The sequence below is a fragment of the Durio zibethinus genome, chromosome 25, assembly GCF_047325235.1.
Source record: "Durio zibethinus cultivar Kanyao isolate XHJ-2024 chromosome 25, ASM4732523v1, whole genome shotgun sequence".
Lineage (NCBI taxonomy): Eukaryota > Viridiplantae > Streptophyta > Magnoliopsida > Malvales > Malvaceae > Durio > Durio zibethinus.
The window spans coordinates 19,306,284-19,369,054 of record NC_143186.1 but is presented as its reverse complement, the minus strand read 5'-3'; the positions used below and the strand labels follow the sequence as shown (position 1 = coordinate 19,369,054).

The following is a 62,771-nucleotide window of genomic DNA, read 5'->3' as shown; positions in this document are numbered from 1 at the left end:
AAAAATTTTACTAATTTTTAATTTAATCCTAATTAATCATGCAAAGTAATTGTTCAAATTATGTGAATGTTGAAATTTCATGAAAAATGAATTAGTTTACCATTTTCAAATATCAAATTAATTTTGATGATATTTTTGACTTTTACACGTATAATTGAGTGCTAAAGGTTCGTACTTATGGTCCACATGTTGAATTCCACTTCTAAGAGCTAACCACTCATTTCATTTCAATGATCTTTCGATTAATATTTTGTACATATGTAAATTGATGGAAATACATAGCAAAGAAAAGTAAACATCATTCGTACAACCTAATTGACTAATTAAAAATAAAATCACCACTCGTATATTTCATGGAATTAAAGTTAGTATATATTGATTGAAAAGGAAAGGCAAAAACAAGAAAAACGTTGTTGCATGGCGGTCATGCTGTCTACCATGCAAAGTAATTGCTCCAATTATGTGATCGTTGGGATTTCATGATTGAATGTCTTTTTCATACGATGGATCTGTTTTTGGAAGGCAACTGTTGATAGTCCTACCAATTATGAGTAAAGACTAAGAAAAAATTAAGTAAATAAAAATGAATTATTTTACTATTTTCAAATATTAAATTCATTTTAATGATATTTTTAACTTTTTCATGTATAATTAAGTGCTAAAGGTTTTTGGCTAAATTCATAAAATTGAAATAAATATAACAATTCATGCATTTTTATTTTATCTGTTTGTGTTAAATATATATATATATATATAATATGAAAATTATTATATCATATTTCGTGTTAATATATATATCATAACGTCTTGATCCGGGAATTTATCGTTAGACATTGACTTGAAGGAGTCGCCACCAATCTTTTTTATCTAGGTGCGATTAGCCATCTAAGGAATTTATCCTTTCAGGGAACACCTAAGTTTAAGGGTCCTTAAAAAGAATAGGTTCGGGTCTACTAACCAGAATAGGGTTCGAGAGTTCGGTTACATGTGAGGAAGGTTATAACCCCCTCACAATGCCCATCAAAAGATGGTACCGACTTAAATTTGTGTTATCCAATGAGCCTTAAAAATTTACCAAGTGATTAATTATTGAAAATTATTCTCAATTGACTCTAATACTTTTAGCAAAAAATTGAGAAAATTTTTTCACCTCAGGAGTATGCAAAAAAAAAACTACTGTTTCACCTGCAGAGGCTCCATCGTCGGATTATTTAACATTAAAAAAATAAAAAGGAAGAAAAGAATGATTGTTTTTATGCAGAAAAAATTTTCACTTTCAACTTTTTTTCAAAATATTTTTTAAAAATTTTAATCTCGAGGAAAATTGATACTTTCAATTTTTCCCCAAAATATCTTTTTAAACTTTAATTTCAAGGAAAATTGATACTTTCAATTTTTTCTCAAAAATATTTTTTGGAAACCTTAATTTCGAGGAAAATTGATACTTTCAACTTTTCCTCAAAAACCGTTTTAAAAATTTATTTTTAAGAAAAATTGATATTTTCAACTTTTCCTCAAAAATAGTTTTAAAAATTTATTTTTAAGAAAAATTGATACTTTCAATTTTTCCTCAAAAATCTTTTTTTTTGAAAATTTATTTTTAAGGAAAATTGATACTTTCAACTTTTCCTTAAAAACTTTTTTTTGGAAACCTTAATTTCCAGAAAAATTGATACTTTCAATTTTTTCTCAAAAACTTTTTTTTTGAAAATTTATTTTTAAGAAAAATTGATACTTTCAACTTTTCCTCAAAAATATTTTTTGGAAACCTTAATCTCGAGGAAAATTGATACTTTCAATTTTTCCCTAAAAATATTTTTTTTTGGATTTTATTTAAGGAAAATAAAATAATAAAACAAAATAAAAGTGAAAATAAAAAAATAAAGAAAAGTAAAACAAAAATAAAAATAAAATAAAGATAAAAGAATATTAAATAAACCTAATCTAATAATAAAAAAATAAATAAATATAAAAAAAAACTTGGAACGGCTCGGCTAACGACTCGGCTCGGCTCGTCTTAAGGAAGAAAAATGGCTCGGAGAACGTAGCTCAGGATGTCGACTCGGCTCGACTAACGACTTGGGGAAGCAAATCATGCACGGATCGAAAGCGGGTCGACGCTCGGGTCTGGTCGGATCTTGGCAAAACACGCGGATCCTCTGGGTTACTTAACGTAAAAACGGCGTCGTTTTGAGAGGGTATATAAGGCTGATTCCTTCGTTTTTTCAACAAACCGAGCCTCCTCCCTCTCTCTCTTCCTTCCCCTTCTCCTCCTTCTCTCTAGAACACTCGAAGAACTTCGGTTGAATATTCATCGGATTCTAGAAATTTTCATCGAAATCTGGGTTTTTCGTCGAAAGTTCATCGAAAAACTGATCGATTTCTGGAAATATTGTCGAAAATTGGAAAGTTGGTTGAAAACTTCAAACTTAGCTGAAATTATCATCGAAAAATTTAACGTTCACTGAAAAATTCACCGAAATCTGAAAATTTTTCAAAAATTTCCAGAAAAAAATTTCGTAGAAAAATCTCCAAAAAAATTTCCTCGATTCCTAAAGCTATTCTAATGCCTCTAAACCCTTTTAAGCCTTCAAATCTTTTCTGTATGCCTTTTTCTCTCAACCAGTAGTTGTTTTTCTCTTCTTTTTCTGTGTGTTTCCTTTGATTCTGAGGGTCCTTTTATAGGGATTGATCAGAAGAGTTTTTAATCAATCCCAACTCTTCTTTGGATCGGGATTCAATCATTGAATCCAACATGGACTCTTCTGATTGAATCCCAATCCAATCTTCAATCGAATAAATAAAAAAAAATTAAATAAAAATATTAATGAAAATAAATCAGATAAATAAAAAAATTAACAGATAAATTGTAACATATAATCTAATAAATATACATATAAATATTAACAAAAAAAAAGAAAAATAATAATAATAAGGATATATATATATTAATAAATACATAAGATAAAAATAAAAGAAAAATATACATAAAAACAATAATAAAAATAAAATAAAATAAAAAAATGTAAAAATACAAAAAAAAAAAAAATAGACTTACCTATTTGGACCAGGCCTAATTGATCCAGGCTTGGACCAAATTGGGTATCTACAACTGCCCCTCTTTGCACATTTTCTGTGAAACAGAAATTGCGCAAAGACGTAGACACTCAATCAAGACTCAACTCGATTTTTTTTTTTTTAGATTTTATCAAAACTCCTCTAAGTAGAGGCTCAACGACTTTGGAAGAATAAATGGCTCTTCTAATCAGAGGCTCGACGACTTTGAAAAGTAAATTACTCTTCTAAACAGAGGCACCATGACTTTTGGAAAGTAAATTGCTCCTCTAAACAGAGGCACCACGACTTTGAAAAGTAAACTGCTCCTCTAAACAGAGGCACCACGACTTTGAAAAGTAAATTGCTCCTCTAAACAGAGGCACCACGACTTTGAAAAGTAAATTGCTCCTTGACAATCATGTCCAAAGGAGTTGAAAATTGTGTTTGAAGGAATTTCAGGAGATTATGCCCAAAGGTCTTATAAATCAATCCTGATACCAAAAGACATCCTATTTCAAGGATTAGAAACTTACCTGATAAGTTTCTTCTCAAATTTGAAAATATCTTCATATCTGTCTTCTCTATGTGGGATCTTGGAACACCCCTACTTCTTGAATTTATACACTATACTTTCTTGAAAGTAGTATATGCTATGCAATGCATATGAATTTCAATGCATGCTATGCAAATGTTGGCCAATTAATTCCTATTCAATGTATGGCACTCAAGTTTCTTAAGCTCTTTTCTTAGGTATCAAACCCTTTGATTTTTCAAAAATTAGATTACGCTACTCTTTTGAGATCGAACCAGTATAGCTCTCAATCATCTCTTCCACTCGTGTTCTTCTTGTAAGAAATCTCTTTCCAAATTCAATGTCTTAATCAGGAACTGAACATCTCTATTCTGCTTTTATCACTTTTGACTTATTCAATGTAATGTAAAAATCTTTCATGTTGTTATTCATTCATCAATCATTATTTCAAACTCAAAAAGTAAGAATGCATTTGCACATTTCTTCCATGGTGGGGTATTAGGAAGAAAAAAATATGAATGGTTGAGAAACAGTCATCAGAAAAAGATACAAAGAGTGAAATAGAATGTCTTTTATTAGCAACATATTGGCTAATTTCGGCCAAGGGAGAATTACAAGGATAGGTATGGGGATAAAGCCCAAAATGAACAATTAGATAATCATGATAACACATCTCAAAGCTTTTTCTGAAAATCCAACCCTCTGATGTACTTAACAATTTGGAACTCTTTCGAATTTGCCAGCCTCTATGTCAGCGGACTTTCAAATCGATGCTGTATTCTTCTTATCTAAGCTGTATTTTCAGGTTTTCAACTTAAACAAACCCTCTATGACTCAAACTGCCCTTTTAGGGTTTTTGCCTTGAGTCCTCCTTTTTCATTCATTTTTTTTCTTTTTTTTTAACTTTTTATTTTTTTCTTTTTTTTAAGTATAGTATTTCTTCACAACATCAGAATTTATAGGATGGGGTAAATCATTTTCATCCATCTCAGTCAGTATCAACGCTTCACTCGAAAAAGCTCGTCTCACCACATACGATCCTTCTCAATTCGGAGTCCATTTTTCTCTACTATCATGTTGGATAGGAAGGATTCTCTTCAAGACCAACTCACCTTTTCGAAAGTAACGACGTTGAATCTTCTTATCATGAGCTCTCATCATTCTTCTTTGATATAGCTGACCATGGTATAATGCAGTCAATCTCTTTTTTTTTATGAAATTTAACTGTTCATAGCGTTCTTGAATCCATTTGGCTTCTTTCAACTCAACTTCTTTTAGAACCCTTAAGGAGGGGATCTCTACTTTCACTGGTAGTACAGCTTCATCCCATAAATAAAAAAAAATAAGGTTGTCCCAGTAGAGGTGCGAACTGACGTTCGATATGCATGTAATGCAAATGGTAACTTCTCATGCCAATCTTTGTAAGTCTCGATCTTCTTCTCTAAAATCTTCTTTATGTTCTTATTGGTTACTTCAACTGCCCTATTCATTTTCGGATAGTATGGTACCGAGTTATGATGCTTGATCTTGTATTGAGCACATATTTCTTGCATCATCTTACTATTTAGATTCTTGACATTGTCTAAAATAATTCTCTTCGAAAGCTCATATCTACAGATGATCTCTCTCTTTATGAACTTGTAAATCACAGAACGTGTCACACTTACATATGATGCTGTCTCTACCTATTTTGTGAAGTAATCTATCATCATAAAAATGAATCTGTGCCCGTTAAAAGCCTTTAGGGTGATTGGGCCAATAACATCCATGCCTCATATTGAGAAAGGCCATGGTGGTGCCATAACATGTAAAACAGATGATAGAGTATGGATCTTATCAGCATATATCTGGCATTTATGGCATTTATGAGCATAGTCAATGTAATCATTCTTCATCGTCAACCAGTAATATTCTTCTCTCATGACCTGTCTCGTCATCATATGTCCACTGGTATGTGCCTTACATATTCTATCATGCATCTCTTCAATGATTTTTCTCATTTTAGTCTTACTTACGCACCTCAATAACATCTGATCCTGGCTTCTTTTGTACAGAATATCTCCATCTAGGAAAAAACTCATAGCCAATCTTTGGATGACCCTTTTATCATTTTTTATTGCTTGAACTGGGTACTGCTGATCTTTAATATACTGTAGGATATCATAATACCAGGGCTTTCCATCTTCTTCTTTCTTTACATTAGAGCAATAAGTTGGTATATCCTTAACATCTAACTTGATGGGCTGAATGTCGGTATTATCATTAATTTGAATCATTGTAGCCAGAGTAGCCAATGCATCAGTAATCAAATTCTCTTCTCGAGGTAAGTGGTCAAACTGGATACCTTCAAATTATCTCGTCAACTCTAAAATATACTTATGATATGGAACGAGTTTTGAATCTCTCGTCTTCCATTCTCCTTTCAACTGATATATAACTAGAGCTGAGTCTCCAAACACTTTCAGTGCTTTCACTCTTCTATCTATAGTAGCTTGTAAGCCCATGACACATGCCTCATATTCAACGATGCTGTTTGTGCAATTAAAATTTAACCTTGCTGTTACAAGACAGTATTGTTCTTCTAGAGAGATCAGAATTATCTCAATTCCATGCCCCAAGGCATTGGCAGCTCCATCAAAGTACATTCTCTAACATTTTTCTCTATGCTCCCCTTCTTCCAGTTGGAAAATAGTCATTAAGTCTTCATCAAGGAATTTCTGCTTCATTGGCTCATACTCTTCAGTAGCACGATCTGTAAGAAATTCTGCTATAGTGCCCTCTTTTATTACTTTTTGGCTCACGTATATAATATCATATTTCGAGAACATTACTTGTCATCTAACAATTTTTTCAGACAAAAAAAGCTTCTCGAAGATATACTTAATTGGATCCAGTTTTACTATGAGCCATGTAGTATGATAGAGCATATACTGTTTGAGTCTTTTGACAGTCCACACTAATGCACAACACATTTTTTCCAATGAAGAATACTTGGATTCATATTCCGTGAACTTTTTACTCAGATAGTAAATAGCTCTTTCCTTTCGGCTAGCCTCATCTTGTTGTCTCAGCATACATCCCATTGAATTTTTACATACAGTTAAATATAAAATTAAAGGTTTCCCTGAAACAGGTGACACCAATACTGGAGGGTTCGATAAATATTGCTTAATTTTATCAAATACCTCTTGACATTCTTCATTCCATTTTTCAGGATTATTCTTACGAAGAAGCTTAAATATGGGATCACATTTATAAGTAAGCTGAGAGATAGACTAAAAAATATAGTTCAGTCTCCCCAAAAAACTTTGAACTTATTTTGGTGTGCTAGAAGGTGACAAATTTTGAATGGCCCGTATCTTATCTAGATCGACTTCAATTCCTCTTTCACTGATCACAAAGCCTAGCAACTTCCCTGACTTTACCCCAAAGGTACATTTGGCTGGGTTTAAATTAAACTGAAATTTTTTCAACCTCTCAAATAACTTTCTGAAGCTGATGACATGATCTTCATCCTCACAAGACTTTACAATCATATCGTCTACATACACCTTGATCTCTTTGTGCATCATGTCAAGGAAAAATGTTACCATGGCTCTTTGATATGTTGTCCCAGCATTCTTTAACCCAAAAGGCATGACTTTGTAGCAAAAGGTTCCCTACATGGTCATGAAAATAATCTTTTTCATATCATTTGCAGCTATTTTTATCTGATTATACCCTGAGAAACCATCCATAAAAAAAAAATTGACTGCTTAGCCATGTTATCTACCAGTGTGTCGATATGATGCAAAGGAAAGTTATCCTTTGGGCTAGCCTTATTCAAGTCTCGATAGTCTACACATATTCATACCTTTCCATCCTTCTTAGAAACTGAGACTATATTGGCTACCCACTCTGGATACTTAGCCACTTGTAGAAAACCTGCATCAAATTGTTTCTTCACCTTTTCTTTAATTTTTAATAGTATTTCGAGCTTCATTCGTCTCAGTTTCTACTGAACTGGCTTACATTCTGGCTTTAAGGGCAATTTGTGCTCCACTATCTCTGTGCTCAATCCTGGCATATCCTAGTAAGACCAAGCAAATACATTTACAAATTCTTGAAGTAGGTCTGCCAATCGTTGCCTATCTCCTGATGAAAGTGAAGTGCCCATTCTGACCTCTTTCTTATTCTCTTCATCTCCCAAATTCACTAGGTCAACTATCTCCTGATGAGGCTCAATTGGCTTATTTTCTTGTTCAATCAATCTCATTAGGTCCAGAGGCATAACATATTCTTCAAAATTCTCTTCATTGTCAAGTTCATCAGTGTTAATTGAATTCTCAAAGCTAACCTCTTGATTATTTTCATGATTATCTTTATGTTCATTTAAAGACCTGAAATTGAATGAAATGGGATATGTTGGCAAGATGTGATTGGAAAGATGGAAATAATAAAGACACAAGAAGAAATGAATGAAAATGTATCCTTTCTATTTTTTATTAAAAATAATAAAAGATAAATGGCCCAAACAAAAAAGATCACCCCAATGCCTTGAGAAATAGCTATTGAGATGTTACAATTACATTGTATTAGTATCAAAAGTCACAGGCATCTTGATGGCACTCTAATTATTCAGCTCATAATCTGGCGGACAAAGGCGAATCCACTCCTCTTGATTAAGCCCCACTTCAGCTTCAACAACATTAATGGTTAACTAGGCAAAAGTGTCTTCCACACTTTTTCTTATATCTGAGTACATGAATCCTCCAGGTCTAAAAGTCTCATACAGGTGTGGCATAACCATTAGTCTTGCTATCTTTTTTGATGGCCTTTTTTTGACCTCTCATTCTGCCATCTCATAGCCTAGGCCTACCCTGTCGCTATTATCTATCACTATTGGGAGTTCTTTTATTCCCTACAAGTGCTTGCCCAGCCCCAGTCTTGAATACCAGCCCTTGTTGATGACTTGGCTCATCACTATCCTTGAAAAAAGGTTGACTTTTAAATCTTTCACCTACAAAATTAACCAATTCAAAAGATCGATAAGAGCATTCTAATACTTTTTCGACAGCCTCTACATATAGAGTATTCAATGGTTGGGTCACTAGCATGTCTTCCTCCTCAACTATCACTACTAATTGACCTTTTACATTGAACTTGATCTTCTGGTGCAAAGTAGATGGCATAGCTCTTGCCATATGAATCCATGGTCTTCCTAACAGACAGCTGTAGGATGGAGAGATATCCATCACTTGAAACTTTACATTGAAAGTGCATGGCCCAATTTGTAAGGGCATCTCGATATCCCCAAAGACTTCTCTTCTAATCTCATCAAAGGCTCTCACAATCATCTGACTGTTATTCATATGAGAGTAGTCAATGGGTAGTCTTGCCAAAGTTGACATAGGCATGACATTGATAGCAGAGCTATTATCGATAAGGACCTTGGCTATGATATGGCTCTTGCACTTGACTGTGATATGCAGAGCCTTGGCATTTCTTTTTCCCTCCAAAAGAATCTGATCATCGCTGAATGAAATGTGATTTGACATGACTAGATTTCCAGCCAGGTGGTTCACATATTCAACAAATATATTATGTGCCACGTATGCCTGATTCAACACTTTCAATAAGGTATTTTTAGTGTGGCTCTAAGTTTAGCAGCAGTGATAATAATGAGATTCAGGCTGGCATTTTATTCAACTATTCAACAACTGAGTACTCACTATATTTTACCAGCTTAAAAAATTCACAAACCTCTCTTTTCGATACTGGCTTCGGGCAATCTTTTTCAGGTTCTATTTCAAGATTATTTCATCTTTCTCCTTCTTTAGCCTTCTCCCTTCTAGCTTTCTCTAATATTTCTGAAGTGTAGCACCTTTCACTTCAGATAATGCCTCCTACACCAGTTATATTAGAAGCGTTGGCTTTGGAGACATCTTTTTCTTACCCCTGAACTATAGTATCATAGCCATATCTCTAGGGTACAACTTTATCATCCTTGTACGAAAAATGAGTCAAGACTTTAAAAGTTACCGACCTGGGAATGAGTTTATCTATGATTGACTTCGGTTTGTTCCCACACTGAATTGTCACTGGTTTTGGAAACAGCTTTACAAGCCTATCAGTCATGGACACCTCAACATTCTTTAAGTCTTCTCTTCCTTTATAAACCTCTATTTGATATGAATCAAAGAGTTTTTGTACCTCTTGGTGAAATTGCTCACAGATTTCAATGGAATGGCCTATTGTCCCATTATGATACTTACAACTAGTACCAACTATATATGCTCCATGATAGCTATGTATACTTACTAATTGTATCATGTCAGCTCTCCGTAAAATATCGAACAGTTGGCTGAGAGGTGTCTTAATATCTGTTATTTTTTTCTTTACATGGCGCTCCTATTTTTCACATATAGCATTCACATTATGATTCAACAAAGGATTGCCACTAACATTCGGTGCAGTCACCCCTCCTGTGTCAAAGCAAATCATTCCATCCTTGATTAACCATTGCACTTTGTGTTTCAAGGTGGTACAATTTTTGGTGGAGTGACCGATAATCCCATAATGGTAGTCACAGTGGGCTGTAGGATCGTACCACTTAGGGTAAGGTGGCTTGAGGGGTTCCAATTTACTTGGAGTAATCAAATGACTGTTGTAAAGCTCCTTATATAATTCTGTGTAAGTTATTAGAATCGAGTCAAACACAGATTTCTCACGGGTAGTTCGTTGCTCTCACAAACCACCAATAGGGTTAGTTGGGCGATTTTGAGGTCTTGAGGTAGGCGAATGTTAGGACTGTACATGGTATTTTGAGGCCTATGAGGGGTTTGATATGTTTGTGGGTATGGTGATTGTACAAATGGTTGGTATGGGTGAGGGGAAGTGTTATTTATAGTAGGGTAATATAACAGATATCCTGATGGTGAGTAGGGTTGATAGCCTCTAAATTACTGTCTATCAAAGCTCACAGCCTGAGCTTCAATTTTTTTTTTCTTCGAGACTCTCTTGTTAGATGCTTCATTTCCTTCTAGCTTGTTATTCTTGATGGCACTCTCAATAATTTCTCTTGAAATTACCATATCAATAAAGTTTTTCATTGTATTCTCTATCATCTTTTCATAATAGGAAGGTTTTAAAGTGCTAACAAACAGCACTGTAGTCTCTTTCTCAGTCAGAGGAGGTTGTACTTGAGAAGCAATATCCCTTCACCTCTTGGCATACTCTTTAAAAGACTCATTTGCCTTTTTCTCCAGATTCTGTAAAGATAAACGATCAGGGGCTAAATCGATAATATGTCGATATTGACTGATGAAGTCATGTGCCATATCGCTCCAAGAGCAAATACAGATTCTGTCCAGCTGAACATACCATCTGATCGTAGAACCAATAAGGCTATCCTGAAAGACATGCATTAAGAGTTTTTCATCATGAGCATGAACTGCCATTTTCTGGTAATACATGGTGATGTGAGTTCTAGGGCACTTCATACCGTCATATTTTTTAAATTTTTGTACTTTGAACTTATGAGGAATGATCACATCAGGGACTAAGCAAGCTCAGCAGCATCAACTGACCTATAAAAACTAAATTTTTCCACAACCCGTAGCCCTTGCTCTAGCATACTAATCTTGGAGCTTTCCTGAGTTTCCACTCTTATCTTTTTCTTTCTCTTTCTATTTTAAATCATCTAGATCAGGAATTGGTTCTGTTACTTTTTTAGTAAAGACAGGATTTACATAGCTATTATAATGCCCTAGGTTGAAAGCTGACGGTATTCTAGGATATGTTGGATAGGTGAAGTGTTGCGGTGGAACCTCTTGAGCAAACTGGGTTTGAGGTGGGCCAAAACCTGAAGGATATAAAGGGTCAGCCACTTCTTACAACGGGGGAACTTGTTGGCTTGCATTTTTTTCAACACTCTTTCCTTTATTCAAGTTATTAAGAGCATTCAGAATCTTGCTCAACTTGTTTTTAATCTTCTCCTGTGCTTTTTCTATCTTTTCAAATCTGTGAGAATTTTTTGGCTCCATTTGCTTTACTCTGGATCTTGTGTTGTATCGATGGGTAGGGTTCTCGCTAGATGGAGCTATCCTTGAACCTTGAGTACCATATCTTAGAATTAGTAAATTTGCATGACTATCACATGGTTACTTTGTTAAGTGTAATGAATGAGAATGCAGTGAATGAAAAATGCATGTATGCAAAGAACATTTGCCTTAAAAATGGTATTCAACTAAAAGATTTATTTATTAAAAAAAAAACTTTTATCTACATTGAGTTTATCATCATAGAATTATAACCATAAAATTGTTTGATCTGTTCATACTGGGCCTTGGCTTCTTCGATGAAGTTCAACAGATGCTGTCCATGTTCTCCTACTGGGGTCACCATTTGTCTCAATGCCTCTGCCTCTTCTACCATCTCTCTTGCCTTGCATACCTTTTTATAGATTTGGGTCGTTAGGTGCTCAATGTATTTTTGTCTTCCTAAGTTCTCTCTTTTACCACACCAGACTTGGTATGATAATTCTTTATGCTCCCTAACCAATGCAGCAATGTGGTCTACTTGTTCACTTTGCCTTAGCCTACTCAAGTAACTATTTAACATGTTATTCTCTGTCTGTACTTCAGTACTTTCTTCTTCCAGTTTAGCATATTCTTGCTTTAATCTTGTATTTTCCTCAATCAGTTCGATAATGGTTATCTCTTTGGCCCTTTCTCTCACACATAACCTTTTATGCTCTTGGTGTAGCTTCGCTAGGTCTTCAATAGCTATATCACGTTCTCTAGCAATCTTGTGAACTTTAACTTCATGACTTTCGGCTCTATCTTTCCACTGGACTTTTTTTTCTTGAAGCTTCTGGATTTTTTGCCTTAACTTACCTTTTTCAGAATCAAATTCTTTGTTGCAAGCTCTAATTCTGATTGTGTCTCTTCAAGTTTTTCTTTTGTTGGTGGTTGAGAAATTTCATAAGTGAATACCATTTCTTGTCTTTTTTTTGTTCTCCAAACCAAGTACCCTGGGGTGACTTTATCATTAAACGATCCAGGACTCACTTTTCGAGAATTTTTCCATGCTTTAATCATCTCATTCATCTTTTGAAATGCTTTTAGCTCACTATAAGAGAAATTTAACTGATGAAGCCTATAAGTCATAGGAATGAATTGTTCTCCCTCAAATTACCTTCTCACTATGAGTGGTGCATAATTTGTCGCTCCCCATAAACCCAAAAGTGGGACCACTGTACTATCCTTACATTGGTACAACATAAGCTCACGATTCATCCATGAGGCCAACCATCTCACCTTGGCGCTTTTTAATTTTTGTAAGAAAGTTATCCATTCTTGTTTAGACTTTTGTTCGGACTACCCACTTTCACAGAATTCTTTGATCGAAACACGATTACGGATATAAAGCTTCGAGAAAGCACCATTTCCCTGTTCAAAATGGCTTTTCATCCATAAATATAATAACTGTATGCAACCTATGAAGCGCCCTTCATTCCGACGATAATAACTCAAAGATCTGATAGTCTCTATTAATATTACCGTTGAAGGATTACAGCCATTGATCACACTCTCGAAGAAGTCAACCACCACTATCTCAATATATCTCAAAACCTTTGGAAATATCACTAGTCCGTATACGGTCAAGGCAAATACATCTAACCCCCGTTCTTCATTGGCATGTTGCATCAGAAACTCATGAAAGAACTTCCAAGGTAGGCAAACATGTTCTTGCTTCTTCTTTGTATGAGAATCCATAATTTTCTTGTCTATCCTCATGAGTTGAACCAGACCTTTACGAAATCCTGACTTGTGTTTTTTGACATATATCTTGTCAGGAGCCTTGAGGTACAAACCTAATAAGATCGAATATTCTTTGATGGTGAGAGTCATATCAGCTTCATTAAAGATGAAACACTTGTATGCAGGATCCTAGAATTGTGTCGTAGCTCTGATTAGTTGATCATCAACAATTACTGCTAGAAAATGTGCTATATGCCCGTGTCTCTAGCAAAACTGCTCTTATCTTGACGGATTCATCTTCTTCCAAATATCAACCAAATCTTTTAGATTGTTCTGTTTGAGGAGGATAAATGTTTCTTGAGACAGAGTATAATCATACCCAATTGGCAAGCAATCTCTCATCTTCAGTTGAATTTTTTCTGACTGGGCCCTTACTTTGTTGGGTGTCCCACAAGGTGCTAATACGGATGAAGAACAAACTAGTCGTTCAGTGGAGTCCATGAAAAATTTTGTTGAAGACCATTTTTCAAGCAAATGTTCTTTATGCAATTTTATGATATGCGTATGAACGAATGCAAAAGAATAAGAAAAAGGTTAGTATACCTAGAAAAAGAATAAATAAATAACTAAGTAAATTTAAACATCACATAGAGTAAAAGGAATGAATCCTATGCTTTTAGTCAATTCTAAAAGGGAAGAGTGATGGCTCTATCTATAGGTTAGGCACACTTAAGGTTCACTATATGCGATTTTAAGGTCAAAGTCTAAAGGTTCCCAAATTGCTCCTTACATCCTTGTCCATCATAGACTAGTAAGGCACCCTAATCCTCACCCATTACAGGCTACAAGCGGAAAATGTTCAATTTGAGTGAGAGTATTTCGCTAGCCACTGCGGAAGCATTAGACTTCACGAAAGCAATAGGTACTTTACTCCCTCATAGAGGGACGGAGCTCGGGTGTAGAGCTCATGTTATGCACATGCATATGAATGGCATAATTAACAAAGTAAATAAATATGAATGAATAATAACACATACATACAAAAAGGTTCAATTTTATTAGGCTTTTGGATAACACAAATTATTTGCTGGCCTGACTCTCAGAGTTCCCCAACGGAGTCATCAAGCTGTCATAACGTCTTGATCCGGGGATCTATCGCTAGACATTGACTTGAAGGAGTCGCCACTAATCTTTTTTATTTAGGTGCGATTGGCCATCTAAGGAATCTATCCTTTCAGGGAACACCTAAGTTTAAGGGTCCTTAAAAAGAATAGGTTCGGATCTACTAACCAGAACAGGGTTCGGGAGTTCGATTACATGTGAAGAAGGTTATAGCCCCTTCACAACGCCCATCAAAAGATGGTACCAGCTTAAATTTGTGTTATTCAATGAGCCTTAAAAATTTATCAAGTGATTAATTATTGAAAATTATTCTCAATTGACTCTAATACTTTTAGCAGAAAATTGAGAAAATTTTCTCACCTCAGGAGTATGCAAGAAAAACTACTGTTTCACCTGTAGAGGCTCCATCGTCGGATTATTTAACATTAAAAAAAAATAAAAAAGAAGAAAAGAATGATTGTTTTTGTGCAGGGAAAATTGATACTTTCAACTTTTCCTCAAAAACCGTTTTAAAAATTTATTTTTAAGAAAAATTGATACTTTCAACTTTTCTCCAAAAATATTTTTTTGAAAACTTTAATTTCGAATAAAATTGATGCTTTCAACTTTTCCTCAAAAACCGTTTTAAAAATTTATTTTTAAGAAAAATTGATACTTTCAATTTTTCCTCAAAAACCTTTTTGAAAATTTATTTTTAAGAAAAATTGATACTTTTAACTTTTCCTCAAAAATATTTTTTGGAAACCTTAATCTTGAGAAAAATTGATACTTTCAACTTTTTCTCAAAAATATTTTTTTTTGGATTTTATTTAAAGAAAATAAAATAATAAAACAAAATAAAAAAATAAAAAAAGTAAAACAAAAATAAAAATAAAATAAAGATAAAAGAATATTAAATAAACCTAATATAATAATAAAAAAAATAAAAAATAAATATAAAAAAACCTGAAACGGCTCGGCTAACGGCTCGGCTCAGCTCGACTTAAGGAAGAAAAACGGCTCGGAGAACGCGGCTCGGGATGTCGGCTCGGCTCGACTAATGGCTCGGGGAAGTAGATCACGCGTGAGTCGACGCTCGGGTCGGGTCGAATCTTGGCAAAACGCGCGGATCTTCTAGGTTACTTAACGCAAAAATGACGTCGTTTTAGGAGGGTATATAAGGCTGATTCTTTCATTTTTTCAGCAGACCGAGCTTTCTCCCTCTCTCTCTATTTCTTTCTCTTCTCTTCCTTCTCTCTAGAACACCTGAAAAACTTCAGTTGAATATTCATCGAATTCTAAAAATTTTCATCAGAATCTGAGTTTTTCGTCGAAAGTTCATCGGAAAACTAATCAGTTTTTGAAAATGTTGCCGAAAATTGAGAAGTTGGCTGGAAACTTCAAACTTGGCCAGAATTGTCGTCGAAAAATTTAACGTTTGTCGAAAAATTCACCGGAATTTAAAAATTTTTCAAAAATTTTCAGAAAAAAATTTCGCAGAAAAATCTCCAAAAAAATTTTCTCGATTTCTAAAGCTATTCTAATGCCTTTAAACCCTTTTTAGCCTTCAAGTCTTTTTTGTATGCCTTTTTCTCTCAACCAATAGCTGTTTTTCTCTTCTTTTTCTGTGTGTTTCCTTTGATTCTGAGGTTTCTTTTATAGGGATTGATCAGAAGAGTTTCTGATCAATCTCAACTCCTCTTTGGATCGAAATTCAATCATTGAATCCAACATGGACTCTTCTGATTAAATCCCAATCCAATCTTCAGCCGAATAAATAAAAAAAAATCAAATAAAAATATTAATGAAAATAAATCAGATAAATCAAAAAATTAACAGATAAATTAAAATTAAATAACAGATAAATTATAACATATAATCTGATAAATATACATATAAATATTAACAGAAAAAAGAGAAAAATAATAATAATAAGGATATATATATTAATAAATACATAAGATAAAAATAAAAGAAAAATATACATAAAAACAATAATAATAATAAAAATACAAATAAAATAAAAATGTAAAAATACAAAAAAAAAGAAAATAGACTTACCTATTTGGACCAGGCCCAATTGATTCGGGCCTGGATCAAATTGGGTGTTTACAATATATAAACAAAAATCACTTTTTTTCCCAAAGTTAATTATATGTTTTTTGTAAAAATTTTAACTCCTAAGCTCCCTCTCCTTAATTAAATTTAAACCTCATTTCATGTGCCAGACTGCTGGTTTACTTAATCTGATAACATTATAAATAAAGTGTCATGCCACTGCTTCTTCTTGCAATTATATCAGAACAAAGCAACGATTTTCTGGTGCTTGAGAATATGAAGGTAAGCTACTCATTTTCTTCTTACACTCAAATTGGAATCTCAAAAATATTTCTTTCATTGTCCTTAATTTTGCAATATTAGTATCTAAATTAAAACCTTTTACTTCACTCTTTGGACATACAATTATTTCACACTTTCACTAGAAATGTCGTTTCGTTTGATGGTGTAGCAAAAGATTGTTATCAAGGTCCCAATGCACTGTGACAAATGTCGAACCCAGGCCCTGAAAATAGCTGCTGGGACATGTGGTACATATGTTTTTATCAGATCACCTATTAATTCAACAAAAGAACTAATGTTTTCAGTCTCTTTTTCCTTGATGGCATAGGTGTGGTATCAGTTGAATTACATGGTCCGGAGAAAGATAAATTGATGATAATTGGAGATGGGGTTGATGCAGCCTGCTTGACTAGTTCCTTGAGAAAAAAGTTTTGCCATGCAAGCTTGGAGATAGTGGAAGAAGTGAAAGACCAGAAAGACCCGAAACCTACAACTCCAATTGTTTACCGTCCACAACGTCAGCTAGAAATTGTTGAAGTGTTCACTGATCCCTGTTCATACTCTTGCACTATACTGTGATTATAGAATAAAATCCAATGGTATCATCACCTAAAGTCTTAGTAATTCAACAGATTTGATTCTGTTGATGCTGATTCTCCTGTAGATTTCTATTTTTACATTTTATCTTGAGTATTAATTATAGTTTCCTTACCCACAAAAACGTTTTTAGATTGAGAATCAGTTCAATTTTCATTAATTTTTATATCAGATCATCAGCCGCAAAAGTTTAAAATTTTCCATATCAGCAGCAATATTCGGTTCAGTCCACTGTAAATCAGTTTCTGCTACCTTAATTGCAAAAGCGAGGTGATCCATCTCCTTTTGTTTATCCAAATCACTCAAATATTGATATTTTTCCGAGATATTGTCATACTAAATCAAGATGAAAGTGAAGAAAATTTTCATAAAACATATCTTACATAGAAGTTTAAGCATAGGATGACATTCAGTAAAACCATTAGGAAGGGAACACCAATAAAGCACACATTATGCTATAGATACTTAATTTTATTTGGATTATTTGAAATAAACCTCGATTCCCATTCGATTTTAAATTCATTCGGTTTATCAGATTTGATTATCTGAATTAAAATCTGATTCAAAGGTGTGGGCTGAAGCCCAATTTTTTTATTTAATGGAAAATTTTGTATGTCATTGAAACCAAATCTCAAAGTTATAACCCATAATCTATATTACGACTCAAATTCAACCTCTTTGGATTAGGATCCAAAATTTTAGCCCATAATCCATAAGAAAGCCCAATTGTTTCCTTTTGTTTTTCATTTAACTTATTTATTTATTATATTTTTGTTATTTTCTTTTCTTCTTTTTTTTTTTTTCTATTCATGGTCCTTGTTTGAACTGAAAGCTTGGTGCATTAAATGCACCGCCTACCTACAGCACCTACAGTCCAAGTTTTTGGCGGCCCACACAGCCGCACCGCCACCTGACATCCAATACCTCAGTTTACAATTTCAACACCGATGATGGCAGTCACCCTTAATTTTTACTAAAATTTAAGATATTTGGGTTTTAGATCTTTCAAGACTCTATAAATATAGCCCTCCAAGAACATCAAAGGAGGAGGGACAGAACCTAAAGGAGACCAATTTGGATGAAAAAAATTGTGCCAAAAAAAATTCAAATCACCCTCGGCAACATTATCATCCTCTTTCTATCACTAGGGATGACAAACTTACTCGTAATCCAAAAGTTTTGATTCAATCTGACTGCATAGAATCAATTTTTTTTTTAAATTAAGTTTTGAATTTAGTTGGATAACAAAAAAAAAATTTTAAATTGAATTTTAAGTAAACCCTCCCCAATTTTATCCGATATATATTTATAAAATTTTTTTTAATGAATTATTTAATTTTATATTTATATATTTTATATATTTATATTTATATTAAAATAATATTTTATATTAAAAAATATTTTATTAATTTTAAATTGAATCAAATCGAATATAATTTTATATGATATCGAATCAATCAAATTAAAATATAAAATAATTTTAAAAAATTAAATAAAATCAAATCAAATTTAAATATCTTAAATATAAAATAAAATCAAATTCAAAATGAACAAAAATTTAACCCAATTCAATCCTTGCCATCATTATCCATCACCCACTGACCCAAAGCTCGGCCCCATAATTTATCTCCTTACCACCCGAAACTTAAATTTTATCTAACAACCAAACCCAAAAAAAAAAAAAAAAAACAACAAAAATATTACAAAAAAAAATCAACCCATTCCTTATTGAGAAATGGCAACAACAAAAAAAAAAAAAAAAAGAAATTTTTAGGTTTGAGCATTTTGAGGAGCTTTGAGGTTGAATTTTTGGGTAAGACGAAGGTTAGGACTTGGAGGAGGACATAGTTTGAAGTGGACACTTTTAGTGTAGTGAAGCAAGATCATTTAAGCTTTGAAGATCAACGGCTTGGGGCTTAGATCTGGGCTTTTTGAGACTATTTTGGTTTAAACCATGGTTGGAATTGTGACAAGGAAGACAAGAGCCCTTTTTTTTTTTTTTTTTTGCTTTTTTTAGTCTTTAGGGAGCCAAAGCTTTACCTTACTAATAAAATTAGGCTCGTGTAGGGGCATTCACTATTTTTTGGCTGAGCTGTATCTTTCTGGTTGGGATTGAAAGAAAAAAAGGAAGAAGTGAAAGAAGTGAAAGAAGTGAAAGACCAGAAAGACCCGAAAGACCCGAAAGAACCGAAACCTACAACTCCAATTGTTTGCCGTCCACAACGTCAGCTAGAAATTTTTGAAGTGTTCACTGATCCCTGTTCATGCTCTTGCACTATACTGTGATTATAGAATAGAATCCAATGGTATCATCACCTAAAGTCTTAGTAATTCAACAGATTTGATTCCGTTGATGCTGATTCTCCTGTAGATTTCTATTTTTATATTTTATCTTGAGTAGTAATTATAGTTTCCTTACCCACAAAACGTTTTTAGATTGAGAATAAGTTCAGTTTTTATTACTATTTTTATCAGATCATCAGCCACAAAAGTTTAAAATTTTCCACTTCAACAGCAATATTCAGTTCAGTCCACTATAAATCAGTTTCTTCTACCTTAATTGCGAAAGCTAAGTGATCCATCTCCTTTTTTTTTTTTTTTTATCCAAATCACTCAAACATTGATATTTTTCTGAGATATTGTCAGACTAAATCAAGATGAAAGCGAAGAACATTTTCATAAAACATATCTTACATAGAAGTTTAAGCATGGGATGAAATTCAGTAAAACCATTGGAAGGGAACACCAATAAAGCACACATCATGTTGTACGCACTTAATTTTATTCGAATTATTTGAAATGAAACTCGATTTCCATTTGATTTTAAATTCTTTCGATTTTATCGGATATGATTGCCTAAATTAAAATCCGATTCAAAGGTGTGGGCTGAAGCCCAATTTTTTTATTTAATGAAAAATTTTGTGTCTCATTGAAACCAAGTCTCAAGGTTATAGCCCATAATCCATATTAGGACTCAAATTCAACCTCTTTGGATCAAGATCCATAATCCATAAGAGAGCCCAATTGTTTCCTTTTTGTTTTTTATTCAACTTTTTTATTTTTTTATTTATTATATTTTGTTATTTTTTTTTCTTCTATTCTCTTTTCCTTGTTCATGGTCTTTGTTTGGTGCATTAAATGCACCGCCTACCTATACCACCTGCAGTCCAAGATTTTGGGGCCCACACAGCCGCATTGCCACCTGACAACTAACACCCTAGTTTAAAATTTTGACAACGACGACGGCGACCACCCCCAATTTCTACCAAAATTTTAGATTTTTTGGGATTTGGATATTTCAAGACTATAAATAGAGCGTTTCAAGAACACCTACGGAGGAGGGATAAAACCCAAAGGAGGCCAATTTGGATGAAAAAAATATATGCCAAAAAAAAAAATCCGAACCACCGTCGGCAACATTATCATCCCCTATCCATCACTCTCTGACCCAAAGCTCAACCCACCATTTACCTCCTCTTCACCCGAAACATAGATTCTGCCTAACAACCAAAACCACACCAAAAAAAAAACAAAAAAAAATTATAAAAAAAATCAACACATTCCTTTTTGAGAAATAGCAACAACAAAAAAATAAGAGAAAAAAAAGAAGAAATTTTTAGGTTTGAGTATTTTGAAGAGCTTTGAGGTTGGATTTTTGGGTAAGGAGAAAGGTCAGGACTTGCGAGAAGACATAGATTGAAGTGGAGGCTTTTGGTGCGGTAAAGGAAGATCATTTAAGCTTTGAAGATCGACGGCTAGGGGTTTAGATCTAAGCTTTTTTAGGCTATTTTGGTTTAAACCATGGTCGGAATTGTGACAAGGAAGACAAGAGCCCCCCCTCCCTTTTTTTTTTTTTTAGTCTTTTGGAAGCCAAAACTTTGCTTTACTAATAAAATAAGGCTCGCGTATGGGCGTTCACTTTTTTTGTTGAGCTATATCTTTCTGGGTAGGATTGAGACAAAAATGGGATGGAAGGCTACCATGCATGGTACTTCTCGACGGTGTCTTCGAGGGACAGTTGAATGAGTGACTCATGAATGCTGTCGGGTTGGACAAGCTAATTATTCAAATGCGTTCGATCTGTTTTTTGAGTAAGAATCATAGCGTTTCCTTATCTTCACCATGATACGGATTCCAAGTTCTTATGGCAGAGCACGAGGAGATTTATCATCAATATGATGATGGGAATGGAAACCAAAAGCATGATCGGGGCCTTCGTAGTCCAAAATAAGAAAACCCTCAATAACAATAATGTAAGCATGAGACTTTTCGATAGTACTGATGAACCAGATGGCAGTGGCAATGGAATCTGGGATGGAGGATTCTTAGTATCTCTGTAGATCTGGCTATTTCTTTAGATCCAATTGACATTGACGAGTGATGGCAAAAAATTGTCAAAACCTAGGTTTCAATTTCAAAGGGTGACTATTTTTGTTATTGAAGAGAAAAGCCTGACTTTTTTTTAGAGTAGAAGGCTTGAAATGAAATTAAAAAAAAAATTGTATGTTTATAAGCGTAAAAAAAAAAAGAGAAAATGTAAAATGACATCGCTTTAAGGGAGTGGGATTTGCATGCAAACCCGAATCCAACACAGGATTTGCGTGTCCGACCCACTTTTGGATTTTCTTTGAGCCAGACCGATCAAAACCGGCTTAAACTGCCTTTGACCTGTTCCAACCATTGTCAATCAGCCTTGAACTGGCCTGATTAGACCGGTGACCGAACCATCCCAAGTTGCCTGAACCATCTGAAAACCACTTTAGACCGTTAAAAAATTATTGAACCGAACTGAACCACCTAAGACCGTAATAGGCCATTGACCAGTCTAGATATATATTTATAATTTTTTGTATTTTTTCTTTATTCTCATTTTAATTTTTCTAGTTTATTTCTTTTATTTATGTATGTTTCCAAGATAAATATTTATTTTTAATGAAAATAAATTTAAATTTTTGGTAATTTAAAATTTCAAACTTTTTTAAACATAAAAATAAAAAAATTTTTATCTGATGACGAAATTTTAAGATAATTTGAGTAGTAATCGCTAAGGATTCTTTAGATAAATTTTTTTTTTAAATACAACTAACGTGTTGGAGTGTTTATAAAAAATTTTTAATATAATAAAATTTTTTTTTCTTTTATGAAAAAATAAAAAAAATAAAAAATTTTCACAAAAAAAGAGTAAATAAAATATGTGCACCATGATTTCATTATTTGCATTGTATGCATGTCACTTAATTTTTGAAAAATAGACATGAACTTTTGAAAATAAGATTTTAAAGTATTTTGAATAACGATGTTTAAAAAATATCTAAGTAAGAAAATTATTTTTTAATATTATCAGCATACTAAAACATTTTAAGAATTTTTTCAATAACAAGATTCTAATTTACTTGTCTCAAAATAAAGTAAAATAATAATAATAAATAAATAAATAAATAAGGAAAATCAAAGAAATTATTTTTAAACATCAAAATTAAGATCATTTTTATCAAAATTAAAGGATAATATAAAATTAATTAGTATTATTTTCAAACGGATACTATAAGTGTTAATATTTTTTCATGTGTATCTGTACTTTTGAACATGATTTTATTTCGTAAATCTTAAAATTATTATTTTAATAAATTTTAATTTATTTTAAGATTTTATTAAAAAATAAATTTTAATTAAATGATCAATTGTATTTAATAAAAAATAATTAATGATGATTAATTACTTTTAAATTGTTTAGCGGTCCTAAAACAGGCATTAGCTTTTCAAATTACTACTGATGCACATGACAGCCAATTGACGGCTGCTTTTAACAATGAAAGTGTTCCTTGCATTCTTATTTTCTTTTGCAAAGGCTAACTTAGTTTATTACATAAGAAAGCTCTTCTTTCTCAGACTCTGAGTTTTCTTATGATTCCAAATTTTAATATATCTTTCTGCAAATATTTCATTAATCTGACAAACATAGTGGCCAGACGAGGCCAAACCTTGACTAGATATATCACTAATACATTAATATGGGAAACTTGTCTTTGGTGCAGATATTAGCAGGAAATGCCCGAAAAGCTAGTGCCGTTCGATTTGAACGGATAAACAATGGAGAAGCACTACTAGATGCCACAGCAATAACTCCGATGATTCCAAAAATCATGACGAGGAAATGGAGCAGTGATGAAGAATCAAATAATGGTAACCATGATGAAGATACATTTGAAAAGAGGCAAGAGGATGACATCTCAGATGACTATGTAATTGCTGATTATAAAGAGGATAAAGAGAGTCCCAATGGATTGTAGCTATATTACACTACTTGTTTTTTCTCTTTTCCCCCTCAACACTCCTTTTTTCCCTTCCCAATTTCTTACAGCTTCATAAGAAGAGGTAAAGACTTGAAAAATGGGAGAAAGAAACAAAAATATGAGATAGACTAACATTGTACAATTTTTCACAGATGAAGTGAAGTGTCAACATCTGAATCATTGGAGGTAGATGTATGCATGACAGTATCTCTCGGTCGTAAATTTGACAAAATTGGATTCTCAATAACTTGATGCTGGATATGCATGGTCTGCATGCTAGATTCACTGTAGAGATATCCTTGGAGAGGAGCTCTAGGCTGAAGGATGAATTCAGATTGGAAAAACGATTGGGATGCCTCGTGAGGTGTGGCTGGATTGATCCGCTCTGCTTCAGAGAACCGACGTAAAACCTCTATCTCCTGCCTCATTTCTTTCACTCTCTGCAACTTTCTGAACCTATCTTGCAAGAAGGCAATGGATGAATGAACAACTGGGTCACTCTGCCTTCCCATCAGCAAAATGAATTGGAGCTTGTCAATGGTACTGGGGAGAATGCTCTATAAGGTGGTTTGATGTTGCTATATTCCTATATATAGGACATTGGTACACTTTGACATAGTTAATCTATTTTATGTAAGCCCTTTTATTGATTCTCAATGATGTAGAAGGAAAAGGTAGAATCGGCTGCTGAGATGGAAAGTCCAAGAAGGCTGTGTTAGATGGCAATGTGTTGAGGTAAAAGTACATGATAGGAAGAAAAGGGTAGCAAAGAAAATCCAAAATTGCAGTGGAATGTAGCATTTGGACGGTTTTCTTTTTTGCAGAATAAAAGGATGGTTGATGCACTGTCGGCTTGTTGCCAAGAGCTATTGACCTTTCGAGAAGATGGTACCCCATTTTGGAGGGGGATTTGGTGGGATATTATATTATTCAGCCATCAACATTCTTATTTCGCTTCTGTTGAGAGAGCAAAAGGGAAGTGGAGTTGCTATTGGTTGTTTGTTGGGCCAAAGCTTTCAGTAGCTACAGATGCAGTTGCTATTGGACAAACGGCCTGCAAATTTCCAACTTTTGAGTCCAATCTAGGCCCATATCTTTGGTCTTCCTAGCCATAAAGATTACCAGCTAATTCCATTGGTTGTTTACTTTTCATTCCTTCCACTACTTTTTCAGTAGGGAAAAAGTAATTTTTTAAAAGGATGAAAAAACAAGGCATCGGGACAATTTCCCACCAATTATAAATCATAAAAAATGTTAGGTATGGAAACATTTAATTTGTTATATTTAAATATTTGATTCAATAATAAATGTACGTATTATTGTAATTTTTCGTTTGATCAAGTAGAGTTTTCGAAATTAATTATATGATTGTTGGAATTTCATGGAGTGTCATTTTGATTCAATGGATGTTTGTCGGAAGGCAATTTCACTATTTTTTTTTTTTTAATTTCTGCTAGTGATGTGTAAAAGTCTTATTAAGAAACTAACCTATACACATTTATGTTCACATCTTAAATTTCAAATAAAATTTATGAATTTCTTAATGATGTGGAGTCACTTGTATTTTTGTTTACGGTCCAAATGTTGAATTCCACTTCTGCCAGCTAATCACTTATTTTATTTCAATGATTTTTGACTAATATTTTGCACACACATGTGAATTGATGGAAATACATAGCAAAGAAAAGTAAGTGTCAAAGAATTCCTAACTAACGAATTAAATAAAATCATCATTCGAACATTCTAATTGACTAATTAAAAATAAAATCATCACTCATGCATTCCACGGAATCAAAGCTAGTACATATTAATTGAAGAAGAAAGGTAAAAACAAGAAAAAGATTGTTACTAATCACGTTATCTATCACGCAAGAGTTATTGCGCCAATAGAAAGTTTTACTAATATTTAATTTAATCATTCATACAAAGTAATTATTCAAATTATGTGATTGTTGGAATTTCATGATGCGTCTTTTTCATTCAATGGAAATGTTTTGGAAGGCAATTTAACTGTTGATAGTCTACTAATGATGCGTGCAGACTACGAACAAATTAACTAACCTTAGAAAAATTTGTAATCGCAGGTCAAATTTTGAATAAAAATGAATTAGTTTACCATTTCCAAATATTAAATTCATTTCAATGATATTTTTAACTTTTACAGGTATGATTAATTGTTAAAGGGTGTTGGCTAAGTCTATGAAGATGAAATATGTCTGAACATTTTTATCTTTATTATATTTGTTTGTGATAAATATATGTAATATATAAAAATTATTGTATCACGATTTGTATTGACATATTTAAAAAAAATCACATATATATTTCAAATTTATATATTTTTTGCAAAATTTTAACTAGTGTTGTTTTATGTCCTTTAAAGTGGTGTCCAAAATTATTAGGTGAACAATTAAAGGGCATCCCAAGCTTTCTCTCCTTAATTAAATTTAAACCTCATTTCATGTGCTAGACTGTTGGTTTACTTCATCATCAGATAACATTATAAATAATGAGTCATGCCACTGCTTCTTCTTGCAATTATATCAGAACAAAGCAACGATTTTCTGGTGCTTGAGAATATGAAGGTGAGCTACTCAATTTCTTCTTATACTAAAATTGGAATCTCAAAATCATTTCTTTCATTGTCCTTAATTTTGCAATATTAGTATCTAAATTAAAATCTTTTACTTCACTCTTTGGACATACAATTATTTCACACTTTCACTAGAAATGTTGTTTCATTTGATGGTGCAGCAAAAGATTGTTATTAAGGTCTCAATGCACTGTGACAAATGTCGAACCAAGGCCCTGAAAATAGCTGCTGGAACAGATGGTACATATGTTTTACAGATCACCTATTAATTCAACAAAAGAACTAATGTTTTCAGTCTCTTTTTTATTGATGGCATAGGTGTGGTATCAGTTGAATTACATGGTCCGGAGAAAGATAAATTGATGATAGTTGGAGATGGGGTTGATGCAGTCTGCTTGACTAGTTCCTTGAGAAAAAAGCTTTCTCATGCAAGCTTGGAGACAGTGGAAGAAGTGAAAGACAAAAAAGTGGAAGACAAGAAGAAAGATGGAGATAAGAAAGACACAAAACCTATAACTCCAATCGTTTGGTATCCACAGCCTGAGCTGGAATTTGTTAGAGTGGTCACTAATCCCCATCCAAGCCCTTGCATTATTCTGTGATTATAGAACAGAATCCAATGGTATCATCACCTAAAATCTTAATAATTCAAAACATTTGATTCTGATTCTCCTGCAGATTTCTATTTTTACATTTTTTTTTTTATCTTGAGTATTAACTATAGTTTCCTTACCCACAATATGTTTTTAGATTGAGAATCAGTTCAATTTTTATTAAGATTTTTATCAGATCATCAGCTGCAAAAGTTTAAAATTTTCCACATCAATAGTAATATTTAGTTGAGTCCATCCAGAGCAAGAGCCCTGAAACCCCTTTTTATCAGATCATAGGCACAACCAATACCTTGTTCTACAAGAATGCATATATACATTGGAAGGATTTGGCAAAAGACTTGGAAAGGTAAGCTGCATGCATTGATTAATAAAAGCATGGCCTCCACAATTTAAAGAACATATATATATTGTAAGTGTGTATAATAACGTGATCAGCTGCATCACATGGAAATTGGAATGTATCAGAGGATCAATAACTTCATTCACACTCCTATAGTAGTTGCAGGTAGATGATGATCTTTTGTCAACTCCAAACATGTGATTGTAGAAATTCCTAACTGCTTTCTTGGACTTCATTTTCCTTCCACTCTTAATTAATTAATGGTTGACTTGATTATTTTTTAACTTTGTTTTAGAGCTTGACTTAACCCCTTATCTTTAATTTTTAATGAACAGTTCTAGGAAAACTTAGTGATAAGTTGATTCATGCAATAATTCTTAAGAGGTAGTGGCATTTAATAAATTGGATTCAAGTTTCAGTATCTGCAACCCTTTCTTATATGTTTAGACTATAACCGAGCTTTTAAATTTCAATTATGTTTGTTCATATTAATTTGTCTATTCACACAACTAGAATTGTTCACCTCACAATTTTTTTTCTTCTCTTCACATACAGTACGGAGAAATCATCTAAGACTCTTGCAAATGCTTTTCTTTGATTCACAGAAAAAAAAAAGCAGTAATTTTTCAAATTTCATCTAATTTTCTAATCAATAATAATGTTAAACCGGACAATAAACGAAAATTACTAAGTCCACCTTGCATTATCCAATTGTAATTCTTTATATCTCATAACGAACTTAACATTGGGACGAGAGGGTTTTGTCACATGGGATATAGAATTGTATTTGCATGCCAACCTAATATGTTGACCTTACTATATTCTTAATTAGTACAGCACTAACCTAGTAATTTCATAAGTACGAAAAAAAATAATTATTTAATGTTCAAAAATAGGAATAGCCATAAAATATAAATCCTAGGATCCTTTTGAGTAGTTGTTTATATTAATTAAGCCAAAATAAACTTGATTAAAATTTAAAATTTAATTTAATTGGTTAATTTAATCATCTTTAACAAGTAATATTTGAGTTTGACGATCAAAATTTAACATTTACAATCTCTCTCATAGTTTCATATTATAGTTTTTTTTGGCTAAATGATAAAAAATACTTTCGAATAAAAATTCAATAATCATCTAAACTGTTATCCTTTTATAACAAGCAATTAAATCTTTAAATATCTATTTTTATCAACTAAGTTTTTATTAGATGAAAATTAGTTAACCATCAACATCAAATTCCATCTAATCAAGAGTTCAATTGAGATAATAAAAATATGATCAAATTATACAACTGCACACTTGAATGGTGTTGAAAATCTTGATAGATGATCTCGAAGGCTTAAAACGCGTATAAGATACCATTAATATAGGACTCAATTATTGATTAATTAAATAAGATTTAATGAATAATAGCTGACTCAATTTTTTAACATAGACTTTGACAAAAGCAAAAGGGAATTTAGATTAATTAAAAGCTTTGAGAACTGTGATGCATATGTACCTTCCATTGTACAATGAATCCAGTGAAAGTTCAACTTTAATTCTTAAATTTTATAAAATTTCACCTAAATTAATCACTTTTTGTAGGTAATTAATTAGTGCCCATATTTCCTCTTTTCACACTACATCTGTTATTATCACTCCATTTAAGATAATCCAAATCTCTTCTTCTCAAATTCTTCATTAAGGACTTGTTAGATTAGATATATTAATATAGCTACTTGATAAAAAAATTTTAGTCCATAAATTAAAAAATTGACATCAACAAGACTTTTGCAATTCTAACCTATCTTAATTTAGTTAGTACTAATATTAGTTTGAGACGATGTGTATTTTGAGAATAAAACTGTACAAAATACAGAAAAAATATACATGAAAGAAGTAATTAATCAATTATATTTTCTTTTCAATAGTAATGATTAGATTTCTCCACAGATTAACCTAGTTGTTAGGCTCGCAAACTTATTTAGATTCAGGTTGGGTCTTAAACATGAATTTTTGAGTCCAAGCTCAGCTTGTGATATTAAATTATTAATAAAAAATTTTAATTTAATTTCAATTGAGAACATATTTAAAATATTAATATTGTAATAGTTTTAATGTTTTAATATATATTTTTGATGATTCTTGATATCTCTTGAGTTTGACGAGTTGGTTTGGCTCTCGGGTAAAGCTTTTAGAAGATTAATCGGACATAATCTAACTTGATCTGACACATAAACATCTCTAATAATGTTTTTAATCCACTTTAAAAGATTAAGTCCTACGTATATTAGCAATGGAAAAAAAAAATTCCTTGTTAGCTTTCAAAGACTAATTAATCTATAACCTTCAAGTAAATGATTGGCACAGATAGAACTTTTTTTTTTAATTTTTTTTTTAACTTTAGGTAGTTACATATAGAACCCGGCTGATTTTCATTTTTGTTGTCTTTTGTGTTTTGATTGAGCTCGTAATGTTACTTGCTATATATAATTTTGAACACTTCCAGTTTATTTTATTATTAATGTGAAATTGCAAAGGTAAGAAACGTTTGACCTTTGATGACGTTAGCCATCATGTAAGGTCCATTGCGTCAAAGCCAACCATAAAATTTCCAAAACCATTTTATTTTCAATTGTATATAGCACCGTAGCTGAATCTGCAAATGGATCTATTATAATTGATTTGATCAAAGTTATTTAAGCTTTGGTCTTGACCAGACACTCCTCCCAATTAATGTTATCCCAATCATGCATGTGCTTGTAAGAATTTTCACTCACAGCTTGTTTTATCTGTAAACTTCAGAATATTCAATTCCATTGTTACTACAACTGATCATTACAATAATAATTGAATGTTTCACAGAAAATTAATGACATTAACTGATGATTAAGCCTAACAACAAGGGGTTTTCTTGGTTTGGTCTGATATGACAGCTCTTAATGATGAACCCATAAAATGTGGATCACCGCTAACTTGATCCTTAAACTTTCACTAAAACAAAAATTAAGAAATTAATTATATTTTTTTTTATACTAGTGATCTGTTGCAACCTTGGATCTGAAGACATTATATAAAGAGCTAGCCATGGCTGCTTGCTGCTACATATTCTGCTGTGAGCTGTTGAAAGCCTAATTGTCTAAAGCAATTTTCGTTTTGGTGCTAGAGAATATGAAGGTAAGCTGCAATAATATTATAGCAACTTATTTTCTTAGTACAATTGTTTCAATGAAAGTTACAATCTTAGAACATTTTTGGGTAGAAAAAGGAACGTTCTTCCTATATGCTAATGGCTGCATCATGATTTATTTCTCTGGAGAACGATTTCCCTTTTGAACTAAAATTTTAGTTTTTGTTAGACCTATTTAGTTTATGTGCTAAAACATGATGTTTTGCTTTAATTGGTGCAGCAAAAGATAATTATCAAGATATCAATGCATTGCAGTAAATGCCGAGCAAAGGCTTTAAAGATAGCTGCTGTAGCAGAAGGTATATTTAATATTAATCTTCCAAAATCTAGATGTTATTATTATTATTATTATTGAGAAATCAACTAAACGAAAACATAAATGAATTATTCTTTTTGATTATTGATGTTAATTGTAATGGAACAGGAGTGACATCGGTGGCTTTACACGGCCCAGATAAGGATAAGCTGATGATACAAGGTGAAGATATTGATGCAGCATGCTTGACAACCTCCTTGAGAAAGAAGCTTTGTCATGCAATCATAGAAACAATTGAGGAAGTGAAAGAGGCCAAAAAAGAACCACCCAAACCACCAGCTCCCATTCCATACTGCTGTCCACAACCCCAGGTTGAAATTTATAACGTGGTTTCTGATCCCTCTCCAGGTCTTTGTACCATTTTGTGAAACCAAAAAAGACTCCAATGGCGGATATCACCAATAATGAAGTGTTAGCAGTTGCAAATCCAATTATTGACCTTTTTTCCCCAAACTTCTTATCGTTTCCTCATTTGTAATTCTTCAGCATATCGCGATTGTAGTGCAAGGAACATCTAACTTTCAAGTATACTCTTAAAACCAAATGCATTGGGTATTTGCAATTTTTTCAGACCTTTGTAAAATTGTTCCTCATCTCTTCTGCATCAAGCAAAAAATTTTGAGTGTTGAATTTGCTCTATAATGCAAACTACAATTTGACTACCCCCACCCTAAAATGTTGAGGTGGACATGAAGTACACATGATTTTCTGCTCAGAGAAACCAATAATGCCTCATTGTACTAGGAATGCACTCATTGGAAGGATGCCAGAAGGAGTCAAAACTGTGGGCTGAATTAAAGAAAAAAAAAAGAAGCATGGTCTTCATGGCATAGGAGTACAAAAATAAGGATGTTAATTGCAAAACAAGTCAGCACAGCACATGGAGATTAGAGAGAGGAAGAGACAGGTTATATTGAATATATTAATTGATACCAGGAATTTATTAGAAAACAGGAGGCAAATATATAATTATATATAGAGCTATGGAAGGATAACACACGTTCATGGATGCTCCAGCTCACCATTTTGTCTCGCTGCTGTTAAAATTCCTCCGCATACTATAGAAAAGCATAGAGACAGAATCAGTGAGTCATAGGAAAGGTTGAAAAAATCTTAATCTAAGCAGTCCAATATTTACTCATAAGTCAACTAGCTAGTGAGCAAAAGAACGAATCAGTCCAATACTCAGATGATGATGATGATGATCTTTTCTCAGCTCCAAAAATGTGATTGTAGAAATTCCTGACTGCTTTTAGACTTCATTTTACTTCCATTCTTAATTAATTAATGGTTGACTTGATTCTTTTTTAATTTTGCCCTAGAGGTTGACTTAACCACTGATCTTAAATTTTTAAAGAATAGTGCTAGAAAAGAGAAAGGAAAGTGTGCTTAGCTTTTGAATTCGAAACTTTTTAACAGTTGGTATTTAATAAATTGGATTTAAATCTTCGTATCTACAATTTCTTTTTTTATTCTTAGATTGTAAGTACGTCTTTAAATTTTAATTATCTTTGTTCATATTTCTCTATTCACACAGCTAGAATTGTTCACCTTACAAAACCATATTTAATTTTTTCTTCTTCTTTATTTATTGTTGTAAGATCTTTCATATTCTATCATACCCAGTACGGTGAAATCATCTAATACTCTTGAAAATGTTTTTCTCTGATTCACAGAGAAAAAAAATGCAGTAATTTTTCAAATGTCACCTAATTTCCTAATCAATAATAATGTTAAACCGGACAATAAACGAAAATTATTAAGTCCACCTTGCATTATTGCATTATAATTCTATATATCTCATAATGAACTTAACATTGCGACGAGAGGGTTTTATCACATGGGATATATAATTTTATTTACATGCCAACCTAATATGTTAACCTTTCTATATTCTTAATTAGTGCAGCACTAACCTAGTAATTTCATATGTACGAGATTAATTATTTCATGATCGGAAATAGTAATAGCCATAAAATATAATCTTAGGTCCTTTTGAGTCATTGTTTATTTAGTTAAACCAAAATACGCTCGAAGTTTAATTTAATTAATTCATATAATCACTTTTAACAAGTGATATTTAAGTTTGAAGATAAAAGTTTAATACTTGTAATCTTTTTGTTTTATTTTTATATTATAGTTGTTTTTGGCTAAGGGGTCAAAAAATACACTTGAATAAAATTTCACTAATCATTCAAGCTTTTAATGTTTTATTACATTCAATTAAACTATCAAATATTTATTTCCATCAATTGAGCCTTTATTCGATGAAAATTAATTAACCATCAATATTAATTTCCATATAGCTCAATTGAGATGAAATAGATGTTCAAAAGTTCAATTGAGTGAAAATAGATATTTAAGGATTCAATTGATTTTAAATAAAAAATTCAGAGATTAATTGATTTTAATAAAATATTAAAAATTTAAATGATTATTAAATTTTTATTCGAGACCTTTTTTAATCTTTTTGTTTTTTTTTAATACTGAAAAAAAATAACTTAATTAGAAATATGATCAAGTTATACAACTCCACACTTGAATTGTGTTGAAATTCTTGATAGATGATCTCGAAGGCTTAAAACCCATATAAGTTACTATTAATATAGGACTCAATTATTAACTAATTAAATAAGATTTAATAGTTGACTCAATTTTTAACATAGACTTTAACAAAAATAAAAGGGAATTTAGATTAATTAAAAGCTTTGAGAACCGTGATGCACATGTACCTTCCATTGTACAATGAATCCAGCGAAAGTTCAACTTTTAATCCTTAAATTTTATAAAATTTCACCTAAATTAATCACGTTTCATAGCTAATTAATTAGTGCCCATGCATATTTCTTCTTTTCACACTACATCTGTTGATCACTCCATTTAAGATAATCCAACTCTCATCTTCTTAAATTCTTCATTAAGCATTTGTTAGTTATATTAATATAGCTAGTCGATAAATTAATGAAAAAAATTTAATCCATAAATTAAAAAATTTACATCAACAAGTACTTTTGCTCTTCCAACCTACCTTAATGTAATTAGTTCTAATATTAGTTTGAGACAATGTGTATTTTGAGAAGAAAACCGTACAAAAGACAAAAAATATACATTAAAGAAGTAATTATTTTATTTTATTTTATTTTCAATAGTAATGATTAAAACTTTTTTTTCTCAGCCAATAATCAAGTTTATTAATAAATGGATTCCGATCCCAAATGTCATCTCCCTCTAAGAAACAGAGACTCATGGCACTTGTTATACAGACTAACAACCGCCTAATCAGGGATTCAAAAAACGGGTTGATAGCGGAATAGCGGCCGTAAAATTACGGTAGCATTGCCTTCCGTCACCGTTAATAGATAAAAAACGGTTGAGAAATTCATTCACAGCAAAAACGGAGAGTAACGGCCGTAAAATAACGGCGTAACGGGCAATAGCGGCAATAACGGACCGTTATTGTCGCTATTCCATTTTTCTACTCACGGATTTAATAGTTCTAACAAAAAAACAAAATTTTACGCCTACAAAATAAAACAACAAACCTGCAAAAGTAAAAGTAAAAGCCAAATCAAAAAATAAAACTCACAATCTCAGATCTTTATTATCAAAAGAAATTTTAAAACGAGCTAGAAAACAGAGTTTCAAGTTTCAACCATTCAAACGGCATTTTTGGCATTCAAATTCAAATCAACCTCAAGTTTTCAATCAATATTCAAGATCAAACAAGGTAAGAAAAAAAAGTTAAATTACCTTTTTTTTTGTAAAATTTCTGTAAAATGATTGATCTGTTGTGTCTTGTGAGAGTTTGAAAGACGAACGAGATATCTGTAGATACTAGGTAAGTCAACAAGTGATAGTGATAAAGGGATGTGAGAGAAAATGAGAGATGAAAAAAAAAAACAAAAGAAAAATTTTCTGGAAAGCCAGAGAAAGTAAAATGCAAGACGAAGAAGAAGATGAACAGAAGAATGGAATGTTTCTAGAAGGGTCTCGGCTCGGGTTGTTATAAAGAATTAAACAATTTGATATATTAGGCACATGGAGAGATTGGATGGGGTGGGGAGGATTGGGTGTGGTGGGGCGTTGGGGGGAAGGTAGGGAGGGATTGGGTGTGGGGATGTTGGGGGGGGGGGGAAGGTGGGGAGGGATTGATGGGGGTGGGGAGGGATTGGGTGTGGTAGGATGTATGGAGGGTGGGATTGAATTTTTTTATTTAATTTTATAATTAATTTTTGAAAATTTTTTAGATAAAATTTAATTAGTGGTTTTGAAAATTTATAATTAATATAATATATAGATATTTTAAATGAAAATTTTGATAAATTTTTTTGTATAAGTTAGATGAAAAATAATTAAAATTAAATAGTATATTTTGATTGTGTTATATATTAATTTATAATTTTGTATATGAATTTTAATTTTTTTTGTTGTTTTGATATTTATATTATTGTCATTTCTTTTGATATTATATTAATTCTTGTTATTTTGTGTAATTATTGAAGATTGTGTTTATTATATAATTATTAAAAGTTGTTTGTGATAAAAAAATTTTATATCAATTATTGTATCAAAAAAATTAAGTTACTTAACAAATTTAGCATTTTATGATCTATTACTCTTATTAAGATTAAAAACTAAAAAATAAAAAATATAGGTTTGAAAATTTTATTAAAATATAAGTTTGAAAACTTTTAATTTTTGAAATTTTTTTTAGATAAAATCTAATTAGAGGGATTGAAGATTTATAATTAAAAAAAATAAAAGATTAATAATTTAATATGATATACATAGAGATTGTAGATGAAAATTATTGATAAATTTTTTATATAAGTTAGAAAAAAATTAATTAAAATTAAATATTATATTTTGATTGTGTTATATATTAATTTATAATTTTGTATATGAAATTTAATAATTTTTTTTGTTGTTTTGATATTTATATTGTTGTCAATTCTTTTGATATTAGATTAATTCTTATTATTTTTGTGTAATTATTGAAGATTGTATTTATTATATAATTATTTGAAGTTATTTGTGATAAAAAAATTAATATCAATTAGTGCATCTAAAAGATTAAGTTATTTAATAATATTCTTAAGATTAAAAACTAAAAATTAAAAAATTTAGCGTAAAATCAATTTTTAATGATGTAATAAGTAATATTAATATTTCTAAATATAAGTTGATTTTGTTTTTATACAAAATAGTAAGTATGCCACCACGTGAAGAGTTCCCGAGTAAAGGAGTAGAGGGCATGCCAAGTGATGATATAGGTTGGCATTTTGGAACACCTATGCCAAATACAAGAGGAAATGTTTCATGTAAACTTTATGGTAAAGTTGTAAAAGGAGGAATAACACGTTTCAAAGAACACATTGCTCATAAAACTAGTAATGTTGCACCATGCCCCAACGTTACTGGTATGTTATGTTTTTTTAATTTCTTTGAAAATATTATTGTTAATTTCTTAATAAAAATTATAAAATTACATGAGCATGTGCAACTAATTTTCTCTTTTTTTTAAAACTATATTATTAATAGGTATAGTAAGAGAAAGTATGATGAAACTCCTTCAAGAAAGCAAATAAAAAAAGGCTGACAACAAAAGAAGAAAAAATAAATTTTTATCACAGTTAAGAGGGGAAGATGATTATGAATGATTTATTGATGAAGACATTGCTACTAGACAAGCCGTGCGAGATAGTATCCAATCACAACATGAGTGGCACAGAAGACAAGAATTCAGACAAAGAACTAGTGGTTGGAGTAACATATATGAAGAAGGACGAAGCTCTCATGGTTCAGTTGCTGAATATTTTGAAGAAAGAACAAGAACTCCAAATGAGTCTGAATTTTCATTAAGGGGAGCTGTTCCTGAATTGGTTAGAAGTAAAAGTTCAAGACAACCAAAAGTAAGTGATTCATTTCTAAAGACATTAAGAAGAAAAATGGGTGAATCAGTATCAAAATTTTTGATATATGATCGACTTCCTTTTCAATTAGCAAATTCCCCATGGTTGCATAATTTGATTTCTGTGGCAGCAGAAGTTGGCCAACATGTAAGACTTCCAACACCTTATGAGGTCTCAGATGTATATTTAGAGTCTGAGTATCAACAAGTTCATGAATGGGTTAATGGATTAAAAGCTTATTGGAATGAATTGGGTGTCACTTTAATGTGTGATGGTTAGACCAATAGTTTGAATCAAATGCATATCATTAATTTTCTTGTTTACTGTAGTAAAAAGGACTATTTTTTGAAAATCTGTAGATGTCTCAAGTGTTCGTAGTAGAGATACAAACTTTTACTACATATTATTAGATGAAGTTGTGGAAGAAATTGGAGAAAAATACGTTATTCAAATAGTCATTGATAACGAGGCAGCACTTAAGGCTGCAGGAAAAAGACTAATGGAGAAGAGAAAACATTTGTATTGGACAGCATGTTCAGCTCATTGTTTGGACTTGTGCCTTGAAGATATTGGGAGGAAAAAAATGTAGCAAAGGTTTTGGATGATGCAAAGAAAGTGACTTGTTTTATATACAATCATATTTGGACTGTTAATTTGATGAAGAAATATACACAAAGGAAGCAAATACTTCGTCCTGCTCTTACCCAATTTGCCACTCATTTCATACAATTAGAAGAAATAATGAGGCAAAAGCAAAGTTTGAGAGAGATGTTCAATTCAAAGGTTAGTACTTAGTAATTAGTACAATTATTTAAATCTAGCATCTTTTTATAATATTATTATTTTAAAATATTAATTTAAAATATATTACTCTAAAAATTTATTGATGAATATATAGGAATTTAAAGATTCAAAATGGGGACAACAAAAATCAGGACCTGCTTATGAAGTCAAAAAAATCATTTTGGGAAAAGATTTTTGGAAAAAAGTAGGTGATATAATAAAAGTTTATGAGCCTTTGGTAAAAGTGTTGCGCCTTGTGGATGGTGATGAAAAACCAACAATGGGCTTTATTTACGAGGCTGTGGATAGAGCTAAACAAGTAATTCAACAAACTTGTCGTTATTCTGCTGAATATGAAAAGATTATTGACAATAGATGGAGTTTCATGCACTCTGACTTGCATTCAGCTGGTAAGTAAACCAAGAATATAGATGGTATTTAAAAAATATGTTTATTTTTTATACTTAAATTGCTTATATATTTATTTTTTATTACTTTAATATAATATTGTTATAGGTTACTATCTAAATCCACAATTTCAATTTAGAGTGGAACATTCTGCAAATGTATTTAAAGAAACATTAGAAGGTATAAAAGTAGTTATTGAAAGATTAGAACCTTCGATAGATACTCAAATCAGAATGATTAATCAGGTTAGTATTTAATACTATTTTATAACTTTAACATTTGTTTTATGTATTAAAAATTAAATTATTTTTTATTTATTCATTTATTATTGTATTTTCAATCGATGTAGTTGTTATTATTTCGAGACAAGCATGAAACATTTGGTAGTCCACAAGCACAAAGAGCTTGGAAGCAAATGAATCCAGGTAAATAGTAAGTTAAATAATTATAATTTATTTATATTATTTAATTGTATAGCCCATTGAAATTTAATTTAAATAATTTTATACAGCTGAGTGGTGGATGATATATAGCACTTGTGTTCCTGAATTACAAAAACTAGCAATCAAAGTGCTTAGTCAAACAACATCAGCATTAAATTGTGAACGTAATTGGAGCACATTTAGCTATATTCACACCAAAGCAAGAAACAGATTGAAGTTTGCAAAACTCCAGAAACTTGTATATACCTATTATAACATGAGGTTGAGGATGAGACATCAAAAAAGAATGAGCATTGATGAAATAAATAATAGTTTTAATCCTATTAGCCTTGACCATATTTTTGAAGATGATGATCCACTAACAGAATGGCTGCAAGAGAAAGAAAATCCTCTATTAGATGGTCAAAACTCTGATTGGTTGCCTGCAGATAATTCTGATAATGAAATGAATGTTGAACGATCACGTCAATCTCAAGAAAGGAATGTGTCTCATTCAAGTTCAAGTCCAACACCAAGTCAGAGTGATGATGGTGGTGGTTTAAGTCCAGATGATGATGGTGATGGAGATGGTGATGGTGATGGTGCGAATTTTGGTGATAATATGGATGCAAATTGACCTTACAACCCACTTGGAGGAGAATTTGGGCTTGCTGCTACTGGTGGACTTTTTATTAATATGGCAGAATACGAAGGAAATCCATTTGTTGAATCTAGTGAGGGTCAAAATGCACGTACAGCTCGATCAAAAGGAAAAGCAAAGAAGCACCACTATGAAATTTCTAGAGGTTCTTCATCTTCAGGTGAGAGACCAAATTCTAGTAACTTTGAGTATAGTGAATCATCTGCTAGTACTCAAAGACATTACTATCCACCAAAACAACATAATTTTCAACCTCCTCATGGTTATCCACCTCTATATGGTTATTATCCACCTCAAATGTATCCTCCACCTCCTCAAATATATCATCCACCTCAAATGTATCAGTTACCACAAATGTACCCTCCACCACAAATGTATCATCCTCAAATATATCCTCCACCTCAAATGTATCAAGAACAAAGGTCTCAGGGATGGAGATGGAGTCAACTTGGCTCTCAAAGTGAAGATAGAGAATCTAATCCTCCTCGTCATTCTACCATGTGGTAAATTTGAAATATGTATCAATAATTGTAGTTGATGGAATTTGAAATTATTATATTTTTAAGTTTGTAATTTTATTAAATTAAATGCTTGGTATTTAACATATTATGTTTTGTTAATATTTGATTTGTCTAGAATTAATATTGAATATGAACTTGGCCAAGAAAAATTTTATGGATAAACCAAATATGAATGCTTTTTATAATCTAAATAAAATTGTGAATAATTTTTTTAGAAAATAAAAAACATAGAGTGTCATAAACTATTTTTAAAATCATTGAATAAGAGTTTTTATAATTATAATTATTACATTTTATAATAAACTGTGCAAAAAAAAAAAAAATTCACGACCGTGATGACCGTAGTGACCGTAATTATCTCTGTTATATCCGAAAACGCAACAAATGCTACGCGACTGAAAACATGACCACAACCGCTATTTAAATCCCTGTGCCTAATGATAGACAAAATGTGAATTCCATAAAAGCTCCATTACAACAAAGCTTGAAACATAAATGAACCATCAACAAAGCAATTAGGTCGAGGATCAACCATTCTCGAGCTCCCTCAGTCCATAAAATCTACAACAAACTCCATGATTTCATCTTTCATCCACCCCCAAGACTTTCTGAGCAAAGTAGAATTAAAATAATTTGGACCATGTGTTTTTGTCCCTTCACAGTAGACTTTGAAAACCCAGATTCTCAAGCGCTGGTCGCCTCTAATTTTCGTAGTCAAACTGTTTTCGAAAGTAACCGATCACTGCAACTTTCACCGTTCTTGGTTCTTGTATTTTTCTCCCATTCTTTGAGCCATTTCACCATTGATTTCAGCCTTTTCCAGCGCACTCTACTCTTGGTTGAGCTCTCTAGCGGCTCCAGTTTTGTCAAACACCTCGGCACTTTCTTACAAGTTTGTTATCCTCTCATCCTCCACTCCAAAAGCATCCCTGTTCCACCTTTTGAGAATAAGCATTCTGCTGAAACTAAGAAGCAATCAACCCTACAGCTCTTTGTACTTGATCCGTACCATATGAACTTTTTATCATTAATAGGTAAATCCAAGAAACTCCGCAAACCAACTCCTTCAGTTGAAACTATCATAGGTAAAAACATTATTTGTCCAAACCAACTGATGAACATTCTCTGCGTTGAGATCCCCAGCCACACCCCAATTTCCACCCACTTTGTTGAAGAAATCCTATCCCACATGGCAAGCAGACCACCCAATCTCCCTTCGGCTTGGCAGCACACCCAGTCATAATTTTTAGAGGGCCAGATACTATCAACAAGCCTAACATCACAAGACGCCAATTTTGTTCCTTGATGAAGCAATATTTCGACATTTTGGGATTTGGTTAGTATTCCCAGAAATGCCTCGACACATTCCAAGACATAATCCTCTTTTTGCTGCCCACCATCCATAAAAAGCACACAATTTACACCAGTCACCACAATAGTAAAAAGATCCTGTCAACCTCAAGTCCACAGTCACCACAAGACTAGTTCTGTCTGCAAACCTATTTAGATTGGGTCGGGCTTTAGATAGAGATTTTTGAGTCCGAACTCACCTTAACATATTAAATTATTAATAAAAAATTTTTAATCTGATTTCATTTAAGAATATATTTAAAATACTAAAATATTGATATCTTAATAGTTTTTAATATTTTAAATTTTTTTTTATAATTTTGAGCCTTTCTTTTGAATAAATTTTTTGAAAGGTTAATTAAACACGATCCACCGCTATTGATTTATAAACATCTCTAATAATACTTTTAATAAGCTCTAAAATAATAAGTCCCACCTAAATTAGCAAAGGAAAAAAAAAATTCCAAGATAGCTTTCAAAGACTAATCAATATATAACCTTCAAATAAATGATTAGCTTAGATAGAACTTTTTTTTTTTTTTGCTTTACGTTGTCACATATAGAACCTGGCCGATTTTCTTTTTAGTTGTCTTTTTGTGTTTTGATTGAGCTTATAATGTTAATTGCTATATACAAATTTGAACACTTCCAGTTTATTTTATTATTAATGTGAAATTGCAAAGATAAGAAAAGTTTGATCTTTGATGAGGTTAGCCATCATGTAAGGTCCATTGCGTCAAAGCCAACCATTGCAAATGGATCTATTATAATTGATTTGATCAAAGTTATTTAAGCTTTGGTGACACTCCCTCCAATTAACGTTATTCCAATCGTGCATGTGCTTGCAAGAATTTTCACTCATAGTTTGTTTTATCTGTAAACTTTAGAATATTCAATTCCATTGTTACTACAACTGATCATTACAATAATAATTGACTGTTTCACAGATAATTAATGACATTAACTAATGATTAAGCTAAACAACAAAGGGTTTTCTTGGCTTGGTCAGATAGGACAGCTCTTCCCTATGAACCCGTAAAAAGTGGATCACCACTAACTTGACCCTTAAACTTTCATTAAAGCAAAAATTAAGACATTAATTATATATGTTTTTTATATTACTGATCAGTTGCAAACTTGGATCTGAAGACATTATATAAAGAGCTAGCCACGGCTGCTTGCTGCTACATATTCTGCAGTGAGCTACTGAAAGCCTAATTGTCTAAAGCGATATTCATTTTGGTGCAAGAGAATATGAAGGTAAGCTGCAATAATATAGCAACTTATTTTCTTACTACACTTGTTTCATTGAAAATTACAATCTTAGAACATTTTGGGTAGAAAAAAGTATGTTCTTCCTATATGCTAATGTTCTTCAGAAATAAAACTTTACCCTTTTGAACTAAAATTTTAGCTAGACCAATTTAGTTTATGTGCTAAAACTTGATGTTTTGATTTAATTGATGCAGCAAAAGATAATTATCAAGATATCAATGCATTGCAGTAAATGCCGAGCAAGGGCTTTAAAGATAGCTGCTGTAGCAGAAGGTATATTTAATATTAATCTCCCAAAATCTAGATATTATTATTGAGAAATCAACCAACTGAAAACATAAATCAATTATTCTAGTTGATTGCTGATGTTAATTGTAATGGAACAGGAGTGACATCGGTGGCTTTACATGGCCCGGAAAAGGACAAGCTGATGATACAAGGTGAAGATATTGATGCAGCATGCTTGACAGCCAACTTGAGAAAGAAGCTTTGTCATGCAAGCTTAGAAACAATTGAAGAAGTGAAAGCGGACAAAAAAGAACCACCCAAACCTCCAACTCCAATTCCATACTGCTGTCCACAACCCCATCTTGAATTTTATAAAGTGGTTTCTGATCCCTCCCCAGGTCTTTGTCCTATTTTGTGAAACCAAAAAAAACTTCAATGGCGGATATCACCAATAATGAAGTGCCAGCAGTTGCAACTCCAATTATTGACCTTTTTTCCCCCCCAACTTCTTTTTGTTTCCTCATTTTTAATTCTTCAGCACATCGCGATTGTAATAATCTTGTTCATTAGTCCTGTAGATTAATTAGCTTGTGCTATGTATTACTTTAAGTTTAAAATCTTTGTGGTTCTTTTAAGATTAATCTTTCTTCAATGAGTGTAATATATATCTTTTCTTTCCTTTCCTCTTGTCTTTTACTCTCTGTTTGGTGCTGCCATTGACGGTAAAGAAAGCTTAGCCCCTTTTACTGGTACAAAGGAAATCGCAATTTGAAAATAAGAGGAGTTACACATGATGAGATTTAAACCCTTTAAGCAAAAGGCTACACAATGCTTTTTTTTTTTTTTTACTTGCTTAGTTGGATGAGAGGATTCAAACTTGGAACCTTGTTTTAGTGGTAAGAGTCAAGAATTGATTTGAATTTATTTTATAATTAAGCAGGGGCATCAATTTTTCCATTAGAGTAACAGACTAAAAATCAGAAACCTAAATGCAAGAGTTATTCATTCTGCATACTTTTAGTACAAGGAACATCTATTTTCAAATATACTCTTAAACCAAAGGCATTGGGTATATGCAATTTTTTCAGACCTTTGTAAGATTGTGCCTCATCTCCCCTGCATCAAGCAAAAAATTTTGAGTGTTGAATTTGCTGTATGATGCAAGCTACAATTTCACCACCCCCAGCCTAAAATGTTGAGGTGGACATGAAGCTACACATGATTTTCTGATCAGAGAAACCAATAATGCCTCATCTACTAGGAATGTACTCATTGGAAGGATGCCAGAAGGAGTCAAAACTGTAGACTGAATTATAAAAAAAAAGAAAAGGAAGGCATATGGCCTTTATGGCTTAGGAGTACGAAAATAAAGATGTTAATTGCAAAATAAGTCAGCACAGCACATGGAGATTAGAGAGAGGAAGAGACAGGTTACATTGCATATATTAAATGATTCCAGGAATTTATTTAGAAAACAGGAGGTAAATATATAATTATAGTGCTGTGGAAGATAACACACATGCATGGATGCTTCAGCTCACCATTTTTGTCTAGTTGCTGTTAAGATTCGTCTGTAAACTATAGAAAAGCATAGAGACAAAGAATCTGTGATCCATAGGAAAGCTTGAAGGAAGCTTAACCTAACCAGTCCAATATTAACTCATTAAGTCAACTAGCTAGGGAGCAAAAGAACAAATTTGTAAAATATAAAGATTATTTTTTGAATAGAATTATGAGAAGAAGAGAAACTTTGTAAAACTAGACACAGAATTTACAGGAAAACTTTTTTGAAGAATGAATTCACCATCTTTAGACTTTCGATTGTGAAATTTTGACATCTATGCTCTTTTTGACTTGGGATAGAAAAAAAAAATGGAATATAAATGCATTTTTCTCATACACAAACTACTTTGCTCATAACTTTACTTGCAAATAATCATCCACTTTTTGAATTTTTTGTTAGGAATGATGACTCAAATCCCATAAAAAATTTGTTTGGAATTTGTTAGATATTACTTAATGGACAAAAAGACTTGTAAAAGAACAATTCTAAAAGGAAAAGTATTCTTAATAGGCAAGTTTGTATGGTTATAAATAGGTGAAGTCTATATAGCATTAGGTATGAGAAAAAGATGTAAAAGAGTTGTAAGGTTGTGGGATAGACACCTTATAGGAGTAATGGGGATTTACATCTTATGGGTGTGTATGTTTGAATGTTTAGGAGTCGACTATAATAGAAGAGATTGAGAGGGTCTACATAGGTATAATGAATGGGTACATATGGGTATGTGTTTGTTTGTGTTTAAATGGTGCACATGGGTTTGTATTTGTTTGGGTTGAGAATGCTCCATAGGACTAGAAGAGATTAAGAGAGCCTATGGGTATTGATTGTTGAGTGAGATTGATTTGATGTATATTTGTAATTCTCTATAACTAGTGGATCTTGTTTCTTATTCGTGGATATAAGTCGGTTAGATCGAATCATGTTAAATTATTGTCTCTTGTGTGATTGTTTGATCGTTTGATTTTGCTTTCCTTGACTTGATTGGATTGGGGCTTTTTAGCCCAACAAGTGATATCAGGTTGTGATGATCTCTAACAAGTGGTATTAGAGCTAAAGGTTTGAAATGTGAGGAGAGCTAAAGGTTTGAGACATGGGAAAAGTTAAGTCCAGAGGAGCTTGATTCAAGAGAAGAGTTTAAGTTCAAGTTTTGAGGATTAAAGATAAGTTTGCATAAAGCGTGAAGATACACAAAAGAAGATGATTGTGAAACTTCCATTGTAGGTGGAGCCAAGTATGTTTAACATAAAGACAGATGATTTGATGAAATTTGAGTCAGTGTAGAGATTGTTAGGAATAGTAACTCGAATCTCATAAGAGATTTGTTTGAGATTTGTTAGATATTATTTGATGGACAAGAAGACTTGTAAAAGAAGAATTCTAAAAGGAAAATGATTTTTAATAGGCAAGTTTGACTTGCAAAAGAAGAATTCTAAAAGGAAAGAGATTCTTATTAGGCAAGTTTGTATGGTTATAAACAGGTAAAAGTCTCTATAGGATTATATATGAGAAAAAGATGTAAGAGAGTTATAGAGTTTTGTGAGATAAACACCCCATAGCAGTACTGAAGATTTACGTCTTATAGGTGTGTATGTTTAAATGTTTGAGAGTGGCCTAAAGGAGATTGAAATAGTCTACATAGGTAAGATGAATGGGTACATATGAGTATGTGTTTGTTTGTGTTTAAATGGTGTACATGAATTTATGTTTATTTGGGTTGAGAATACTCTGTAGGACTAAAGGAGATTGAGAGGGCCTATGGATATTGATTGTTGAGTGAGATTGATTTGATGTATATTTGTAATTCTCTATAACTAATGGATCTTATTTCTTATCCGTACATATAAGTTGGTTAGACCGAACCACATTAAATTATTATTTTTTGTGTGATTGTGTAATTGTTTGATTGTTTGATCGTTTGATTTTGCTTTTGTTAACTTGATTGGATTAAGGCTTTTTAGCCGAACAAAGTGGTATTAGAGCTATGGTGATCCCCAACAAATGGTATCAGAGTTGAAGGTTCAAGATGTGAAAAGTGCTAAAGGTTCGAGACATTGGAAGAGGTAAGTTCAAAGGAGCTCGATTCAAGAGAAGAGTTTGAGTTCAAGTTTTGAGGATTGAAGATCAATTTGCATAAAGTGTAAAGACACACAAGAGAAATGATCATGAAACTTTCATTGTAGGTGGAGCTAAGTATGTCTAGTATAAAGATAGATGATTTGATGAAATTTAAGTCAAAGTGGAGATTGTTAAGAATAGTAACTTAAATCTTATAAGAGATTTATTTGGAATTTGTTAGATATTACTTGATGGACAAGAAGACTTACAAAAGAAGAATTCTAAAAGGAAAGGAATTTTTAATAGGTAAGTTTGTATGATTATAAATAGGTGAAGTCTCTATAGGGTTAGGTATAAAAAAAAAGATATAAGAGAGTTATAGGGTTTTATGAGATAAACATCTTATAAGAGTACTGAAGATTTATGTCTTATGGGTGTGTATGTTTGAATGTTTGGTACTGAACTAGAAGAGATTGAGAGGGTCCACATAGATATGATGAATGAGTACATATGGGTATGTGTTTGTTTGTGTTTAAATGGTGCACATGGGTTTGTATTTGTTTGGGTTGAGAATACTTCATAACACTGAGGAGATTGAGAGAACCTATGGGTATTGATTGTTGAGCAAGATTGATTTGATATATGTTTGTAATTTTCTACAACTAGTGAATTTTGTTTTTCATCTGTAGATGTTTGTTGGTTAGACCAAATCACGTTAAATTATTGTCTCTTATGTGACTGTTTGATTGTTTGATCGTTTGATCATTTGATTTTGCTTTCGTTAACTTGATTGGATTGAAGCTTTTTAGCCTAACATTTTTGACTAAATGCTGATTTAGAAACATTAAAATATGGAACATGAACAGAAAAAGAACTTTGGGGCAATTAAGAATTAATAAAAAACATAAAGCAAGTCATCATAATTAGATCATGTTCTTTTGCGTGATTCTTGGTTTGTGAATATTAGAATTCTTTAGACTAGAGCTGATCACTTTACGATGGATTTTCAATGGTATTGCCAGTCACCAGCAAAGTTTTCAAACTACCATTCACACTCAGCAAAAGTTCTTGACTGTCCACTTTGATTTCTGAGATATCCATGTTCTAAAATATGTTGAGTAAGATTCAATCAGAGGCATTATTGCTGATATAGCCTTGACTCTCCAGTTTCATTTCTGATATATATATAAATAAAATATGGTCTTTGTTGTGATTTAAAATATAAAATTATAGTAAAAAATTATAAATAAAATACTCCTCTTTTTTTTCATACGATATTCGTTTTTTCACGTATATAACCCGTTTTTTCCTTTATAACGTTCAAGTTTCCAGCACAATCTATATAAACATATGCTCAAAATCTGTTTCTCCACTCCAAATCATCATCTCAAATCCAAAAAAAAAAAAAAAAAAAAATTTTTTTCTAAATTTTTTTTTAATTTAAATCCATGTTATCTTCTTAGAGGTTTAGCATAGAAAATTAATATATAGATAATCACTTCGTTTCACTTGGTGTAGAATACATATATTTTATGCATGTTTTCATTTGGGTTCAGATTCATGCACACTCAATCTTATCATTTCAAAGTTTATATTTGTTTTAATGTCTTTGATTATGTAATTTGAAAGCCTGATATTTAAGTCCAAGATTACTTGGTTAGAGTCCTAGAATAGTCGTAGAGCACAAGGCGTTGTTTACATCAATGTCGAAAAACCTTCTTGTACAAATGTCGAATAAAAGGACTAAAATACACTCAGTTTTGTTCATGTTCATGTTTGTATTACTGCTTAATTTTAACTTGTCTCAGGTGATGAGCTTGAGTTACTCTTGTCCTTCAAGTCTTTAATCAATGATCCGACCGGTTTCCTCTCCAGTTGGAATTCCTCAACTTCTTTCTGCCAGTGGCATGGCATCACTTGCAACAATTTTTCTGGCGTCAAGGCAATTGAGCTCGCCGATAAAAACATTACTGGGACAATTTCCTCCTCAATCTTTTATTTGCCAGAGATTGAGACTATCAATCTTTCGAACAACCAACTTTTTGGTGAAATTCCTTGTGATCTGGTTTCTTCTGTTTCACTTCGATATCTTGATCTTAGTGACAGTAATTTGACCGGTCCAATTCCAAACTGTTCAATTTCTTTGTAGATATTATATCTCGGGAATAACCTGCTTTCTGGGAAAATTCCACCGGAAATTGGAGTCTACTCAAATCTAAAAGAAGTTGATCTTGGTGGCAATTATTTGGTGGGGAGAATTCCAAGCTCCATATCAAATATCAGCAGTTTACAAAACTTGACTCTTGCTGCAAACAAATTAATTGGCCAAATTCCACGTGAATTAAGCCAAATGAAGAGCTTGAAGTGGATTTATTCTGGTTATAACAACCTTTGCGGTGAAATTCCACAAGAATTTGGTCATTTGGTTTCTTTGAACCATCTTGATCTTGTCAACAACAATCTCAGCGGACAAATTCCATCCTCCTTAGGAAACCTCACCAATCTTCAATATCTATTCCTCTTTGGAAACAGCTTTACAGGTTTGCTTCCTAGATCCATTTTTGGCCTCAAAAAGCTTATTGAACTTGATGTTAGTGATAATTACTTATTTGGTGAGATCCCAGAACTCATAATTGAGTTCCAGAGCTTGGAGATTCTTCATCTTTTCGGTAATTACTTCACCGGTCAAATTCCAAATAGTCTAGCATCTTTGCCTCGTCTTCAACACTTTCGTCTTTCGCAAAACGGCTTGACTGGAGAAATTCCTTCTTTGATCTGCAATGTAAGTTCCATTGAAGTTCTGGACTTATTTGATAATAACTTAAGTGGACCCATTCCACAATGTCTAGGGAACTTCAGCAAACATCTTTCAGTCTTAGATTTGGGGATGAATAAGTTTCATGGAACCATCATTGACACATTTGGTGAGAACTGTGGGTTGAGGAATCTCTACTTACCAAGCAATATGTTGGAAGGGTCGTTACCAGGAACCTTGGCCAACTGTAGAAACCTGGAATTGCTAGATATTGGTAACAACAAGATAATTGGTACATTCCCCTATTGGCTGTACACTCTGCCAGAATTACAAGTTCTTGTTTTACAGTCAAACAAATTGAATGGAACCTTACAAAATTCCAAGGCCATTCGTACCTTTCCTAAGTTACGGATTCTCGACCTATCTAACAATGAATTCACTGGTCCTTTACCGAAAGGTATGATAGAAAGCTTGAAGGCCCTGATGAATCTCAATGAACAACAAAGTTCTTTGCAATACATGCAGGAAAGATATTATTTTTATCTTGTCTATTTGACAGTAAAAGGTTTTGATATTCTACTTACTCAAATCTCGACAACGTTTACCAGCATTGACCTCTCAAACAATAACTTTCATGGAGAGATTCCAAGTGTTATTGGAAAGCTTGGTTCACTTAGAGGGCTCAACCTTTCTCATAACAGCCTTACTGGTTATATCCCTACGTCAATGAGAAATATGACCAGTCTGGAATGGTTAGATCTATCTTCAAACACGCTTATGGGGCAAATTCCTAACGAATTGACAGATCTGACATTTCTTGAAATCTTAAATCTTTCACATAACCAACTCACAGGACCAATTCCTCAAGGCAAACAATTCAATACATTTGAAAATGTCTCATACGAAGGCAACTTGGCACTATGCGGCTTTCCATTGTCAAAAGGTTGCAACAATGATGGGAGAAAACAATCACCTCCATCATTCTTGAAAGAGGCAAATGACTCAGGGACCAACATCAGTTTTGGCTGGAAAGTTGTGTTGATGGGCTACGGATGCGGACTGATATTTGGAGTCCTTGTTGGATATGTTGCATTCAGAAACGGTGAACCAAAATGGTTTATAACATTGTTTCGAGTCAAATATAATCGAAAGGCAAGATGATGATGGCAGAATCAGTCAATGAAGATGATTTTGGAAGTTATTGTAACCTGTGGTTCTCTATTCTAAGTTCTTGTTGTTTTGATTTCACTCCCAAGAATTCATGGACGTGTCTTTGTCTTCGCTTTTGCTTTTGCTCCCAGTCAATGGAGCTGGAGTGTGGTTGCTGGTTTTGCTTAATGCATGGCTTCTCTTGATATTTCTTTTTGATCTTTTTATTGTTACCTGCATCTGTACAATTAAAGAATCTCATTCTGTTATGTTGAAAACAAAAGAATCTCATTGTTTCACTAATTTGAAAAATTAGAAAGGCTACTCTTCATAAACATTCATAAAGAAGTGCAAATTAAAAATTTTTTATAAGAAAAACCTGCAGTTCAAGAATAAGATAATAGATTATAAATAATGTAATAGTCTCAAGTAAATTAAATCTAAAATTATTAAGGGATATTGTAGAACATTTGAATTTTGTAATGTTAAATCTTATTCTTAGCTTTTAATTTTTCCAAGTGATCATTTGGCGAATGAAGGTAATATCTAATATTGTAAGAATGGAAGTGTTCTTAGTTAATTGTCATGAATTATGATTATAATTATGCATTTTAATTAAATATTAATATAAAATTATTGAGAGATACTGTAGAACTTTTGAATTTTATAGCGTTAAATCACTGTTCTTAGTTTTTATTTTTTCTAAGTGATGATTTGGCAAATAAAGGTAATATCTAATATTGCAGGATTGGAAGTGTCCTTGGTTAAGTTTTATGAATTATGATTATGATTATACATTCTAATTTAATATTAATTAATTTTCAATTACAAAATGATTAACACTTTACTAATGTCCGAAGTCTTTGGCAAATTTAAGTGATGCACAACATAATGTTCTCCGTATTGCATATGAGTCTTAAGCTGCCCATGTGTCTAATCAACTACTTAATCCTCTAGTTGAGAATTCAAATATTGGGGTAAGAAAGACAAGTTGTTACTTCCAAGCAAGATAAGTGATTTCAAAAAATATATGTAGTAATGTTAATTAGGTTGAGTGATAAATATGATTGTATATAATGTTATATGTTTTCTAATTGTAATTTTTTAGTAGGGAACGGTATTAGAATCATATTTTATTTTGAAATAATTTTTTAGTGACTATTTTGTAATTACAAGTGTAACTTTTTGTGACAATTTATTTTTATAGTCACTAATGTTATTCTTTTTATAAATTAACAAATTTAATTGTGACAATAACTAATGTATTAGTGACAAGAATTATTTTAAAAAATAATTTTAATATTTGTGACATAATTCATGTGATACTATTTTAGTAAACATTAATGGGAAAAATTTTATCACTAATAAAAATAACAATAATGACAATTTTTTTGTAACTACTGCAAATATTTTTAGAGTCCATATTGTCATCACAAGAAAACCATGTTATTGTGCAGCTTTTTCTGTCATTATTTTAATTTTTTAAAATTAAAAAGATTGTCACAATAAAATGAACTATTTGACAACTTATTTTAGTCGCATATAAACTTTAAAAATGGTCATTATAAACTTTAGTGGCTAAATTTTATACCGTTAGTGACAATTTTTTTCTCCACTAAAAAGGCTATTTCTTGTGTTTAGACATTTTGTCAAATACCCAAAAATGAAAATTAGACACAGAATTTGTAAGAAAAACCTTTTTGAAGAATGAATTCACCATCATTAGGCTCCCAATTGCTACAGTTTTGAAATCTATGCTCTTTTTGACTTGGCATATTTAAATGCATTTTTGTCACCCACTACTTCGCTCATAGGCTTTACCTAAAAATAATCATCCACTCTTTGAAATTTTGAGAAAATGCTGCAATGTAGAAACATTAAAATGTGGAACATGAACAAAAAAAGAAAGCAATTTAAAATTAATAAAAACATGAAGCAAGTCATCATAATTAGATCATGTTCTTTTGCGTGATTCTTGGTTTATGAATATTAGAATTGTTTAGACTAGGTCTAGAGCAGTTGACTTTGCAACTTTATGTCTGATCATCAATCTCATACGGCGGATTTTCAATGGTTTTGCCAGTCACCAGAAAAACTTTCATATAACCATGCACACTTGACTTAGCATAAGTTCTCGACTCTCCAATTTGATTTATGATATATCCAAATTCCAAAATATGTTGAGTAAGGTTCAATCAGCTGCATTATTGCTGATACATATTGCCTAAAAAGCATGAGGGTGTCATAAGCTTTAGATTTCAAGCCAAACCCTAAGGTCAGGTAGATGGTAGAGGGAAAATTTTAAAGTCTTCTGCAATGATTATGACCATCCTTCCATTCTAAAACTGCTTTAGCTATACCAATAAGACTCCATTTGCTTTTGCAATGATTATGTCCATCCTTTTCCCTTTAAAACTGCTTGAGCTATACCAATAAGACTCCATTGGCTTTTGGAAAGTAAGTGCCAAATCTAGACTTCATATCTACTATATATTTTTAATATTTCTAGAGAGAACCCATAATCTCTAACCATTTTTCCTTCTCTATTTAAGAATTAAATCTTCGCTTTGGACATCCTCCTTGTATATTTCGTAGATTTTCTATATATGTTGTAGTATAAATATTTTCTTTTACCTTCAAAGTATCCTTTCGTTTTTATCTAACACCCTCAAGTATCTGGTTTTGTTTACTTATTCAAATAAGTGTTTCTTACAGGCTGCTTTGCACGTGAATGATTTTGATACATAAATTATTGTTTTAATAATGAAATGAATAAGATTATGGATCATGAATGATAAATTGATCAATTGCCAATTAGTTAATAATTTAAGTATAAGGACACGAAATATATGTTAGTAAAAAAATGTATTTTATAAAAAAATTAGTTTAAAATAAAAATTTCTTTATAGAAAAGAATATATTATAAATTTTGAGATCACAAAGTAAAACGAAGAAAACACATGAATTTGACATTTATCCTTTGGACAATCCATTAGTTACATATTTAAAAAATATATAATTTTGTATATGCTTTTTTTTTTTTTTTTGCTTTAGTTTTTTATATAATTAAGGGTTGAAGTTAGAAGACCAAGACTTACATTAATTCATATTTCATATTAATTTATTGAATCAGGTCAGTCAATAAAGTTATCTAGAAGCCACTCTAATGAAGAATTAAGCAATAGCCAATGAGTTTATGGGATAGTGCGAGGGGTAGATCTTGAGACTTGAAATTTTAAGTTCAAAGTTCCGTTAATATTGGATTAATTCAATTTATATTGAATTTATATAGCTAATTTCGTTTAGTTTGATTGCTTGTTTAGTTTAATAGATAAGTTCTTCTATGTATAAGGTTTGTTTGGCTTGATAGTAAGTTTTATAAAAAAATCTTGTTCAAGTTGAGTTGTTCTAAAAACATTACAAGGAGTTAAATAATTTTTGGTAAATTTTATGCAGAAGTGTTGTAAAATATTAAAAACAAATTTATAATATTTTTGTATTTTTTAAAAAACGAAAAAAATGAAATACTTGATTTTATTAAAATATATAAATCACAAGTTTTATGTATATATGAAAGAAATAAATAAAATAAAGAGATTTTTTATTAATTAAAAATAGAAATAAATAAAATCAATAGAAAAATTAGACAAAATAAAAATTATGAACGTAGAATAATATGACCACCTTATAATTTTATGAATTATCAAAAGGTAAGGTGAGAATGTAAAAAATTCACTAAATACTTGTTAGTAAACATTAGCACTTTTTGAAAAAATTCTGATTTATAATTTATTTAAAAACTGAAATGTGCTTGTAACTTAAAAAAGTCTAACAACCTGCAATTGGGAAAAATGAGCATGTAGCGTCAATAACGCATTAATCATGTTGGTGTTGGAAATTGAAGGAAAAATTCTAAGCCATTGGCCAAAACTCAAGCCTCCAAAATGGACTATGCTCTTTATTGTTTTTGTTGTGATTAAAATTATAAGATTGTACTAAAAAAATTATAGATAAAATACTTCTTTTTTTTTTTTCATACGATATTAGTTTTCTCACGTACATAATGTTTAAGTCTCCAGCACGCTCTCTATATAAACATATACTCAAAATCTGTTTCTCTCACTCCAAATCATTGCCTCAAATTCAAAAAAAAAAAATAAAAATTTGTCTCAATTGTTTTAATTTAAATCGATGTTATCTTCTTGTACAATGTTGAATAAAAGAGCTAAAGCACACTCAGTTTTTTTCATGTTCATGTTTTTACTACTGATTAATTTTAACTTGTCTCAGGGTAATGAGGTTGAGTTACTCTAGTCCTTCAAGTCTTCAATCAATGATCCGTCTGGTTTCCTCTCCAACTGGAATTCCTCAACTTCTTTCTGCCTGTGGCATGGCATAACTTGCAACAATTTTTCTAGCGTCAAGGCAATTGAGCTCGTTGATAAAAACATTGCTGGGACAATTTCTTCCTCAATCTTTTATTTACCGGAGATTGAGACAATCGATCTTTCGACCAACCAACTCTCAGGTGAAATTCCTTGTGACCTGTTTTCTTCTGTTTCACTTCGACATCTTGATCTTTGTTATAACAATTTGACTGGTCCAATTCCAAACTGTTCAATTTCTCTAGAGAAATTATATCTCTGGGATAACCTGCTTTCTGGGAGAATTCGATCAGAAATTGGAGTCTGTTCAAATCTAAAAGAACTTGATCTTGGTGGCAATTATTTGGTGGGAGAATTCCAAGCTCCATATCAAATATCAGCAGTTTACAAATCTTGACTCTTGCTGGAAACAAATTAATTGCCCAAATTGCACGTGAATTAAGCCAAATGAAGAGCTTGAAGTGGATTTAATTTGGTTATAACAACCTGTCGGGCGAAATTCCACAAGAACTTGGTCATTTGGTTTCTTTGAATCTTCTTGATCTTGTCTACAACAATCTCAGAGGACAAATTCCATCCTCGCTGGGAAACCTCAGCAATCTTCAGTATCTCTTCCTCTTTCGAAACAGCCTCACAGGTTTGCTTCCCAGATCCATTTTTGGCCTTAAAAAGCTTATTGAACTTGATGTTAGTGATAATTACAGCAGAGCTTCGAGATTCTTCATCTTTTCGGCAATGCCTTTACCCGTAAAATTCCAAATAGTCTAGTATCCTTGCCTCGTCTTCAACACCTTGATCTTTCACAAAACAAATTAACGGGAGAAATTCCTTCTTTGATCTGCAATGTAAGTTCCATTGAAGTTCTGCACATATATGACAATAACTTAAGTGGACCCATTCCACAATGTCTAGGGAACTTCAGCAAATATCTTTCAATCTTAGATTTGGGGATGAATAAGTTTCATGGAACCATCATTGAAACATTTGATGAGAACTGTGGTTTGAGGAATCTCAAATTAAATAGCAATAAATTGGAAGGGTCGTTACCAAGATCCTTGGCCAATGTAAAAATCTAGATTTGCTGGATATTAGTAACAACAAGCTAAATGGTACGTTTCCGGATTGGCTGTATACTCTGCCAGAATTACTAGTTCTGGTTTTACGGTCAAACAAATTGCATGGTATCTTACAAAGTTCCAAGGCCATCCATCCCTTTCCTAAGTTACGGATTTTCGACCTTGCTAACAATCAATTCACTGGTCCTTTGCCGAAATGTATAATAGAAAACTTGAAAGCCGTGATGAATCTCAATGAACAACAAAGTTCTTTGCAATATATGCTGGGAAGATATTATGATTATGCTGTCAATTTGACAGTGAAAGGTTTTAATATTAAAGTTGGTAAAATCTCGACAAGGTTCACCAGCATTGACCTCTCAAACAACAATTTTCATGGAGAGATTCCAAGTGTTATTGGAAAGCTTAGTTCACTTATAGGGCTCAACCTTTCTCATAACAGCCTTATTGGTCATATTCCTATGTCAATGGGAAATATGACCAGTCTGGAATGGTTAGACCTCTCTTCAAACACGCTTATGGGGCAAATTCCTAAGGAATTAACGGATCTGACATTTCTTGCCTTTTTTAATCTTTCGCATAACCAACTCACAGGACCAATTCCACAAGGCAAACAATTCAGTACATTTGAAAATGGCTCATACGAAGGAAACTTGGCGCTATGCGGCTTTCCATTGTCAAAAGGTTGAAACAATGATGGGAGAAAACAATCACCTCCATCATTCTTGAAAGAGGCAGATGACTCAGAGACCAACATCAGTTTTGGCTGGAAAGTTGTGTTGATGGGCTACGGATGCGGACTGTATTTGGAGTCCTTGTTGGATATATTGCATTCAGAAACGGTGATCCAAAATGGTTTATAACATCGTTTCGAGTCAAATATCATCGAAGGGTAAGAAGGTGTTTGCGGAATTAGTCAATGCGGGTGACTTTGGAAGTTATTGTAACCTGTGTTTCTCTGTTCCAAGTTCCTGTTGTTTTGATTTCACTTCCAAGAATTCATGGATATGTCTTTGTCTCTGTCTTTGCTTTTGCTCTACAAATTAGTTATTCGTGTAATAAAATGGCCATGTATTTCGTAAGCAAATACATAAGGAGCTGGAGTGTGGTTGCTGCTTTTGCTTAATTAATGTATGGCTTTTCTTGATATTTCCTTCTGATCTTTTAATTCTTACTTTCACTTGTACAGAAGAATCTCATTCTGTTATGTTTAAAACATATATCTTTGAAGCATATACTTCTTTCACTAATTTGAAAAACTAGAAAAGCTAGTCTTCATAAACATTTATAAGAGAGTGCAAATTTCCTTTTTATAAAATATCCCGCAGTCTAAGAATAAAAAAATAGATTATAAGAATTGAGATTTCAAACCTATCATGTGTGTAGACACCCAATTGGGTCCGGGCCCAGATCAATTGGGCCTGACCCAAATGGGTAAGGCCCATTTCAATCCTGTATATTTTTTTCTTCTTTTGTATTTTATGTATTCTATTATTATTATTATTATTATTATGTATATCTTTATTTATTTATTTATTTTTATTCAGATTAGATTTATATGTATTTTATTTATACAGTTATATATTATTATTATTTTTTTTGTGTAATATATTTTTGGGTTTATCTTATTTTATTTGTTATTATTTTTTTTTAATCATCTGTTAATTCTATCTTCTTTTTCCCGAATTATCTGATATTATTTTTAATTTTTAATTTTTGATTTTCTTTTCTAATTATCTAGTTTTTTTTTATTTTGATTTTGGAAGGCTGAAGAATCCCATTGGAAGTGGGAATTCAATCAGAAGAGTCCAGTGGGATTCAAAGATTGAATTCCCGTCCAAGGAGGAATTAGGATTGATCAGAAACTCCTGATCAATCCCTATATAAAGCACCTCCTGGAACAGTTCAGAAACAGAGAAAACAGAAGCAAAGCTACTGATTTAAGAGAAAAGGAGGCGTATAGGAAGCTAGGAAAAGTTTAGGAGTGTTCTGGGAGTGAGAAAAAATTTTTAGAAATTTTTGGCGAAAATTTTTTCTGGAAATTTCTGGGAAATTTCCAGATTCTAGCGAAAATTCCGGCGAAGTTTGAATTTTCCGACGAAAATTCCGGCCAACATTGAAGTTTCCGGCGACCTGCCCAGTTTTCCGACGAAGAATCCCAGAAACCGGCGACTTTCCGGCCAACTTCCGGTGAAATTTCCAGATTCCGGCGAAAATTTCCAGAATCCGGCACCGGTGTTCTTCGGTTTCTAGAGAGAAGGGAGAGAAAAAGGAAGAAGAGAGAGAGAGGGGGAGGAGCGTTCTGCCGAAAAACGGAGGAAAGTGCCTTTTATACCCTCCCAAAACGACGTCGTTTTGGCCTTAAGTAACCCAGAGGATCCGCGCGTTTTGCCGCAACCCGACCCGACCCGGGCGTCGACCCGCTTTCTGACCCGCGCGTGCCAGCCCCCTCCGAGTCGAGCCGAGCCGAGCCAAGCCGCTCCCCCCGAGCCGTTTTCCTGCCTTGAGCCGAGCCGAGCCGAGCCGCGATCCGAGCCGCTCCAGGTTTTTTTTTTTTTTTTTTTTTTTTTCTTTCTTTGAATTTTTTTATTTTATTTATTTCTTTGTTTATTTTAATTTTTATTTATTAGATTAGGTTTATGTAATATTCTTTTTATTTATTTTTTATTATTTTATTTTCTTTAAATAAAAATAAAAAATTCCAAAAAAAAAATATATTTTTAGGGAAAAGTTGAAAGTATCAATTTTCCTCAGAAATAAATTTCAAAAAAAATATTTTTGGGGAAAAGTTGAAAGTATCAATTTTCCTCAGAAATAAATTTCGAAAAAAAATATTTTTAGGGAAAAGTTGAAAGTATCAATTTTCCTTAAAAGAAAAATAAATTTCCAAAAAAAAATATATTTTTGGGGAAAAGTTGAAAGTATCAATTTTCCTTAAAAATCAAAATTTCAAAAAAAAATATTTTTGGGGAAAAGTTGAAAGTATCAATTTTCCTTAGAAATAAATTTTCAAAAAAAGGGTTTTTGAGGAAAAGTTGAAAGTATCAATTTTCCTTGAAAATCGAAATTTCCAAAAAATATTTTTAGGGAAAAGTTGAAAGTATCAATTTTTCCTACAAAAAAAAATCATTCTTTCCTTCCTTTCTATCTTAATTTTGATTTTTTTTTCTTTAAATAATCCGACGACGGAGCCTCTGTAAGTGAAACAGTAGTTTTCTTGCATACTCCTGAGATGAGGGAATTTTCTCAATTTTCTGCTAAAAGTATTAGAGTCAATTGAGAATAATTTCCAATAACTAATTACTTGGTAAAATTTTAAAGCTTTTGGATAACACAAATTTAAGCTGGTACCATCTTTTGATGGGCGTTGTGAGGGTGCTATAACCTTCCTCACACGTAACCGAACTCCCAAACCCTGTTCTGGTTAGTAGACCTGAACCTATTCTTTTAGGGACCCTTAAGCTTAGGTGTTCCCTGAAAGGACAGATTCCTTAGGTGGCCAATCACACCTAGATAAAAAAGATTGGTGGCGACTCCCAAAAGTCAATGTCTAGCGATAGATCCCCGGATCTAGACGTTACGACAATGTGAATTAAGAAAAAAATAATGGTTTGTATAGGGGTTCTTTTACAAACCAATTGAGTTTTGTTTGACCATCTACACTGGATGTCAAGATAAAGCTTGTAGGATTGTTTGCAGCAAAAGATAATCATTAAGGTGTTAATCCTATGCAGCAAATGCTGGCAATAATTTGCAACAAAAACTCCAAAGCATATTGAACATGGCCAACGTTTTGGCAATTGGTCACACCATTTTCTAAACAAAAACTGGAAAATTAGGACACAAAAATTGCTGGCATTAATTTAACTGTCACATACAAAAATATAATTTGTTTTGCACTTCAATTCGAAAGCAGTGCAATAGCGTGTCATTAGAAGAACAATTTTTTCTCCTACTTATTGAATTCTATGATGGACAAAAAATTTGCTTTCTGAAAATCATCGGGCTGATCTGTTCCATCTATTCGACAGCCAAGCTTTGAGGTAAAACAGCGACTACAGATGAATTTATGACATTTGATTCACGTCAAGGAAAGGAATAGATCAATAAGGTGATGACCACCTGTGGAATTGAAGTAATCAGAACAAAAAAAACAAGTCATGATGCATTTAGATTAACGATTTCCAGAAAAAAGAACGCCCTGACTTGGACACTGTTAAGTCTGAGATTGAATGAGACCATATAAGTGACCAAAACTAAGAGTGAATAAAAAACTTTATGGTTTTCTGCTACCTCGAACCACTTGTCTCCAGTTAAAATAGATTAAATAGATATCCCAAATGCAAGGCGCAATAGTTGTACTGAATGCAAGGAGCAATAGAGAGAGAAGAGAGAGGTTATATTGCATATATTAATTGATTCCAGGAATTTAGTTAGAAAACAGGAGGTAAATGTATAATTATAGTGCTGTGGAAGGATAACACACATAATTATAGTGTTATGGAAGGATAACACACATGCATGGATGCTCCAGCTCACCGTTTTGTCTAGTGGCTGTTAAGATTCCTCTGCAAACTATAGAAAAGCATAGAGACAAAGAATCTGTGATCCATAGGAAAGCTTGAAAGAATCTTAATCTCATCAGTCCAATATTAACTCATAAGTCAACTAGCTAGGGAGCAAAGGAACGAATTTGTAAAATATAGAGATTATTTTCTGAATAGACTTCTGAGACGAAGAGACATTTTGTAATATTAATTTTTAATATGAGCGTGACGCACGTAATTTATATTTTTAAAAATTCATTTAAAAAATAATTTTTTTTGATATTATGATAATAATGATAAATACTAATAATTTAATATTTTTTTAGTTTTGGTATAATATAAGTAAATTTCGATAACTTTTGATATAATTTTAATTTTGATAAACTTTGATAAAATTTTGGTAACTTTCAATATAATTTTGGTAACTTATGATATAATCTCGGTAACCATTGATAAAATTTTGATAATTTTCTATAAATCTTTAATAATCTCTTGATGTAATCTTTTGATAACTTATGATATACTTTTGGTAATTATTAATAAAATTTGTGTTATCATATATTTAACAATAGATTTCTGTAGGAAAGTATGGATTCAGTTTTAATATAAGATTAGTTTCTTTTTATACAATAATATTATTCTTTCATTCAAATTTATAATTTTTTTCACCAAAATTTTTTTATTAAATAGGTTTATAGTAGGTTTATCCTAATCTCTCAAGATAAAATTTCAAACTAATTCCTTTTTAACCAAGATTCAATTTCTAACAATTTCAAGTGTAAAAAAATTATCAACAATTGACAATTAAGTTATCATTAATTTACTATTATACTATTAGCGATTCACTATTAAGTTATCAATAATATATTATTAATATATCAATGATATACTGTTAAATTATCAATAATTTAGTGCTAAATTAGCATTTATTTACTACTAATTTATGAATTATTTACTACTAAGTTATGACTGATTTACTACTAAATTATTAATGATTTACTACTAAGTTACTAATGATTGTTATAAAGTTATAACTGATTTACTATTAATTTATTGATAATTAACTACAAAGTTATTAATAATTAACTAATTTACTACTAAATTATCACTAATTTATAATTAAATTATTTGTAATTTACTACTAAGTTATCAATAATTTATATCTAAATTATCAATAATTTACTATTATATTATTATGCATTTACCACTATGCCATTATTGATTTAATACTCAATTTTTGATTATTTACTACAAAATCATCATAGATTTATTATAAAATTAACCATGACTCATTATTAAGTTATCACTAATTTATATTAAATTAACCATAATTTACTATTAAGTTATCATTGATTAACTATTAAGTTATTGATAATTAACTACTAATAAGTTATATTGATTTACTTTTAAATTTTCAATGATTAATTACTAAATTATCATTGATTTTACTATTAAATTATTTATGATTTACTACTAAGTTTATTAATTAATTACTATTAATTGAAACTAATTTATTAATTTACTACTAACTAATTTACTATTAATAAGTGATAAAATTATTGTTGATTTATTATGTTTTAAAATCTATCATTGATTTACTAATATGTTATTATGCATTTATAATTATGAAACATGAAATTTAAAAGCTCACTAATAATATTAGAGATAAGTTTCCTTTTACATGATAACATTATTGTTCTATTGTAACTGTAATCGAATTGTCTATAATAACTGATTGGAAAGGTAAAGTTGGTTTAATCATTAGATCAGTCTCAAAGGTTGCCGATGCTTGATGTTAAGAAGTGAAGAGCGGATCATGGACGATATGGGACATTTTTTTATCGACTGATTCATATAGTGAGGAGTTGAAAGAAGTACCTATGACCAATGTAGTGAGGATAGTTTATGGGATGGTCGACACGTTGACCATTGACGGAGTGGATAGTGCATGGTGGTAATAGATTGGTGCACTCAGGTTATTTGACATTTGAGTTAGCGTGTCTGGGATGTATCTTTGGTAATTAGATAAGGTGTATGTTAATTCCTGTTTGATATTTTAAATGATTAATAAACAAGTTTCATTTGACTTAGAAAAAAAATTATTGTTTTATTCAAATTTATAATTTGTTCATTAATTTTTTATTCGAACCCCTAAAATGCAAGTTTTTACTTCATTTTTATTAGTACTCAGGGTTTAATTCATAACAACTTCAAGTACGACAAAAGTTATCAATGATTGACAATTAAGTTATCAATTATTTATTACTAAGCTATCAATGATATACTATTAATTTATGAATGATTTGCTACTAATTTATAAATGATTTACCATTAAATTGTGAATGATTTACGATTAAATTGTTGGTGATTTATCACAAAGTTATTGATGATTTATTATAAAGTTGTAATTGATTTATTATTAATTTACCGATTATTTACTAAAAAGTTATTAATGATTAACTAATTTACTATTAAATTATTATTGTTTTACAACTAAATTATTAGTAATTTACTATTACGTTATTAATAATTTACTACTAAGTTATTAATTTACCACTAAATTATTAATGATTTACTATTATATTTTTATATATTTATTATTATGTTATCATTGATTTACTACTTAATTTTTAATTATTAATCACAAAATTATCACTAATTTATCACTAAATTATATATGATTCACTACCAAGTTATTACTGATTTATATTAAATTATGCATGATTTATATTAAATTACTGTAGACACTTAATTTGGTCCAGACCCGGATCAATTGGGCCTGGTCCAAATGGGTAAGCCATTTTATTTTATTTTTTATTTTGTATTTTATATTTTTATGTTTTGTATCTTATTTATTTATTTATCATTACTATTTATTAATATATTTTTTATTATTATTTATCTGTTAATATATATACTTTATTATTATTTATCTATTATTATTATTATTATTTATCTATTAATATTTTTTAATTATTT

The 62,771-nt window shown here is 31.6% G+C and overlaps 3 protein-coding genes and 4 pseudogenes across 3 annotated transcripts; 6 read left to right on the top strand and 1 right to left on the bottom strand.

The window, feature by feature from the left end:
- Positions 1–23,512: 23,512 nt before the first annotated feature.
- On the bottom strand, positions 23,513–24,605 carry LOC149511761 (uncharacterized). The gene has a single exon (XM_089754750.1). The coding sequence runs from the start codon at positions 24,173–24,175 to the stop codon at positions 23,810–23,812; it is 366 nt and encodes a 121-aa protein (XP_089610876.1). The 5' UTR covers positions 24,176–24,605; the 3' UTR covers positions 23,513–23,809.
- Positions 24,606–26,099: 1,494 nt separating this feature from the next.
- Positions 26,100–27,515, top strand: LOC149511760 (heavy metal-associated isoprenylated plant protein 47-like). Its single transcript, XM_089754620.1, has 3 exons — positions 26,100–26,248; positions 26,418–26,496; positions 26,575–27,515. Exons 1-3 carry the CDS (start codon positions 26,180–26,182, stop codon positions 26,856–26,858), a joined length of 432 nt encoding a protein of 143 aa, XP_089610746.1. The 5' UTR covers positions 26,100–26,179; the 3' UTR covers positions 26,859–27,515.
- Positions 27,516–30,366: 2,851 nt separating this feature from the next.
- On the top strand, positions 30,367–31,355 carry LOC111276105 (heavy metal-associated isoprenylated plant protein 47 pseudogene; annotated as a pseudogene).
- A 10,866-nt stretch (positions 31,356–42,221) lies between these two features.
- On the top strand, positions 42,222–42,875 carry LOC111275515 (heavy metal-associated isoprenylated plant protein 47-like). The gene is made up of 2 exons (XM_022860861.2): positions 42,222–42,306; positions 42,420–42,875. Exons 1-2 carry the CDS (start codon positions 42,222–42,224, stop codon positions 42,677–42,679), a joined length of 345 nt encoding a protein of 114 aa, XP_022716596.2. The 3' UTR covers positions 42,680–42,875.
- A 4,732-nt stretch (positions 42,876–47,607) lies between these two features.
- Positions 47,608–49,796, top strand: LOC111276106 (uncharacterized; annotated as a pseudogene).
- A 4,165-nt stretch (positions 49,797–53,961) lies between these two features.
- On the top strand, positions 53,962–55,437 carry LOC149511759 (uncharacterized; annotated as a pseudogene).
- LOC111276107 (receptor-like protein 9DC3 pseudogene) lies at positions 55,276–56,399 on the top strand (annotated as a pseudogene).
- The last annotated feature ends 6,372 nt before the right edge of the window (positions 56,400–62,771 follow it).

Bases quoted from the DNA above. Each gene is read 5' to 3' on its own strand.
- LOC111275515 (XM_022860861.2), top strand. From the start codon at position 42,222: ATGCAGCAAAAGATAATTATCAAGATATCAATGCATTGCAGTAAATGC. The intron at 42,307-42,419 runs GTATATTTAATA...GTAATGGAACAG, and splicing joins GATAGCTGCTGTAGCAGAAG to GAGTGACATCGGTGGCTTTA.
- LOC149511761 (XM_089754750.1), bottom strand. From the start codon at position 24,175: ATGGGAAGGCAGAGTGACCCAGTTGTTCATTCATCCATTGCCTTCTTG.
- LOC149511760 (XM_089754620.1), top strand. From the start codon at position 26,180: ATGCCACTGCTTCTTCTTGCAATTATATCAGAACAAAGCAACGATTTT. The intron at 26,249-26,417 runs GTGAGCTACTCA...TTGATGGTGCAG, and splicing joins TGGTGCTTGAGAATATGAAG to CAAAAGATTGTTATTAAGGT. The intron at 26,497-26,574 runs GTACATATGTTT...TTGATGGCATAG, and splicing joins AATAGCTGCTGGAACAGATG to GTGTGGTATCAGTTGAATTA.